Source organism: Leuciscus leuciscus (genome assembly GCF_965113295.1).
Source record: "Leuciscus leuciscus genome assembly, chromosome: 15".
In the NCBI taxonomy this organism is placed as follows: Eukaryota; Metazoa; Chordata; class Actinopteri; order Cypriniformes; family Leuciscidae; genus Leuciscus; species Leuciscus leuciscus.
The window spans coordinates 42,156,083-42,228,171 of record NC_138739.1 but is presented as its reverse complement, the minus strand read 5'-3'; positions in this window follow the sequence as shown (position 1 = coordinate 42,228,171).

Here is a 72,089-nt window from a genome sequence, read left to right as displayed (position 1 = left end):
ATATACTTTATAGAGGTGATATGTGTGTTGTTGCATTGCATTGCATTGCATGGCATTGCATTGCATTGCATGTCATTGCATTGCATGGCATTGCACTAACGATCTATCGTTGTGCACTGAAGAACAACATGCACTTTTTGCATTGCATTGCACACCAGAACTGCCTCATTCCCATTTTGATTAAAGACATAATGTGTGTTGTTGCATTGCATTGCACTAACGATCTAACCTTGTGCACTGAAGAATGATATGTTATGTTCTTTTCGCATTGCATTGCACAATAGAACTACCTCATTTCCATGTTGATTAAAGACATAACGTCTGTTGTTGCATTGCATTGTATTGCTTTTGCATTGCATTGCATTGCATTGCATTGCATTGCATTGCATTGCATTGCATTTCATTGCATTTCATTGCATTTCATTGCATTGATCGGATCTAACGTAGTTCTGGTGTGAAATTCATTGCAATGCAAAAAGTGCATATATTGTTCTTCAGTGCACAACGTTAGATCGTTAGTGCAATGCAATGCAATGCAGTGCAATGCAATGCAATGCAATACAATACAACTGCATTGCATTGCATTGTATTGCACTAACGATATAACGTTGTGCACTTAAGAATAACATATGCACTGTTCGCATTGCATTGCACACCAGAACTACCTCATTCCCATGTTGATTAAAGACATAACGTGTGTTGTTGCATTGCATTGCATTGCATTGATTTGCAATTTATTGCATTGCACACCAGAACTACCATATTCCCATTTACTTTATAGAGGTGAAATGTGTGTTGTTGCATTGCATTGCATTGCATTTCATTTCAGTGCAGTGCAGTGCAGTGCAATGCAGTGCAGTGCAATGCAATGCAATGCAATGCAATGCAATGCAAAGCAAAGCAATGCAATGCAATGCAATGCAATGCAATGCAATGCAATGCAATACAATACAACTCATTGCATTGCATTGCATTGCACTAACGATCTAACGTTGTGCACTGAAGTATAACATATACACTTTTCGGAATGCATTACTTTGTATTGCATTGCATTGCACAATAGAACTACCTCATTTCCATGTTGTTTAAAGACATAACGTCTGTTGTTGCATTCCATTGCATTTCATTGCATTTCATTGCATTTCATTGCATTTCATTGCATTTCATTGCATTTCATTGCATTTCATTGCATTTCATTGCATTTCATTGTATTTCATTGCATTGATCGGATCTAACGTAGTTCTGGTGTGAAATGCATTGCAATGCAAAAAGTGCATATATTGTTCTTCAGTGCACAACGTTAGATCATTAGTGCAATGCAATGCAATGCAATGCAATGCAATGCAATGCAATGCAATGCAATGCAATGCAATGCAATACAACTGCATTGCATTGCATTGCATTGTATTGCACTAACGATATAACGTTGTGCACTTAAGAATAACATATGCACTGTTCGCATTGCATTGCACACCAGAACTACCTCATTCCCATGTTGATTAAAGACATAACGTGTGTTGTTGCATTGCATTGCATTGATTTACAATTTATTGCATTGCACACTACCATATTCCCATGTACTTTATAGAGGTGATATGTGTGTTGTTGCATTGCATTGCATTTCATTGCATTGCTTTGCATTACATTTACATTACATTACTTTTCATTGCATTTCATTGCATTGCATATCTTATGTAGTTCTGGTGTGAAATGCATTGCAATGCAAAAAGTGCATATGTTGTTCTTCAGTGCACAACGTTAGATCGTTAATGCAATACAACAGTGCAATGCAGTGCAATGCAGTGCAATGCAGTGCAATGCAGTGCAATGCAATGCAATGCAATGCAATGCAATGCAATGTAATGTAATGCAAAGCAAAGCAATGCAATGCAATGCAATGCAATGCAATGCAATACAATACAACTGCATTGCATTGTATTGCATTGCACTAACGATCTAACGTTATGCACTGAAGTATAACATATACACTTTTCGGAATGCATTACTTTGCACACCAGAACTACCTCATTCCCATTTTGATTAAAGACATAATGTGTGTTGTTCATTGCATTGCATTGCATTGCATTGCACTAACGATCTATCGTTGTGCACTGAAGAACAACATATAGGTATGCACTTTTTGCATTGCATTGCACACCAGAACTACCTCATTCCCATTTTGATTAAAGACATAATATGTGTTGTTGCATTGCATTGCACTAACGATCTAACGTAGTGCACTGAAGAATAACATATGTTATGTTCTTTTCGCATTGCATTGCATTGCACAATAGAACTACCTCATTTCCATGTTGATTAAAGACATAACGTCTGCTGTTGCATTCCATTGCATTTCATTGCATTTCATTGCATTTCATTGCATTTCATTGCATTTCATTGCATTTCATTGCATTTCATTGCATTTCATTGCATTTCATTGCATTTCATTGCATTTCATTGCATTGATCGGATCTAACGTAGTTCTGGTGTGAAATGCATTGCAATGCAAAAAGTGCATATATTGTTCTTCAGTGCACAACGTTAGATCGTTAGTGCAATGCAATGCAATGCAATGCAATGCAATGCAATGCAATGCAATGCAATGCAATGACATACAACTGCATTGCATTGCATTGTATTGCACTAACGATATAACGTTGTGCACTTAAGAATAACATATTCACTGTTCGCATTGCATTGCACACCAGAACTACCTCATTCCCATGTTGATTAAAGACATAACGTCTGTTGTTGCATTCCATTGCATTTCATTGCATTTCATTGCATTTCATTGCATTTCATTGCATTTCATTGCATTTCATTGCATTTCATTGCATTGATCGGATCTAACGTAGTTCTGGTGTGAAATGCATTGCAATGCAAAAAGTGCATATATTGTTCTTCAGTGCACAACGTTAGATCGTTAGTGCAATGCAATGCAATGCAATGCAATGCAATGCAATGCAATGCAATGCAATGCAATGCAATGCAAAACAAAGCAATGCAATGCAATGCAATGCAATGCAATGCAATGCAATGCAATACAATACAACTCATTGCATTGCATTGCATTGCACTAACGATCTAACGTTGTGCACTGAAGTATAACATATACACTTTTCGGAATGCATTACTTTGTATTGCATTGCATTGCACAATAGAACTACCTCATTTCCATGTTGTTTAAAGACATAACGTCTGTTGTTGCATTCCATTGCATTTCATTGCATTTCATTGCATTTCATTGCATTTCATTGTATTTCATTGCATTGATCGGATCTAACGTAGTTCTGGTGTGAAATGCATTGCAATGCAAAAAGTGCATATATTGTTCTTCAGTGCACAACGTTAGATCGTTAGTGCAATGCAATGCAATGCAATGCAATGCAATGCAATGCAATGCAATGCAATGCAATGCAATGCAATGCAATACAACTGCATTGCATTGCATTGCATTGTATTGCACTAACGATATAACGTTGTGCACTTAAGAATAACATATGCACTGTTCGCATTGCATTGCACACCAGAACTACCTCATTCCCATGTTGATTAAAGACATAACGTGTGTTGTTGCATTGCATTGCATTGATTTACAATTTATTGCATTGCACACTACCATATTCCCATGTACTTTATAGAGGTGATATGTGTGTTGTTGCATTGCATTGCATTTCATTGTATTGTATTGTATTTGCAATGCAAAAAGTGCATATGTTGTTCTTCAGTGCACAACGTTAGATCGTTAATGCAATACAACAGTGCAATGCAGTGCAATGCAGTGCAATGCAGTGCAATGCAGTGCAATGCAATGCAATGCAATGCAATGCAATGCAATGCAATGCAATGCAATGTAATGTAATGCAAAGCAAAGCAATGCAATGCAATGCAATGCAATGCAATGCAATACAATACAACTGCATTGCATTGCATTGCATTGCACTAACGATCTAACGTTATGCACTGAAGTATAACATATACACTTTTCGGAATGCATTACTTTGCACACCAGAACTACCTCATTCCCATTTTGATTAAAGACATAATGTGTGTTGTTCATTGCATTGCATTGCATTGCATTGCACTAACGATCTATCGTTGTGCACTGAAGAACAACATATAGGTATGCACTTTTTGCATTGCATTGCACACCAGAACTACCTCATTCCCATTTTGATTAAAGACATAATATGTGTTGTTGCATTGCATTGCACTAACGATCTAACGTAGTGCACTGAAGAATAACATATGTTATGTTCTTTTCGCATTGCATTGCATTGCACAATAGAACTACCTCATTTCCATGTTGATTAAAGACATAACGTCTGCTGTTGCATTCCATTGCATTTCATTGCATTTCATTGCATTTCATTGCATTTCATTGCATTTCATTGCATTTCATTGCATTTCATTGCATTGATCGGATCTAACGTAGTTCTGGTGTGAAATGCATTACAATGCAAAAAGTGCATATATTGTTCTTCAGTGCACAACGTTAGATCGTTAGTGCAATGCAATGCAATGCAATGCAATGCAATGCAATGCAATGCAATGCAATGCAATGCAATGCAATGCAATGACATACAACTGCATTGCATTGCATTGTATTGCACTAACGATATAATGTTGTGCACTTAAGAATAACATATGCACTGTTCGCATTGCATTGCACACCAGAACTACCTCATTCCCATGTTGATTAAAGACATAACGTCTGTTGTTGCATTCCATTGCATTTCATTGCATTTCATTGCATTTCATTGCATTTCATTGCATTTCATTGCATTTCATTGCATTGATCGGATCTAACGTAGTTCTGGTGTGAAATACATTGCAATGCAAAAAGTGCATATATTGTTCTTCAGTGCACAACGTTAGATCGTTAGTGCAATGCAATGCAATGCAATGCAATGCAATGCAATGCAATGCAATGCAATGCAATGCAATGCAATGCAATACAACTGCATTGCATTGCATTGTATTGCACTAACGATATAACGTTGTGCACTTAAGAATAACATATGCACTGTTCGCATTGCATTGCACACCAGAACTACCTCATTCCCATGTTGATTAAAGACATAACGTGTGTTGTTGCATTGCATTGCATTGATTTGCAATTTATTGCATTGCACACCAGAACTACCATATTCCCATGTACTTTATAGAGGTGATATGTGTGTTGTTGCATTGCATTGCATTTCATTGCATTGCAATGCAGTGCAATGCACTGCAGTGCAATGCAGTGCAATGCAGTGCAATGCAGTGCAATGCAGTGCAATGCAATTCAATGCAATGCAATGCAATGCAATGCAATGCAATGCAATGCAATGCAATGCAATGCAATGCAATGCAATGCAATGTAATGTAATGCAAAGCAAAGCATTGCATTGCATTGCATTGCACTAACGATCTAACGTTGTGCACTGAAGTATAACATATACACTTTTCGGAATGCATTACTTTGTATTGCATTGCATTGCACAATAGAACTACCTCATTTCCATGTTGTTTAAAGACATAACGTCTGTTGTTGCATTCCATTGCATTTCATTGCATTTCATTGCATTTCATTGCATTTCATTGTATTTCATTGCATTGATCGGATCTAACGTAGTTCTGGTGTGAAATGCATTACAATGCAAAAAGTGCATATATTGTTCTTCAGTGCACAACGTTAGATCGTTAGTGCAATGCAATGCAATGCAATGCAATGCAATGCAATGCAATGCAATGCAATGCAATGCAATGCAATGCAATGCAATACAACTGCATTGCATTGCATTGCATTGTATTGCACTAACGATATAACGTTGTGCACTTAAGAATAACATATGCACTGTTCGCATTGCATTGCACACCAGAACTACCTCATTCCCATGTTGATTAAAGACATAACGTGTGTTGTTGCATTGCATTGCATTGATTTACAATTTATTGCATTGCACACTACCATATTCCCATGTACTTTATAGAGGTGATATGTGTGTTGTTGCATTGCATTGCATTTCATTGCATTGCTTTGCATTACATTTACATTACATTACTTTTCATTGCATTTCATTGCATTGCATATCTTATGTAGTTCTGGTGTGAAATGCATTGCAATGCAAAAAGTGCATATGTTGTTCTTCAGTGCACAACGTTAGATCGTTAATGCAATACAACAGTGCAATGCAGTGCAATGCAGTGCAATGCAGTGCAATGCAGTGCAATGCAGTGCAATGCAGTGCAATGCAGTGCAATGCAGTGCAATGCAATGCAATGCAATGCAATGCAATGCAATGTAATGTAATGCAAAGCAAAGCAATGCAATGCAATGCAATGCAATGCAATGCAATACAATACAACTGCATTGCATTGCATTGCATTGCATTGCACTAACGATCTAACGTTATGCACTGAAGTATAACATATACACTTTTCGGAATGCATTACTTTGCACACCAGAACTACCTCATTCCCATTTTGATTAAAGACATAATGTGTGTTGTTCATTGCATTGCATTGCATTGCATTGCACTAACGATCTATCGTTGTGCACTGAAGAACAACATATAGGTATGCACTTTTTGCATTGCATTGCACACCAGAACTACCTCATTCCCATTTTGATTAAAGACATAATATGTGTTGTTGCATTGCATTGCACTAACGATCTAACGTAGTGCACTGAAGAATAACATATGTTATGTTCTTTTCGCATTGCATTGCACAATAGAACTACCTCATTTCCATGTTGATTAAAGACATAACGTCTGCTGTTGCATTCCATTGCATTTCATTGCATTTCATTGCATTTCATTGCATTTCATTGCATTTCATTGCATTGATCGGATCTAACGTAGTTCTGGTGTGAAATGCATTGCAATGCAAAAAGTGCATATATTGTTCTTCAGTGCACAACGTTAGATCGTTAGTGCAATGCAATGCAATGCAATGCAATGCAATGCAATGCAATGCAATGCAATGCAATGCAATGCAATGACATACAACTGCATTGCATTGCATTGTATTGCACTAACGATATAACGTTGTGCACTTAAGAATAACATATGCACTGTTCGCATTGCATTGCACACCAGAACTACCTCATTCCCATGTTGATTAAAGACATAACGTCTGTTGTTGCATTCCATTGCATTTCATTGCATTTCATTGCATTTCATTGCATTTCATTGCATTTCATTGCATTTCATTGCATTTCATTGCATTTCATTGCATTGATCGGATCTAACGTAGTTCTGGTGTGAAATGCATTGCAATGCAAAAAGTGCATATATTGTTCTTCAGTGCACAACGTTAGATCGTTAGTGCAATGCAATGCAATGCAATGCAATGCAATGCAATGCAATGCAATGCAATGCAATGCAATGCAATGCAAAGCAAAGCAATGCAATGCAATGCAATGCAATGCAATGCAATGCAATACAATACAACTCATTGCATTGCATTGCATTGCACTAACGATCTAACGTTGTGCACTGAAGTATAACATATACACTTTTCGGAATGCATTACTTTGTATTGCATTGCATTGCACAATAGAACTACCTCATTTCCATGTTGTTTAAAGACATAACGTCTGTTGTTGCATTCCATTGCATTTCATTGCATTTCATTGCATTTCATTGTATTTCATTGCATTGATCGGATCTAACGTAGTTCTGGTGTGAAATGCATTACAATGCAAAAAGTGCATATATTGTTCTTCAGTGCACAACGTTAGATCGTTAGTGCAATGCAATGCAATGCAATGCAATGCAATGCAATGCAATGCAATGCAATGCAATGCAATGCAATGCAATGCAATGACATACAACTGCATTGCATTGCATTGTATTGCACTAACGATATAACGTTGTGCACTTAAGAATAACATATGCACTGTTCGCATTGCATTGCACACCAGAACTACCTCATTCCCATGTTGATTAAAGACATAACGTCTGTTGTTGCATTCCATTGCATTTCATTGCATTTCATTGCATTTCATTGCATTTCATTGCATTTCATTGCATTTCATTGCATTTCATTGCATTTCATTGCATTTCATTGCATTGATCGGATCTAACGTAGTTCTGGTGTGAAATGCATTGCAATGCAAAAAGTGCATATATTGTTCTTCAGTGCACAACGTTAGATCGTTAGTGCAATGCAATGCAATGCAATGCAATGCAATGCAATGCAATGCAATGCAATACAACTGCATTGCATTGCATTGTATTGCACTAACGATATAACGTTGTGCACTTAAGAATAACATATGCACTGTTCGCATTGCATTGCACACCAGAACTACCTCATTCCCATGTTGATTAAAGACATAACGTGTGTTGTTGCATTGCATTGCATTGATTTGCAATTTATTGCATTGCACACCAGAACTACCATATTCCCATGTACTTTATAGAGGTGATATGTGTGTTGTTGCATTGCATTGCATTTCATTGCATTGCAATGCAGTGCAATGCACTGCAGTGCAATGCAGTGCAATGCAGTGCAATGCAGTGCAATGCAGTGCAATGCAGTGCAATGCAATTCAATGCAATGCAATGCAATGCAATGCAATGCAATGCAATGCAATGCAATGCAATGTAATGTAATGCAAAGCAAAGCAATGCAATGCAATTGCATTGCACTAACGATCTAACGTTGTGCACTGAAGTATAACATATACACTTTTCGGAATGCATTACTTTGCACACCAGAACTACCTCATTCCCATGTTGATTAAAGACATAACGTGTGTTGTTCATTGCATTGCATTGCATTGCATTGCATTGCATTGCATTGCATTGCATTGCATTGCATTGCATTGCATTGCATTGTATTGCATGGCATTGCATTGCACTAACGATCGATCGTTGTGTACTGAAGAACAACATATAGGTATGCACTTTTTGCATTGCATTGCACACCAGAACTACCTCATTCCCATTTTTATTAAAGACATAATGTGTGTTGTTGCATTGCATTGCACTAACGATCTAACGTTGTGCACTGAAGAATAACATGTTATGTTCTTTTCGCATTGCATTGCATTGCACAATAGAACTACCTCATTTCCATGTTGATTAAAGACATAACGTCTTTTGTTGCATTGCATTGTATTGCTTTTGCATTGTATTGCTTTTGCATTGCATTGCGTTGCATTGCATTGCATTGCATTGCATTGCATTGCAGTGCATTGCATTGCATTGCATTGCATTGCATTGCATTGCATTGCATTGCATTGATCGGATCTAACATAGTTCAGGTGTGCAGTGCAATGCAATGCGAAAAGTGCATATGTTATTCTTCAGTGCACAACGTTAGATCGTTAGTGTAGATGCAATAATTGCATTGCATTGTATTGCACTAACGATATAACGTTGTGCACTTAAGAATAACATATGCACTTTTCGCATTGCATTGCACACCAGATCATTCCCATGTTAATTAAAGACATAACGTGTGTTGTTGTATTGCATCGCATTGCAATTGCATTGATTTGCATTGTATTGCATTGCAATGCATTGCTTTGCACTACACTGCACTGCACTGCATTGCATTGCATTGCATTGCATTGCATTATTGCATCTACACTAACGATCTAACGTTGTGCACTGAAGAATAACATATGCACTTTTCGCATTGCATTGCATTGCACACCTGAACTAACTCAATCCCATGTTCATTAAAGACACGACATGTGTGTTGTTGCATTGCATTGCATTGCACTAACGATCTAACGTTGTGCATTGAAGAATAACATATAGGCTATGCACTTCTTGCATGCATTACACACCAGAATTAACTCATGCTTTGAGGAAATACAATATGTTCATTTCACGCAAGATCAAACTTTGTGCATTGAAGAATAACATATAAGCTATGAGTGCATTGCAAACATACAATAACTATCTCATTCCGATGTGCATTGAAGAGATACCATTTTTGGAGTACCATTCCACTACATAAAATATCTAACTGATATAGTTAGATATAATAATAATACATTATTATTCAAGGCTAATTCTTAGATCGTTTTTGCAATGCAACACTCATGTTATGTTTTCATTGCACATGAGGTATGAAGTATACTTTATTCTATGCATTGTAACGCAAGAGGTAAATGCAATAATTTCCCTTGAAAGCAAAAATGAATAAGTTAGTTATTCAGTGCAATGCGAAAGCACATACAGTATATGTTATGTGTCAAATCAGGCATAAAGCCTCTTTGACCTACAGAACATATTTTCTGTCCAAAGAGTTCTTACTGACTTCTTACTGTCTGACTTCTTGTGATGTTGTATTAACAAGTCAATAGTCCATGTTTGACCTGCTGCACATATTTCTGACCCAAGAGTAATCGATCTTAAACTTTCTATACATTCTCGTAGAATCTTTCTGATGTTACATCAGCTATACATAAGTCCATTTTTGACCTACTGAACACATTTCTGGATAAAGAGTCCTTGAACATTAACTTAATACAAGACTGACTTCTTGTGATGTTATATATAAGCCAGACAGTAGTCCATATTTGACTGATTGAAAATATTTTTGGCAAAAAAGTCCTTAACTTAACCATAAACTTATAGACTTTCTGATGCTTCATAAGCCATTTAGAAGTCCATTTCTGACCTATTGAACTTATTTCTGGTCAAAGGGTCCTCAAAGGTTTTTAAACTATATAAACTTATAGACTCCTTCTGATGTTACATCACCCATAAAAAAAAAGTACATTTTTGACCTACTAAACATATTTCTGCCAAGAGACCATGAAACTTAACTTACTATACACATATACTGACTTCTCGTGATGTTAAATCAGTTTTTTTTTTTTTTTTTTACTATTATAAACTTATAGACACCTTCTGATGTTAAATCAGCCATATAGAAGTCCATATTTCAACTACTGGGAAAAAGAGTACTCGATCTTGAACTTTCTATACATACTCTAGACATCTTCTGATGTCATTTAGAAGTCCATATCTGACCTGTTAAACTTATTTCTGGTCAATGGGTCCTTAAAAGGTTTTAAATATATATAATCTTATATAATATATAATACTTAAGATATATAATCTTATAGACTAATTCTGATATTAAATCAGCCATACAGAGGTCCCTTTTTTTACCTACTAAACAAATTCGGGCCAAAGTGTACTCAAACTTGAACTTTCTATACATACTCTAGACATCTTCTGATGCTTCATAAGCCATTTAGAAGTCCATATCTGACCTGTTAATCTTATTTCTAGTCAATGGGTCCTTAAAAGGTTTTAAATATATATAATCTTATATAATATATAATACTTAAGCTATATAATCTTATAGACTAATTCTGATGTTAAATCAGCCATAGAGAGGTCCCTTTTTTTTTACCTACTAAACATAATTCGGGCCAAAGTGTACTCAAACTTGAACTTTCTAGACATACTTTTTGACTCCTTCTGATGTTACGTCAGCCATGAAGCTATATGTGACCCAAGGAACATATTTCTGAAAAAGAATCCTCAATCTTGAACTTTGCATTCTCACTCCTAGACTCCTTCTGATGGTTCATAAGCCACATATAGAATTCCATATTTGAGCTATTGAACTTATTTCTGGTCAAAGGGTCCTCAAAGGGTTTCTTATTATGTTAATTCAGCCATACAGAGGTTCCTATTTGAACTACTGAACACATAGTTGACCAAAGAGTCTTTGAACATTAACTTTCTCTGCTTATTGACTTCTTTTAATAATACATTAGCCATACAAAAGTCCATATTTGACCTACTGAACATATTTCTGGTCCCTTAGCTTGACCTTTCTGTAAATTCTAAACATACTTGTAGACTTGTTAATTTATGTATCTTCTATCCGATCTGCTATCCAATGTATTTGAACAGTAGTTCAAATTTTATATTTTGAACATATTTCTAGACATGAGACCTTGAACTTTAAATTTCTAGACTACTGAAAAAAAAGTGGTGCTTGCTGAAAGCAAGGCATCACTATTGTTATCCTCCATACTTATTATTATTAGTGGTGCTTTTTCAAAGCAACACTATTGTTATCCTCCATACTTATTATTATGCTTATGATTCCACACAAAGTTTGGCGCGTAACTTGACCCGCACCGTTTGTCACAGACCCCTGAGTGAGGTGTCAAATCGACTGGCTCATTGAGGAAAGTCCCATTGACTTAACATTGGGCAATCTAAAAATATTCAAATCCAAACTGACGTTTTCACACACACAGACTCCAAAGTGCCTGACACCCCTGCGTCTCTCCCTCTCTCTCTCCCTCAGAGGATTTATATTATCAAGCAACCAATAAGTAATGTCCTAAAATCTTCATAGCCACACCCTAGCAACCAGTTTCAGCACCCTTAGCAACCACTAAGAGCTCCCTAGCAACCACCCTAAACCAATAAATTTTTTTATTTTTTTATTTTTTTAAAGCAATATCACACTCGTAGCCTTGCGATATTGCTCCATGCTTGTGCTTATTCGGCCATATGCACGAGGCCGCAGGCCGAGTGCCGTACTGAAGGCACTCGTTATTAAAGATTTTAAAAACTCTATAAAAACTCCATAGTAACCATCTTTGACAACTACCAACCACCTAGTAACACCATAGCAACTAACAAAAATACCCTAGCAACTGCCTAGCAACCACCCAGAACACCTTAGCAACTGCCTAGCAACACCATAGCAACCACCCAGAAAACCCTAGCAACCACCTGGCAACAGCATCTTGCTAAAAACATGCTAATCATGCTAGCAACAGGCTAATCAAGCTAGCATCATGCTAGTAACATGCTAATCACGCTAGCATTATGCTACCAACATGCTAATCAAGCTAGCATCATGCTAGCAACATGCTAATCAAGCTAGCATAATGATAACAACATGCTAATCAAGCTAGCATCATGCTAGTAACATGCTAATCACGCTAGCATTATGCTACCAACATGCTAATCAAGCTAGCATCATGCTAGCAACATGCTAATCAAGCTAGCATAATGATAACAACATGCTAATCATGTTAGCATCTATTTAAACACATGCTAGCAAAATGCTAATCATGCTGGCATCTTGTTAAAAGCATGCTAGCAAACATGCTAATCATGCTAGCATCATGCTACCAACATGCTAATCAAGCTAGAATCATGCTAGCAATATGCAAATCATGCTAGCATTATGCTACCAACATGCTAATCAAGCTAACATCATGCTAGCAAACATGCTAATCAAGCTAGCATAATGATAACAACATGCTAATCATGTTAGCATCTATTTAAACACATGCTAGCAAAATGCTAATCATGCTGGCATCTTGTTAAAAGCATGCTAGCAAACATGCTAATCATGCTAGCATCATGCTACCAACATGCTAATCAAGCTAGAATCATGCTAGCAATATGCAAATCATGCTAGCATTATGCTACCAACATGCTAATCAAGCTAACATCATGCTAGCAAACAGCTAATCAAGCTAGCATAATGCTAGCAACGGGCTAATCATGTTAGCATTTAGCTAAAAACATTCTAGCAAATTGCTAATCATGCTAACATCTTGTCAAAAGCATGCTAGCAACATGCTAATCATGCTAGCATAATGCTAGCAACATGCTAATCATGTTAGCATATAGCTAAAAACATGCTAGCAAAATGCTAATCATGCTAGCATCTTGTTAAAAGCATGCTAGCATCATGCTAATCATGCTAGCATCATGCTAGCAACATGTTAATTAAGCTAGCATCATGCTAATTATGTTAACAACATGCTAATCAAGCTAGCATAATGCTATTTGCGGGGGTACGGTGATCGCCCCAGGGCGATCCCATAGACTTAACATTGCGACGAACTTTGATGACTCGTAGCTCTGAGCGAGGATTTCGCAGAAACGTGTGATTTGCCACATTTGAAGAGGCTTACAGGTTCTGTAAGAACATACCTCACAATGGGGTAAAAGTTGCACCCCTGGGGGGCAGGAGCTGCCCAAGTTTCACCAAACTATGGTGTAGGACTCCCTGGCCAAAAATGTGTTCCTTGGGTCAAATATGGCCCAAAGAATGTTCATGTTACTGTATGGCTGACGTAACATCAGAAAGAGTCAACGAGTATATATGGAAAGGTCAAGTTTCGAGTACTCCTTGGCCAGGAAAAAAAAATCAATATGTCCGATATGGACATTTGTCAGGATGATATAACATCCGAAGATATCAATCTGAATGTATAGTGTTAATCTTTTAGGACTCTTTGTCCAGAAATAAGTTAAGTAGGTCAAAATGGGAATAGCTGATTTCTCATCAGAAAGAGTCTATGACTTTCTATAGTTTAAAAACATTTTTGAGGACCCTTTGACCAGAAATAAGTTCAAAAGGTCAGATATGGATATCTATGGCAGAAGGAGTCTATGAGTATGTATAGAAAGGTCAAGATCAAGAACTCTTTGGCCATAATTATATGGGTCAAATATAAACTTCTGTAAGGCTTATTTGACCTCAGAAGGAGTCGATAAGTTTATAATAGTAAAAAACATTTTGAGCATTCTTTGGCCAAAAATATGTTCAATTGGTCAAATATGGACTATAGTCTGGTTGATATAACATTACGAGAAGTCTGTATAGTACGACAAATATGTATAGTAAGAATAAAGTTCAAGGTCTCCGTCCAGAAATATGTTCAATTGGTCAAATATGGACGAGTCTGGATGATATAACATCACGAGAAGTCTGTATAGTACGACAAATATGTATAGTAAGTTTAAAGTTCAAGGTCTCTGTCCAGAAATATGTTCAGGAGGTCAAATATGGACTTCTGTATGGCTGATTTAACATCAGAAGGAGTCTATCAGTTTCTAAGAGTAAAAAACATTTTGAGGATTCTTTGGCCAAAAATATGTTAAATCGGTCAAATATGAACTACAGTCTGGCTGATATAACATCACGAGAAGTCTGTATAGTAGGAGAAATTTGTATAGTAAGGTTGTATTGTTCTAGGTCACTTGGCAGAAATATGTTCAGAAGGTCAAATATGGTTCTGTATGACTGATTTAACATCAGAAGGAGTCTATAGTTTATGATAGACAAAATCCTTTTGAAGAACTCTTTGGTCAATTTTTTTTTCAAATTTTTTTCAGAAATATTTTCAGTAGGTCAAAAATAGACTACTGGCTGGTTAATATAACATCACAGAAGTCAATCTGTAGATAATGAAAGATAATGTTCAAGAACTTTTGTCAGGATGACATAACATCCGAAGATATCAATCTGAATGTATAGTGTTAATCATTTAGGACTCTTTGGCCAGAAATATGTTCAGTAGGTCAAAAGGGGACCTCTGAATAGCTGATTTATCATCAGAAAGAGTCTATAACTTTATATAGTTTAAAAAGGTTTGATGACCAGAAATAAGTTCAAAAGGTCAGACATGGATATCTATATGGCTTATGAAGCATCAGAAGGAGTCTATGAGTATGGATAGAAAGTCCAAGATCGAGAACTCTTTGGCCATAAATATATTCCTTGGGTCAAATATGGACTTCTGTAAGGCTTATTTGACCTCAGAAGGAGTCGATAAGTTTATAATAGTAAAAAACATTTTGAGCATTCTTTGGCCAAAAATATGTTCAATTGGTCAAATATGGACTATAGTCTGGTTGATATAACATTACGAGAAATATGTATAGTAAGATTAAAGTTCAAGGTCTCTGTCCAGAAATATGTTCAGGAGGTCAAATATGGACTTCTGTATGGCTGATTTAACATCAGAAGGAGTCTATCAGTTTCTAAGAGTAAAAAACATTTTGAGGATTCTTTGGCCAAAAATATGTTAAATCGGTCAAATATGAACTACAGTCTGGCTGATATAACATCACGAGAAGTCTGTATAGTAGGAGAAATTTGTATAGTAAGGTTGTATTGTTCAAGGTCACTTGGCAGAAATATGTTCAGAAGGTCAAATATGGTTCTGTATGACTGATTTAACATCAGAAGGAGTCTATAGTTTATGATAGACAAAATCCTTTTGAAGAACTCTTTGGTCAAATTTTTTTTCACATTTTTTCCAGAAATATTTTCAGTAGGTCAAAAATAGACTACTGGCTGGTTAATATAACATCACAGAAGTCAATCTGTAGATAATGAAAGATAATGTTCAAGAACTTTTGTCAGGATGACATAACATCCGAAGATATCAATCTGAATGTATAGTGTTAATCATTTAGGACTCTTTGGCCAGAAATATGTTCAGTAGGTCAAAAGGGGACCTCTGAATAGATGATTTATCATCAGAAAGAGTCTATAACTTTATATAGTTTAAAAACGTTTGATGACCAGAAATAAGTTCAAAAGGTCAGACATGGATATCTATATGGCTTATGAAGCATCAGAAGGAGTCTATGAGTATGGATAGAAAGTCCAAGATCGAGAACTCTTTGGCCATAAATATATTCCTTGGGTCAAATATGGACTTCTGTAAGGTTTATTTGACCTCAGAAGGAGTCGATAAGTTTATAATAGTAAAAAACATTTTGAGCATTCTTTGGCCAAAAATATGTTCAATTGGTCAAATATGGACTATAGTCTGGTTGATATAACATTACGAGAAATATGTATAGTAAGATTAAAGTTCAAGGTCTCTGTCCAGAAATATGTTCAGGAGGTCAAATATGGACTTCTGTATGGCTGATTTAACATCAGAAGGAGTCTATCAGTTTCTAAGAGTAAAAAACATTTTGAGGATTCTTTGGCCAAAAATATGTTAAATCGGTCAAATATGAACTACAGTCTGGCTGATATAACATCACGAGAAGTCTGTATAGTAGGAGAAATTTGTATAGTAAGGTTGTATTGTTCAAGGTCACTTGGCAGAAATATGTTCAGAAGGTCAAATATGGTTCTGTATGACTGATTTAACATCAGAAGGAGTCTATAGTTTATGATAGACAAAATCCTTTTTGAAGAACTCTTTGGTCAATTTTTTTTTCACATTTTTTTCAGAAATATTTTCAGTAGGTCAAAAATAGACTACTGGCTGGTTAATATAACATCACAGAAGTCAATCTGTAGATAATGAAAGATAATGTTCAAGAACTTTTGTCAGGATGACATAACATCCGAAGATATCAATCTGAATGTATAGTGTTAATCATTTAGGACTCTTTGGCCAGAAATATGTTCAGTAGGTCAAAAGGGGACCTCTGAATAGCTGATTTATCATCAGAAAGAGTCTATAACTTTATATAGTTTAAAAACGTTTGATGACCAGAAATAAGTTCAAAAGGTCAGACATGGATATCTATATGGCTTATGAAGCATCAGAAGGAGTCTATGAGTATGGATAGAAAGTCCAAGATCGAGAACTCTTTGGCCATAAATATATTCCTTGGGTCAAATATGGACTTCTGTAAGGCTTATTTGACCTCAGAAGGAGTCGATAAGTTTATAATAGTAAAAAACATTTTGAGCATTCTTTGGCCAAAAATATGTTCAATTGGTCAAATATGGACTATAGTCTGGTTGATATAACATTACGAGAAATATGTATAGTAAGATTAAAGTTCAAGGTCTCTGTCCAGAAATATGTTCAGGAGGTCAAATATGGACTTCTGTATGGCTGATTTAACATCAGAAGGAGTCTATCAGTTTCTAAGAGTAAAAAACATTTTGAGGATTCTTTGGCCCAAAATATGTTAAATCGGTCAAATATGAACTACAGTCTGGCTGATATAACATCACGAGAAGTCTGTATAGTAGGAGAAATTTGTATAGTAAGGTTGTATTGTTCAAGGTCACTTGGCAGAAATATGTTCAGAAGGTCAAATATGGTTCTGTATGACTGATTTAACATCAGAAGGAGTCTATAGTTTATGATAGACAAAATCCTTTTGAAGAACTCTTTGGTCAATTTTTTTTTCAAATTTTTTTCAGAAATATTTTCAGTAGGTCAAAAATAGACTACTGGCTGGTTAATATAACATCACAGAAGTCAATCTGTAGATAATGAAAGATAATGTTCAAGAACTTTTGTCAGGATGACATAACATCCGAAGATATCAATCTGAATGTATAGTGTTAATCATTTAGGACTCTTTGGCCAGAAATATGTTCAGTAGGTCAAAAGGGGACCTCTGAATAGCTGATTTATCATCAGAAAGAGTCTATAACTTTATATAGTTTAAAAAGGTTTGATGACCAGAAATAAGTTCAAAAGGTCAGACATGGATATCTATATGGCTTATGAAGCATCAGAAGGAGTCTATGAGTATGGATAGAAAGTCCAAGATCGAGAACTCTTTGGCCATAAATATATTCCTTGGGTCAAATATGGACTTCTGTAAGGCTTATTTGACCTCAGAAGGAGTCGATAAGTTTATAATAGTAAAAAACATTTTGAGCATTCTTTGGCCAAAAATATGTTCAATTGGTCAAATATGGACTATAGTCTGGTTGATATAACATTACGAGAAATATGTATAGTAAGATTAAAGTTCAAGGTCTCTGTCCAGAAATATGTTCAGGAGGTCAAATATGGACTTCTGTATGGCTGATTTAACATCAGAAGGAGTCTATCAGTTTCTAAGAGTAAAAAACATTTTGAGGATTCTTTGGCCAAAAATATGTTAAATCGGTCAAATATGAACTACAGTCTGGCTGATATAACATCACGAGAAGTCTGTATAGTAGGAGAAATTTGTATAGTTAAGGTTGTATTGTTCAAGGTCACTTGGCAGAAATATGTTCAGAAGGTCAAACATGGTTCTGTATGACTGATTTAACATCAGAAGGAGTCTATAGTTTATGATAGACAAAATCCTTTTGAAGAACTCTTTGGTCAATTTTTTTTTCACATTTTTTCCAGAAATATTTTCAGTAGGTCAAAAATAGACTACTGGCTGGTTAATATAACATCACAGAAGTCAATCTGTAGATAATGAAAGATAATGTTCAAGAACTTTTGTCAGGATGACATAACATCCGAAGATATCAATCTGAATGTATAGTGTTAATCATTTAGGACTCTTTGGCCAGAAATATGTTCAGTAGGTCAAAAGGGGACCTCTGAATAGCTGATTTATCATCAGAAAGAGTCTATAACTTTATATAGTTTAAAAACGTTTGATGACCAGAAATAAGTTCAAAAGGTCAGACATGGATATCTATATGGCTTATGAAGCATCAGAAGGAGTCTATGAGTATGGATAGAAAGTCCAAGATCGAGAACTCTTTGGCCATAAATATATTCCTTGGGTCAAATATGGACTTCTGTAAGGCTTATTTGACCTCAGAAGGAGTCGATAAGTTTATAATAGTAAAAAACATTTTGAGCATTCTTTGGCCAAAAATATGTTCAATTGGTCAAATATGGACTATAGTCTGGTTGATATAACATTACGAGAAATATGTATAGTAAGATTAAAGTTCAAGGTCTCTGTCCAGAAATATGTTCAGGAGGTCAAATATGGACTTCTGTACAGCTGATTTAACATCAGAAGGAGTCTATCAGTTTCTAAGAGTAAAAAACATTTTGAGGATTCTTTGGCCAAAAATATGTTAAATCGGTCAAATATGAACTACAGTCTGGCTGATATAACATCACGAGAAGTCTGTATAGTAGGAGAAATTTGTATAGTAAGGTTGTATTGTTCAAGGTCACTTGGCAGAAATATGTTCAGAAGGTCAAATATGGTTCTGTATGACTGATTTAACATCAGAAGGAGTCTATAGTTTATGATAGACAAAATCCTTTTGAAGAACTCTTTGGTCAATTTTTTTTTCAAATTTTTTTCAGAAATATTTTCAGTAGGTCAAAAATAGACTACTGGCTGGTTAATATAACATCACAGAAGTCAATCTGTAGATAATGAAAGATAATGTTCAAGAACTTTTGTCAGGATGACATAACATCCGAAGATATCAATCTGAATGTATAGTGTTAATCATTTAGGACTCTTTGGCCAGAAATATGTTCAGTAGGTCAAAAGGGGACCTCTGAATAGCTGATTTATCATCAGAAAGAGTCTATAACTTTATATAGTTTAAAAAGGTTTGATGACCAGAAATAAGTTCAAAAGGTCAGACATGGATATCTATATGGCTTATGAAGCATCAGAAGGAGTCTATGAGTATGGATAGAAAGTCCAAGATCGAGAACTCTTTGGCCATAAATATATTCCTTGGGTCAAATATGGACTTCTGTAAGGCTTATTTGACCTCAGAAGGAGTCGATAAGTTTATAATAGTAAAAAACATTTTGAGCATTCTTTGGCCAAAAATATGTTCAATTGGTCAAATATGGACTATAGTCTGGTTGATATAACATTACGAGAAATATGTATAGTAAGATTAAACTTCAAGGTCTCTGTCCAGAAATATGTTCAGGAGGTCAAATATGGACTTCTGTACAGCTGATTTAACATCAGAAGGAGTCTATCAGTTTCTAAGAGTAAAAAACATTTTGAGGATTCTTTGGCCAAAAATATGTTAAATCGGTCAAATATGAACTACAGTCTGGCTGATATAACATCACGAGAAGTCTGTATAGTAGGAGAAATTTGTATAGTAAGGTTGTATTGTTCAAGGTCACTTGGCAGAAATATGTTCAGAAGGTCAAATATGGTTCTGTATGACTGATTTAACATCAGAAGGAGTCTATAGTTTATGATAGACAAAATCCTTTTGAAGAACTCTTTGGTCAATTTTTTTTTCAAATTTTTTTCAGAAATATTTTCAGTAGGTCAAAAATAGACTACTGGCTGGTTAATATAACATCACAGAAGTCAATCTGTAGATAATGAAAGATAATGTTCAAGAACTTTTGTCAGGATGACATAACATCCGAAGATATCAATCTGAATGTATAGTGTTAATCATTTAGGACTCTTTGGCCAGAAATATGTTCAGTAGGTCAAAAGGGGACCTCTGAATAGCTGATTTATCATCAGAAAGAGTCTATAACTTTATATAGTTTAAAAAGGTTTGATGACCAGAAATAAGTTCAAAAGGTCAGACATGGATATCTATATGGCTTATGAAGCATCAGAAGGAGTCTATGAGTATGGATAGAAAGTCCAAGATCGAGAACTCTTTGGCCATAAATATATTCCTTGGGTCAAATATGGACTTCTGTAAGGCTTATTTGACCTCAGAAGGAGTCGATAAGTTTATAATAGTAAAAAACATTTTGAGCATTCTTTGGCCAAAAATATGTTCAATTGGTCAAATATGGACTATAGTCTGGTTGATATAACATTACGAGAAATATGTATAGTAAGATTAAAGTTCAAGGTCTCTGTCCAGAAATATGTTCAGGAGGTCAAATATGGACTTCTGTATGGCTGATTTAACATCAGAAGGAGTCTATCAGTTTCTAAGAGTAAAAAACATTTTGAGGATTCTTTGGCCAAAAATATGTTAAATCGGTCAAATATGAACTACAGTCTGGCTGATATAACATCACGAGAAGTCTGTATAGTAGGAGAAATTTGTATAGTAAGGTTGTATTGTTCAAGGTCACTTGGCAGAAATATGTTCAGAAGGTCAAATATGGTTCTGTATGACTGATTTAACATCAGAAGGAGTCTATAGTTTATGATAGACAAAATCCTTTTTGAAGAACTCTTTGGTCAATTTTTTTTTCACATTTTTTTCAGAAATATTTTCAGTAGGTCAAAAATAGACTACTGGCTGGTTAATATAACATCACAGAAGTCAATCTGTAGATAATGAAAGATAATGTTCAAGAACTTTTGTCAGGATGACATAACATCCGAAGATATCAATCTGAATGTATAGTGTTAATCATTTAGGACTCTTTGGCCAGAAATATGTTCAGTAGGTCAAAAGGGGACCTCTGAATAGCTGATTTATCATCAGAAAGAGTCTATAACTTTATATAGTTTAAAAAGGTTTGATGACCAGAAATAAGTTCAAAAGGTCAGACATGGATATCTATATGGCTTATGAAGCATCAGAAGGAGTCTATGAGTATGGATAGAAAGTCCAAGATCGAGAACTCTTTGGCCATAAATATATTCCTTGGGTCAAATATGGACTTCTGTAAGGCTTATTTGACCTCAGAAGGAGTCGATAAGTTTATAATAGTAAAAAACATTTTGAGCATTCTTTGGCCAAAAATATGTTCAATTGGTCAAATATGGACTATAGTCTGGTTGATATAACATTACGAGAAATATGTATAGTAAGATTAAAGTTCAAGGTCTCTGTCCAGAAATATGTTCAGGAGGTCAAATATGGACTTCTGTATGGCTGATTTAACATCAGAAGGAGTCTATCAGTTTCTAAGAGTAAAAAACATTTTGAGGATTCTTTGGCCAAAAATATGTTAAATCGGTCAAATATGAACTACAGTCTGGCTGATATAACATCACGAGAAGTCTGTATAGTAGGAGAAATTTGTATAGTTAAGGTTGTATTGTTCAAGGTCACTTGGCAGAAATATGTTCAGAAGGTCAAATATGGTTCTGTATGACTGATTTAACATCAGAAGGAGTCTATAGTTTATGATAGACAAAATCCTTTTGAAGAACTCTTTGGTCAATTTTTTTTTCACATTTTTTCCAGAAATATTTTCAGTAGGTCAAAAATAGACTACTGGCTGGTTAATATAACATCACAGAAGTCAATCTGTAGATAATGAAAGATAATGTTCAAGAACTTTTGTCAGGATGACATAACATCCGAAGATATCAATCTGAATGTATAGTGTTAATCATTTAGGACTCTTTGGCCAGAAATATGTTCAGTAGGTCAAAAGGGGACCTCTGAATAGCTGATTTATCATCAGAAAGAGTCTATAACTTTATATAGTTTAAAAACGTTTGATGACCAGAAATAAGTTCAAAAGGTCAGACATGGATATCTATATGGCTTATGAAGCATCAGAAGGAGTCTATGAGTATGGATAGAAAGTCCAAGATCGAGAACTCTTTGGCCATAAATATATTCCTTGGGTCAAATATGGACTTCTGTAAGGCTTATTTGACCTCAGAAGGAGTCGATAAGTTTATAATAGTAAAAAACATTTTGAGCATTCTTTGGCCAAAAATATGTTCAATTGGTCAAATATGGACTATAGTCTGGTTGATATAACATTACGAGAAATATGTATAGTAAGATTAAAGTTCAAGGTCTCTGTCCAGAAATATGTTCAGGAGGTCAAATATGGACTTCTGTATAGCTGATTTAACATCAGAAGGAGTCTATCAGTTTCTAAGAGTAAAAAACATTTTGAGGATTCTTTGGCCAAAAATATGTTAAATCGGTCAAATATGAACTACAGTCTGGCTGATATAACATCACGAGAAGTCTGTATAGTAGGAGAAATTTGTATAGTAAGGTTGTATTGTTCAAGGTCACTTGGCAGAAATATGTTCAGAAGGTCAAATATGGTTCTGTATGACTGATTTAACATCAGAAGGAGTCTATAGTTTATGATAGACAAAATCCTTTTGAAGAACTCTTTGGTCAATTTTTTTTTCAAATTTTTTTCAGAAATATTTTCAGTAGGTCAAAAATAGACTACTGGCTGGTTAATATAACATCACAGAAGTCAATCTGTAGATAATGAAAGATAATGTTCAAGAACTTTTGTCAGGATGACATAACATCCGAAGATATCAATCTGAATGTATAGTGTTAATCATTTAGGACTCTTTGGCCAGAAATATGTTCAGTAGGTCAAAAGGGGACCTCTGAATAGCTGATTTATCATCAGAAAGAGTCTATAACTTTATATAGTTTAAAAAGGTTTGATGACCAGAAATAAGTTCAAAAGGTCAGACATGGATATCTATATGGCTTATGAAGCATCAGAAGGAGTCTATGAGTATGGATAGAAAGTCCAAGATCGAGAACTCTTTGGCCATAAATATATTCCTTGGGTCAAATATGGACTTCTGTAAGGCTTATTTGACCTCAGAAGGAGTCGATAAGTTTATAATAGTAAAAAACATTTTGAGCATTCTTTGGCCAAAAATATGTTCAATTGGTCAAATATGGACTATAGTCTGGTTGATATAACATTACGAGAAATATGTATAGTAAGATTAAAGTTCAAGGTCTCTGTCCAGAAATATGTTCAGGAGGTCAAATATGGACTTCTGTATAGCTGATTTAACATCAGAAGGAGTCTATCAGTTTCTAAGAGTAAAAAACATTTTGAGGATTCTTTGGCCAAAAATATGTTAAATCGGTCAAATATGAACTACAGTCTGGCTGATATAACATCACGAGAAGTCTGTATAGTAGGAGAAATTTGTATAGTAAGGTTGTATTGTTCAAGGTCACTTGGCAGAAATATGTTCAGAAGGTCAAATATGGTTCTGTATGACTGATTTAACATCAGAAGGAGTCTATAGTTTATGATAGACAAAATCCTTTTGAAGAACTCTTTGGTCAATTTTTTTTTCAAATTTTTTTCAGAAATATTTTCAGTAGGTCAAAAATAGACTACTGGCTGGTTAATATAACATCACAGAAGTCAGTCTGTAGATAATGAAAGATAATGTTCAAGAACTTTTGTCAGGATGACATAACATCCGAAGATATCAATCTGAATGTATAGTGTTAATCATTTAGGACTCTTTGGCCAGAAATATGTTCAGTAGGTCAAAAGGGGACCTCTGAATAGCTGATTTATCATCAGAAAGAGTCTATAACTTTATATAGTTTAAAAAGGTTTGATGACCAGAAATAAGTTCAAAAGGTCAGACATGGATATCTATATGGCTTATGAAGCATCAGAAGGAGTCTATGAGTATGGATAGAAAGTCCAAGATCGAGAACTCTTTGGCCATAAATATATTCCTTGGGTCAAATATGGACTTCTGTAAGGCTTATTTGACCTCAGAAGGAGTCGATAAGTTTATAATAGTAAAAAACATTTTGAGCATTCTTTGGCCAAAAATATGTTCAATTGGTCAAATATGGACTATAGTCTGGTTGATATAACATTACGAGAAATATGTATAGTAAGATTAAAGTTCAAGGTCTCTGTCCAGAAATATGTTCAGGAGGTCAAATATGGACTTCTGTATGGCTGATTTAACATCAGAAGGAGTCTATCAGTTTCTAAGAGTAAAAAACATTTTGAGGATTCTTTGGCCAAAAATATGTTAAATCGGTCAAATATGAACTACAGTCTGGCTGATATAACATCACGAGAAGTCTGTATAGTAGGAGAAATTTGTATAGTAAGGTTGTATTGTTCAAGGTCACTTGGCAGAAATATGTTCAGAAGGTCAAATATGGTTCTGTATGACTGATTTAACATCAGAAGGAGTCTATAGTTTATGATAGACAAAATCCTTTTTGAAGAACTCTTTGGTCCATTTTTTTTCACATTTTTTTCAGAAATATTTTCAGTAGGTCAAAAATAGACTACTGGCTGGTTAATATAACATCACAGAAGTCAATCTGTAGATAATGAAAGATAATGTTCAAGAACTTTTGTCAGGATGACATAACATCCGAAGATATCAATCTGAATGTATAGTGTTAATCATTTAGGACTCTTTGGCCAGAAATATGTTCAGTAGGTCAAAAGGGGACCTCTGAATAGCTGATTTATCATCAGAAAGAGTCTATAACTTTATATAGTTTAAAAACGTTTGATGACCAGAAATAAGTTCAAAAGGTCAGACATGGATATCTATATGGCTTATGAAGCATCAGAAGGAGTCTATGAGTATGGATAGAAAGTCCAAGATCGAGAACTCTTTGGCCATAAATATATTCCTTGGGTCAAATATGGACTTCTGTAAGGCTTATTTGACCTCAGAAGGAGTCGATAAGTTTATAATAGTAAAAAACATTTTGAGCATTCTTTGGCCAAAAATATGTTCAATTGGTCAAATATGGACTATAGTCTGGTTGATATAACATTACGAGAAATATGTATAGTAAGATTAAAGTTCAAGGTCTCTGTCCAGAAATATGTTCAGGAGGTCAAATATGGACTTCTGTATAGCTGATTTAACATCAGAAGGAGTCTATCAGTTTCTAAGAGTAAAAAACATTTTGAGGATTCTTTGGCCAAAAATATGTTAAATCGGTCAAATATGAACTACAGTCTGGCTGATATAACATCACGAGAAGTCTGTATAGTAGGAGAAATTTGTATAGTAAGGTTGTATTGTTCAAGGTCACTTGGCAGAAATATGTTCAGAAGGTCAAATATGGTTCTGTATGACTGATTTAACATCAGAAGGAGTCTATAGTTTATGATAGACAAAATCCTTTTGAAGAACTCTTTGGTCAATTTTTTTTTCAAAATTTTTTCAGAAATATTTTCAGTAGGTCAAAAATAGACTACTGGCTGGTTAATATAACATCACAGAAGTCAATCTGTAGATAATGAAAGATAATGTTCAAGAACTTTTGTCAGGATGACATAACATCCGAAGATATCAATCTGAATGTATAGTGTTAATCATTTAGGACTCTTTGGCCAGAAATATGTTCAGTAGGTCAAAAGGGGACCTCTGAATAGCTGATTTATCATCAGAAAGAGTCTATAACTTTATATAGTTTAAAAACGTTTGATGACCAGAAATAAGTTCAAAAGGTCAGACATGGATATCTATATGGCTTATGAAGCATCAGAAGGAGTCTATGAGTATGGATAGAAAGTCCAAGATCGAGAACTCTTTGGCCATAAATATATTCCTTGGGTCAAATATGGACTTCTGTAAGGCTTATTTGACCTCAGAAGGAGTCGATAAGTTTATAATAGTAAAAAACATTTTGAGCATTCTTTGGCCAAAAATATGTTCAATTGGTCAAATATGGACTATAGTCTGGTTGATATAACATTACGAGAAATATGTATAGTAAGATTAAAGTTCAAGGTCTCTGTCCAGAAATATGTTCAGGAGGTCAAATATGGACTTCTGTATGGCTGATTTAACATCAGAAGGAGTCTATCAGTTTCTAAGAGTAAAAAACATTTTGAGGATTCTTTGGCCAAAAATATGTTAAATCGGTCAAATATGAACTACAGTCTGGCTGATATAACATCACGAGAAGTCTGTATAGTAGGAGAAATTTGTATAGTTAAGGTTGTATTGTTCAAGGTCACTTGGCAGAAATATGTTCAGAAGGTCAAATATGGTTCTGTATGACTGATTTAACATAAGAAGGAGTCTATAGTTTATGATAGACAAAATCCTTTTGAAGAACTCTTTGGTCAATTTTTTTTTCACATTTTTTCCAGAAATATTTTCAGTAGGTCAAAAATAGACTACTGGCTGGTTAATATAACATCACAGAAGTCAATCTGTAGATAATGAAAGATAATGTTCAAGAACTTTTGTCAGGATGACATAACATCCGAAGATATCAATCTGAATGTATAGTGTTAATCATTTAGGACTCTTTGGCCAGAAATATGTTCAGTAGGTCAAAAGGGGACCTCTGAATAGCTGATTTATCATCAGAAAGAGTCTATAACTTTATATAGTTTAAAAAGGTTTGATGACCAGAAATAAGTTCAAAAGGTCAGACATGGATATCTATATGGCTTATGAAGCATCAGAAGGAGTCTATGAGTATGGATAGAAAGTCCAAGATCGAGAACTCTTTGGCCATAAATATATTCCTTGGGTCAAATATGGACTTCTGTAAGGCTTATTTGACCTCAGAAGGAGTCGATAAGTTTATAATAGTAAAAAACATTTTGAGCATTCTTTGGCCAAAAATATGTTCAATTGGTCAAATATGGACTATAGTCTGGTTGATATAACATTACGAGAAATATGTATAGTAAGATTAAAGTTCAAGGTCTCTGTCCAGAAATATGTTCAGGAGGTCAAATATGGACTTCTGTATAGCTGATTTAACATCAGAAGGAGTCTATCAGTTTCTAAGAGTAAAAAACATTTTGAGGATTCTTTGGCCAAAAATATGTTAAATCGGTCAAATATGAACTACAGTCTGGCTGATATAACATCACGAGAAGTCTGTATAGTAGGAGAAATTTGTATAGTAAGGTTGTATTGTTCAAGGTCACTTGGCAGAAATATGTTCAGAAGGTCAAATATGGTTCTGTATGACTGATTTAACATCAGAAGGAGTCTATAGTTTATGATAGACAAAATCCTTTTGAAGAACTCTTTGGTCAATTTTTTTTTCAAATTTTTTTCAGAAATATTTTCAGTAGGTCAAAAATAGACTACTGGCTGGTTAATATAACATCACAGAAGTCAGTCTGTAGATAATGAAAGATAATGTTCAAGAACTTTTGTCAGGATGACATAACATCCGAAGATATCAATCTGAATGTATAGTGTTAATCATTTAGGACTCTTTGGCCAGAAATATGTTCAGTAGGTCAAAAGGGGACCTCTGAATAGCTGATTTATCATCAGAAAGAGTCTATAACTTTATATAGTTTAAAAAGGTTTGATGACCAGAAATAAGTTCAAAAGGTCAGACATGGATATCTATATGGCTTATGAAGCATCAGAAGGAGTCTATGAGTATGGATAGAAAGTCCAAGATCGAGAACTCTTTGGCCATAAATATATTCCTTGGGTCAAATATGGACTTCTGTAAGGCTTATTTGACCTCAGAAGGAGTCGATAAGTTTATAATAGTAAAAAACATTTTGAGCATTCTTTGGCCAAAAATATGTTCAATTGGTCAAATATGGACTATAGTCTGGTTGATATAACATTACGAGAAATATGTATAGTAAGATTAAAGTTCAAGGTCTCTGTCCAGAAATATGTTCAGGAGGTCAAATATGGACTTCTGTATGGCTGATTTAACATCAGAAGGAGTCTATCAGTTTCTAAGAGTAAAAAACATTTTGAGGATTCTTTGGCCAAAAATATGTTAAATCGGTCAAATATGAACTACAGTCTGGCTGATATAACATCACGAGAAGTCTGTATAGTAGGAGAAATTTGTATAGTAAGGTTGTATTGTTCAAGGTCACTTGGCAGAAATATGTTCAGAAGGTCAAATATGGTTCTGTATGACTGATTTAACATCAGAAGGAGTCTATAGTTTATGATAGACAAAATCCTTTTTGAAGAACTCTTTGGTCCATTTTTTTTCACATTTTTTTCAGAAATATTTTCAGTAGGTCAAAAATAGACTACTGGCTGGTTAATATAACATCACAGAAGTCAATCTGTAGATAATGAAAGATAATGTTCAAGAACTTTTGTCAGGATGACATAACATCCGAAGATATCAATCTGAATGTATAGTGTTAATCATTTAGGACTCTTTGGCCAGAAATATGTTCAGTAGGTCAAAAGGGGACCTCTGAATAGCTGATTTATCATCAGAAAGAGTCTATAACTTTATATAGTTTAAAAACGTTTGATGACCAGAAATAAGTTCAAAAGGTCAGACATGGATATCTATATGGCTTATGAAGCATCAGAAGGAGTCTATGAGTATGGATAGAAAGTCCAAGATCGAGAACTCTTTGGCCATAAATATATTCCTTGGGTCAAATATGGACTTCTGTAAGGCTTATTTGACCTCAGAAGGAGTCGATAAGTTTATAATAGTAAAAAACATTTTGAGCATTCTTTGGCCAAAAATATGTTCAATTGGTCAAATATGGACTATAGTCTGGTTGATATAACATTACGAGAAATATGTATAGTAAGATTAAAGTTCAAGGTCTCTGTCCAGAAATATGTTCAGGAGGTCAAATATGGACTTCTGTATAGCTGATTTAACATCAGAAGGAGTCTATCAGTTTCTAAGAGTAAAAAACATTTTGAGGATTCTTTGGCCAAAAATATGTTAAATCGGTCAAATATGAACTACAGTCTGGCTGATATAACATCACGAGAAGTCTGTATAGTAGGAGAAATTTGTATAGTAAGGTTGTATTGTTCAAGGTCACTTGGCAGAAATATGTTCAGAAGGTCAAATATGGTTCTGTATGACTGATTTAACATCAGAAGGAGTCTATAGTTTATGATAGACAAAATCCTTTTGAAGAACTCTTTGGTCAATTTTTTTTTCAAAATTTTTTCAGAAATATTTTCAGTAGGTCAAAAATAGACTACTGGCTGGTTAATATAACATCACAGAAGTCAATCTGTAGATAATGAAAGATAATGTTCAAGAACTTTTGTCAGGATGACATAACATCCGAAGATATCAATCTGAATGTATAGTGTTAATCATTTAGGACTCTTTGGCCAGAAATATGTTCAGTAGGTCAAAAGGGGACCTCTGAATAGCTGATTTATCATCAGAAAGAGTCTATAACTTTATATAGTTTAAAAACGTTTGATGACCAGAAATAAGTTCAAAAGGTCAGACATGGATATCTATATGGCTTATGAAGCATCAGAAGGAGTCTATGAGTATGGATAGAAAGTCCAAGATCGAGAACTCTTTGGCCATAAATATATTCCTTGGGTCAAATATGGACTTCTGTAAGGCTTATTTGACCTCAGAAGGAGTCGATAAGTTTATAATAGTAAAAAACATTTTGAGCATTCTTTGGCCAAAAATATGTTCAATTGGTCAAATATGGACTATAGTCTGGTTGATATAACATTACGAGAAATATGTATAGTAAGATTAAAGTTCAAGGTCTCTGTCCAGAAATATGTTCAGGAGGTCAAATATGGACTTCTGTATGGCTGATTTAACATCAGAAGGAGTCTATCAGTTTCTAAGAGTAAAAAACATTTTGAGGATTCTTTGGCCAAAAATATGTTAAATCGGTCAAATATGAACTACAGTCTGGCTGATATAACATCACGAGAAGTCTGTATAGTAGGAGAAATTTGTATAGTTAAGGTTGTATTGTTCAAGGTCACTTGGCAGAAATATGTTCAGAAGGTCAAATATGGTTCTGTATGACTGATTTAACATAAGAAGGAGTCTATAGTTTATGATAGACAAAATCCTTTTGAAGAACTCTTTGGTCAATTTTTTTTTCACATTTTTTCCAGAAATATTTTCAGTAGGTCAAAAATAGACTACTGGCTGGTTAATATAACATCACAGAAGTCAATCTGTAGATAATGAAAGATAATGTTCAAGAACTTTTGTCAGGATGACATAACATCCGAAGATATCAATCTGAATGTATAGTGTTAATCATTTAGGACTCTTTGGCCAGAAATATGTTCAGTAGGTCAAAAGGGGACCTCTGAATAGCTGATTTATCATCAGAAAGAGTCTATAACTTTATATAGTTTAAAAACGTTTGATGACCAGAAATAAGTTCAAAAGGTCAGACATGGATATCTATATGGCTTATCAAGCATCAGAAGCAGTCTATGAGTATGGATAGAAAGTCCAAGATCGAGAACTCTTTGGCCATAAATATATTCCTTGGGTCAAATATGGACTTCTGTAAGGCTTATTTGACCTCAGAAGGAGTCGATAAGTTTATAATAGTAAAAAACATTTTGAGCATTCTTTGGCCAAAAATATGTTCAATTGGTCAAATATGGACTATAGTCTGGTTGATATAACATTACGAGAAATATGTATAGTAAGATTAAAGTTCAAGGTCTCTGTCCAGAAATATGTTCAGGAGGTCAAATATGGACTTCTGTATAGCTGATTTAACATCAGAAGGAGTCTATCAGTTTCTAAGAGTAAAAAACATTTTGAGGATTCTTTGGCCAAAAATATGTTAAATCGGTCAAATATGAACTACAGTCTGGCTGATATAACATCACGAGAAGTCTGTATAGTAGGAGAAATTTGTATAGTAAGGTTGTATTGTTCAAGGTCACTTGGCAGAAATATGTTCAGAAGGTCAAATATGGTTCTGTATGACTGATTTAACATCAGAAGGAGTCTATAGTTTATGATAGACAAAATCCTTTTGAAGAACTCTTTGGTCAATTTTTTTTTCAAAATTTTTTCAGAAATATTTTCAGTAGGTCAAAAATAGACTACTGGCTGGTTAATATAACATCACAGAAGTCAATCTGTAGATAATGAAAGATAATGTTCAAGAACTTTTGTCAGGATGACATAACATCCGAAGATATCAATCTGAATGTATAGTGTTAATCATTTAGGACTCTTTGGCCAGAAATATGTTCAGTAGGTCAAAAGGGGACCTCTGAATAGCTGATTTATCATCAGAAAGAGTCTATAACTTTATATAGTTTAAAAACGTTTGATGACCAGAAATAAGTTCAAAAGGTCAGACATGGATATCTATATGGCTTATGAAGCATCAGAAGGAGTCTATGAGTATGGATAGAAAGTCCAAGATCGAGAACTCTTTGGCCATAAATATATTCCTTGGGTCAAATATGGACTTCTGTAAGGCTTATTTGACCTCAGAAGGAGTCGATAAGTTTATAATAGTAAAAAACATTTTGAGCATTCTTTGGCCAAAAATATGTTCAATTGGTCAAATATGGACTATAGTCTGGTTGATATAACATTACGAGAAATATGTATAGTAAGATTAAAGTTCAAGGTCTCTGTCCAGAAATATGTTCAGGAGGTCAAATATGGACTTCGGTATGGCTGATTTAACATCAGAAGGAGTCTATCAGTTTCTAAGAGTAAAAAACATTTTGAGGATTCTTTGGCCAAAAATATGTTAAATCGGTCAAATATGAACTACAGTCTGGCTGATATAACATCACGAGAAGTCTGTATAGTAGGAGAAATTTGTATAGTAAGGTTGTATTGTTCAAGGTCACTTGGCAGAAATATGTTCAGAAGGTCAAATATGGTTCTGTATGACTGATTTAACATCAGAAGGAGTCTATAGTTTATGATAGACAAAATCCTTTTTGAAGAACTCTTTGGTCCATTTTTTTTCACATTTTTTTCAGAAATATTTTCAGTAGGTCAAAAATAGACTACTGGCTGGTTAATATAACATCACAGAAGTCAATCTGTAGATAATGAAAGATAATGTTCAAGAACTTTTGTCAGGATGACATAACATCCGAAGATATCAATCTGAATGTATAGTGTTAATCATTTAGGACTCTTTGGCCAGAAATATGTTCAGTAGGTCAAAAGGGGACCTCTGAATAGCTGATTTATCATCAGAAAGAGTCTATAACTTTATATAGTTTAAAAAGGTTTGATGACCAGAAATAAGTTCAAAAGGTCAGACATGGATATCTATATGGCTTATGAAGCATCAGAAGGAGTCTATGAGTATGGATAGAAAGTCCAAGATCGAGAACTCTTTGGCCATAAATATATTCCTTGGGTCAAATATGGACTTCTGTAAGGCTTATTTGACCTCAGAAGGAGTCGATAAGTTTATAATAGTAAAAAACATTTTGAGCATTCTTTGGCCAAAAATATGTTCAATTGGTCAAATATGGACTATAGTCTGGTTGATATAACATTACGAGAAATATGTATAGTAAGATTAAAGTTCAAGGTCTCTGTCCAGAAATATGTTCAGGAGGTCAAATATGGACTTCTGTATGGCTGATTTAACATCAGAAGGAGTCTATCAGTTTCTAAGAGTAAAAAACATTTTGAGGATTCTTTGGCCAAAAATATGTTAAATCGGTCAAATATGAACTACAGTCTGGCTGATATAACATCACGAGAAGTCTGTATAGTAGGAGAAATTTGTATAGTAAGGTTGTATTGTTCAAGGTCACTTGGCAGAAATATGTTCAGAAGGTCAAATATGGTTCTGTATGACTGATTTAACATCAGAAGGAGTCTATAGTTTATGATAGACAAAATCCTTTTTGAAGAACTCTTTGGTCCATTTTTTTTTCACATTTTTTTCAGAAATATTTTCAGTAGGTCAAAAATAGACTACTGGCTGGTTAATATAACATCACAGAAGTCAATCTGTAGATAATGAAAGATAATGTTCAAGAACTTTTGTCAGGATGACATAACATCCGAAGATATCAATCTGAATGTATAGTGTTAATCATTTAGGACTCTTTGGCCAGAAATATGTTCAGTAGGTCAAAAGGGGACCTCTGAATAGCTGATTTATCATCAGAAAGAGTCTATAACTTTATATAGTTTAAAAAGGTTTGTTGACCAGAAATAAGTTCAAAAGGTCAGACATGGATATCTATATGGCTTATGAAGCATCAGAAGGAGTCTATGAGTATGGATAGAAAGTCCAAGATCGAGAACTCTTTGGCCATAAATATATTCCTTGGGTCAAATATGGACTTCTGTAAGGCTTATTTGACCTCAGAAGGAGTCGATAAGTTTATAATAGTAAAAAACATTTTGAGCATTCTTTGGCCAAAAATATGTTCAATTGGTCAAATATGGACTATAGTCTGGTTGATATAACATTACGAGAAATATGTATAGTAAGATTAAAGTTCAAGGTCTCTGTCCAGAAATATGTTCAGGAGGTCAAATATGGACTTCTGTATGGCTGATTTAACATCAGAAGGAGTCTATCAGTTTCTAAGAGTAAAAAACATTTTGAGGATTCTTTGGCCAAAAATATGTTAAATCGGTCAAATATGAACTACAGTCTGGCTGATATAACATCACGAGAAGTCTGTATAGTAGGAGAAATTTGTATAGTAAGGTTGTATTGTTCAAGGTCACTTGGCAGAAATATGTTCAGAAGGTCAAATATGGTTCTGTATGACTGATTTAACATCAGAAGGAGTCTATAGTTTATGATAGACAAAATCCTTTTTGAAGAACTCTTTGGGCCATTTTTTTTCACATTTTTTTCAGAAATATTTTCAGTAGGTCAAAAATAGACTACTGGCTGGTTAATATAACATCACAGAAGTCAATCTGTAGATAATGAAAGATAATGTTCAAGAACTTTTGTCAGGATGACATAACATCCGAAGATATCAATCTGAATGTATAGTGTTAATCATTTAGGACTCTTTGGCCAGAAATATGTTCAGTAGGTCAAAAGGGGACCTCTGAATAGATGATTTATCATCAGAAAGAGTCTATAACTTTATATAGTTTAAAAACGTTTGATGACCAGAAATAAGTTCAAAAGGTCAGACATGGATATCTATATGGCTTATGAAGCATCAGAAGGAGTCTATGAGTATGGATAGAAAGTCCAAGATCGAGAACTCTTTGGCCATAAATATATTCCTTGGGTCAAATATGGACTTCTGTAAGGCTTATTTGACCTCAGAAGGAGTCGATAAGTTTATAATAGTAAAAAACATTTTGAGCATTCTTTGGCCAAAAATATGTTCAATTGGTCAAATATGGACTATAGTCTGGTTGATATAACATTACGAGAAATATGTATAGTAAGATTAAAGTTCAAGGTCTCTGTCCAGAAATATGTTCAGGAGGTCAAATATGGACTTCTGTATGGCTGATTTAACATCAGAAGGAGTCTATCAGTTTCTAAGAGTAAAAAACATTTTGAGGATTCTTTGGCCAAAAATATGTTAAATCGGTCAAATATGAACTACAGTCTGGCTGATATAACATCACGAGAAGTCTGTATAGTAGGAGAAATTTGTATAGTAAGGTTGTATTGTTCAAGGTCACTTGGCAGAAATATGTTCAGAAGGTCAAATATGGTTCTGTATGACTGATTTAACATCAGAAGGAGTCTATAGTTTATGATAGACAAAATCCTTTTTGAAGAACTCTTTGGTCCATTTTTTTTTCAAATTTTTTTCAGAAATATTTTCAGTAGGTCAAAAATAGACTACTGGCTGGTTAATATAACATCACAGAAGTCAATCTGTAGATAATGAAAGATAATGTTCAAGAACTTTTGTCAGGATGACATAACATCCGAAGATATCAATCTGAATGTATAGTGTTAATCATTTAGGACTCTTTGGCCAGAAATATGTTCAGTAGGTCAAAAGGGGACCTCTGAATAGCTGATTTATCATCAGAAAGAGTCTATAACTTTATATAGTTTAAAAAGGTTTGATGACCAGAAATAAGTTCAAAAGGTCAGACATGGATATCTATATGGCTTATGAAGCATCAGAAGGAGTCTATGAGTATGGATAGAAAGTCCAAGATCGAGAACTCTTTGGCCATAAATATATTCCTTGGGTCAAATATGGACTTCTGTAAGGCTTATTTGACCTCAGAAGGAGTCGATAAGTTTATAATAGTAAAAAACATTTTGAGCATTCTTTGGCCAAAAATATGTTCAATTGGTCAAATATGGACTATAGTCTGGTTGATATAACATTACGAGAAATATGTATAGTAAGATTAAAGTTCAAGGTCTCTGTCCAGAAATATGTTCAGGAGGTCAAATATGGACTTCTGTATGGCTGATTTAACATCAGAAGGAGTCTATCAGTTTCTAAGAGTAAAAAACATTTTGAGGATTCTTTGGCCAAAAATATGTTAAATCGGTCAAATATGAACTACAGTCTGGCTGATATAACATCACGAGAAGTCTGTATAGTAGGAGAAATTTGTATAGTAAGGTTGTATTGTTCAAGGTCACTTGGCAGAAATATGTTCAGAAGGTCAAATATGGTTCTGTATGACTGATTTAACATCAGAAGGAGTCTATAGTTTATGATAGACAAAATCCTTTTGAAGAACTCTTTGGTCAATTTTTTTTTCACATTTTTTCCAGAAATATTTTCAGTAGGTCAAAAATAGACTACTGGCTGGTTAATATAACATCACAGAAGTCAATCTGTAGATAATGAAAGATAATGTTCAAGAACTTTTGTCAGGATGACATAACATCCGAAGATATCAATCTGAATGTATAGTGTTAATCATTTAGGACTCTTTGGCCAGAAATATGTTCAGTAGGTCAAAAGGGGACCTCTGAATAGATGATTTATCATCAGAAAGAGTCTATAACTTTATATAGTTTAAAAACGTTTGATGACCAGAAATAAGTTCAAAAGGTCAGACATGGATATCTATATGGCTTATGAAGCATCAGAAGGAGTCTATGAGTATGGATAGAAAGTCCAAGATCGAGAACTCTTTGGCCATAAATATATTCCTTGGGTCAAATATGGACTTCTGTAAGGCTTATTTGACCTCAGAAGGAGTCGATAAGTTTATAATAGTAAAAAACATTTTGAGCATTCTTTGGCCAAAAATATGTTCAATTGGTCAAATATGGACTATAGTCTGGTTGATATAACATTACGAGAAATATGTATAGTAAGATTAAAGTTCAAGGTCTCTGTTCAGAAATATGTTCAGGAGGTCAAATATGGACTTCTGTATGGCTGATTTAACATCAGAAGGAGTCTATCAGTTTCTAAGAGTAAAAAACATTTTGAGGATTCTTTGGCCAAAAATATGTTAAATCGGTCAAATATGAACTACAGTCTGGCTGATATAACATCACGAGAAGTCTGTATAGTAGGAGAAATTTGTATAGTAAGGTTGTATTGTTCAAGGTCACTTGGCAGAAATATGTTCAGAAGGTCAAATATGGTTCTGTATGACTGATTTAACATCAGAAGGAGTCTATAGTTTATGATAGACAAAATCCTTTTTGAAGAACTCTTTGGTCAATTTTTTTTTCACATTTTTTTCAGAAATATTTTCAGTAGGTCAAAAATAGACTACTGGCTGGTTAATATAACATCACAGAAGTCAATCTGTAGATAATGAAAGATAATGTTCAAGAACTTTTGTCAGGATGACATAACATCCGAAGATATCAATCTGAATGTATAGTGTTAATCATTTAGGACTCTTTGGCCAGAAATATGTTCAGTAGGTCAAAAGGGGACCTCTGAATAGCTGATTTATCATCAGAAAGAGTCTATAACTTGATATAGTTTAAAAACGTTTGATGACCAGAAATAAGTTCAAAAGGTCAGACATGGATATCTATATGGCTTATGAAGCATCAGAAGGAGTCTATGAGTATGGATAGAAAGTCCAAGATCGAGAACTCTTTGGCCATAAATATATTCCTTGGGTCAAATATGGACTTCTGTAAGGCTTATTTGACCTCAGAAGGAGTCGATAAGTTTATAATAGTAAAAAACATTTTGAGCATTCTTTGGCCAAAAATATGTTCAATTGGTCAAATATGGACTATAGTCTGGTTGATATAACATTACGAGAAATATGTATAGTAAGATTAAAGTTCAAGGTCTCTGTCCAGAAATATGTTCAGGAGGTCAAATATGGACTTCTGTATGGCTGATTTAACATCAGAAGGAGTCTATCAGTTTCTAAGAGTAAAAAACATTTTGAGGATTCTTTGGCCAAAAATATGTTAAATCGGTCAAATATGAACTACAGTCTGGCTGATATAACATCACGAGAAGTCTGTATAGTAGGAGAAATTTGTATAGTAAGGTTGTATTGTTCAAGGTCACTTGGCAGAAATATGTTCAGAAGGTCAAATATGGTTCTGTATGACTGATTTAACATCAGAAGGAGTCTATAGTTTATGATAGACAAAATCCTTTTGAAGAACTCTTTGGTCAATTTTTTTTTCAAATTTTTTTCAGAAATATTTTCAGCAGGTCAAAAATAGACTACTGGCTGGTTAATATAACATCACAGAAGTCAATCTGTAGATAATGAAAGATAATGTTCAAGAACTTTTGTCAGGATGACAAAACATCCGAAGATATCAATCTGAATGTATAGTGTTAATCATTTAGGACTCTTTGGCCAGAAATATGTTCAGTAGGTCAAAAGGGGACCTCTGAATAGCTGATTTATCATCAGAAAGAGTCTATAACTTTATATACAGTAGTTTAAAAAGGTTTGATGACCAGAAATAAGTTCAAAAGGTCAGACATGGATATCTATATGGCTTATGAAGCATCAGAAGGAGTCTATGAGTATGGATAGAAAGTCCAAGATCGAGAACTCTTTGGCCATAAATATATTCCTTGGGTCAAATATGGACTTCTGTAAGGCTTATTTGACCTCAGAAGGAGTCGATAAGTTTATAATAGTAAAAAACATTTTGAGCATTCTTTGGCCAAAAATATGTTCAATTGGTCAAATATGGACTATAGTCTGGTTGATATAACATTACGAGAAATATGTATAGTAAGATTAAAGTTCAAGGTCTCTGTCCAGAAATATGTTCAGGAGGTCAAATATGGACTTCTGTATGGCTGATTTAACATCAGAAGGAGTCTATCAGTTTCTAAGAGTAAAAAACATTTTGAGGATTCTTTGGCCAAAAATATGTTAATTCGGTCAAATATGAACTACAGTCTGGCTGATATAACATCACGAGAAGTCTGTATAGTAGGAGAAATTTGTATAGTAAGGTTGTATTGTTCAAGGTCACTTGGCAGAAATATGTTCAGAAGGTCAAATATGGTTCTGTATGACTGATTTAACATCAGAAGGAGTCTATAGTTTATGATAGACAAAATCCTTTTGAAGAACTCTTTGGTCAATTTTTTTTTCACATTTTTTCCAGAAATATTTTCAGTAGGTCAAAAATAGACTACTGGCTGGTTAATATAACATCACAGAAGTCAATCTGTAGATAATGAAAGATAATGTTCAAGAACTTTTGTCAGGATGACATAACATCCGAAGATATCAATCTGAATGTATAGTGTTAATCATTTAGGACTCTTTGGCCAGAAATATGTTCAGTAGGTCAAAAGGGGACCTCTGAATAGATGATTTATCATCAGAAAGAGTCTATAACTTTATATAGTTTAAAAACGTTTGATGACCAGAAATAAGTTCAAAAGGTCAGACATGGATATCTATATGGCTTATGAAGCATCAGAAGGAGTCTATGAGTATGGATAGAAAGTCCAAGATCGAGAACTCTTTGGCCATAAATATATTCCTTGGGTCAAATATGGACTTCTGTAAGGCTTATTTGACCTCAGAAGGAGTCGATAAGTTTATAATAGTAAAAAACATTTTGAGCATTCTTTGGCCAAAAATATGTTCAATTGGTCAAATATGGACTATAGTCTGGTTGATATAACATTACGAGAAATATGTATAGTAAGATTAAAGTTCAAGGTCTCTGTCCAGAAATATGTTCAGGAGGTCAAATATGGACTTCTGTATGGCTGATTTAACATCAGAAGGAGTCTATCAGTTTCTAAGAGTAAAAAACATTTTGAGGATTCTTTGGCCAAAAATATGTTAAATCGGTCAAATATGAACTACAGTCTGGCTGATATAACATCACGAGAAGTCTGTATAGTAGGAGAAATTTGTATAGTAAGGTTGTATTGTTCAAGGTCACTTGGCAGAAATATGTTCAGAAGGTCAAATATGGTTCTGTATGACTGATTTAACATCAGAAGGAGTCTATAGTTTATGATAGACAAAATCCTTTTTGAAGAACTCTTTGGTCAATTTTTTTTTCACATTTTTTTCAGAAATATTTTCAGTAGGTCAAAAATAGACTACTGGCTGGTTAATATAACATCACAGAAGTCAATCTGTAGATAATGAAAGATAATGTTCAAGAACTTTTGTCAGGATGACATAACATCCGAAGATATCAATCTGAATGTATAGTGTTAATCATTTAGGACTCTTTGGCCAGAAATATGTTCAGTAGGTCAAAAGGGGACCTCTGAATAGCTGATTTATCATCAGAAAGAGTCTATAACTTGATATAGTTTAAAAACGTTTGATGACCAGAAATAAGTTCAAAAGGTCAGACATGGATATCTATATGGCTTATGAAGCATCAGAAGGAGTCTATGAGTATGGATAGAAAGTCCAAGATCGAGAACTCTTTGGCCATAAATATATTCCTTGGGTCAAATATGGACTTCTGTAAGGCTTATTTGACCTCAGAAGGAGTCGATAAGTTTATAATAGTAAAAAACATTTTGAGCATTCTTTGGCCAAAAATATGTTCAATTGGTCAAATATGGACTATAGTCTGGTTGATATAACATTACGAGAAATATGTATAGTAAGATTAAAGTTCAAGGTCTCTGTCCAGAAATATGTTCAGGAGGTCAAATATGGACTTCTGTATGGCTGATTTAACATCAGAAGGAGTCTATCAGTTTCTAAGAGTAAAAAACATTTTGAGGATTCTTTGGCCAAAAATATGTTAAATCGGTCAAATATGAACTACAGTCTGGCTGATATAACATCACGAGAAGTCTGTATAGTAGGAGAAATTTGTATAGTAAGGTTGTATTGTTCAAGGTCACTTGGCAGAAATATGTTCAGAAGGTCAAATATGGTTCTGTATGACTGATTTAACATCAGAAGGAGTCTATAGTTTATGATAGACAAAATCCTTTTTGAAGAACTCTTTGGTCAATTTTTTTTTCACATTTTTTTCAGAAATATTTTCAGTAGGTCAAAAATAGACTACTGGCTGGTTAATATAACATCACAGAAGTCAATCTGTAGATAATGAAAGATAATGTTCAAGAACTTTTGTCAGGATGACATAACATCCGAAGATATCAATCTGAATGTATAGTGTTAATCATTTAGGACTCTTTGGCCAGAAATATGTTCAGTAGGTCAAAAGGGGACCTCTGAATAGCTGATTTATCATCAGAAAGAGTCTATAACTTGATATAGTTTAAAAACGTTTGATGACCAGAAATAAGTTCAAAAGGTCAGACATGGATATCTATATGGCTTATGAAGCATCAGAAGGAGTCTATGAGTATGGATAGAAAGTCCAAGATCGAGAACTCTTTGGCCATAAATATATTCCTTGGGTCAAATATGGACTTCTGTAAGGCTTATTTGACCTCAGAAGGAGTCGATAAGTTTATAATAGTAAAAAACATTTTGAGCATTCTTTGGCCAAAAATATGTTCAATTGGTCAAATATGGACTATAGTCTGGTTGATATAACATTACGAGAAATATGTATAGTAAGATTAAAGTTCAAGGTCTCTGTCCAGAAATATGTTCAGGAGGTCAAATATGGACTTCTGTATGGCTGATTTAACATCAGAAGGAGTCTATCAGTTTCTAAGAGTAAAAAACATTTTGAGGATTCTTTGGCCAAAAATATGTTAAATCGGTCAAATATGAACTACAGTCTGGCTGATATAACATCACGAGAAGTCTGTATAGTAGGAGAAATTTGTATAGTAAGGTTGTATTGTTCAAGGTCACTTGGCAGAAATATGTTCAGAAGGTCAAATATGGTTCTGTATGACTGATTTAACATCAGAAGGAGTCTATAGTTTATGATAGACAAAATCCTTTTTGAAGAACTCTTTGGTCAATTTTTTTTTCAAATTTTTTTCAGAAATATTTTCAGTAGGTCAAAAATAGACTACTGGCTGGTTAATATAACATCACAGAAGTCAATCTGTAGATAATGAAAGATAATGTTCAAGAACTTTTGTCAGGATGACATAACATCCGAAGATATCAATCTGAATGTATAGTGTTAATCATTTAGGACTCTTTGGCCAGAAATATGTTCAGTAGGTCAAAAGGGGACCTCTGAATAGCTGATTTATCATCAGAAAGAGTCTATAACTTTATATAGTTTAAAACGTTTGATGACCAGAAATAAGTTCAAAAGGTCAGACATGGATATCTATATGGCTTATCAAGCATCAGAAGCAGTCTATGAGTATGGATAGAAAGTCCAAGATCGAGAACTCTTTGGCCATAAATATATTCCTTGGGTCAAATATGGACTTCTGTAAGGCTTATTTGACCTCAGAAGGAGTCGATAAGTTTATAATAGTAAAAAACATTTTGAGCATTCTTTGGCCAAAAATATGTTCAATTGGTCAAATATGGACTATAGTCTGGTTGATATAACATTACGAGAAATATGTATAGTAAGATTAAAGTTCAAGGTCTCTGTCCAGAAATATGTTCAGGAGGTCAAATATGGACTTCTGTATAGCTGATTTAACATCAGAAGGAGTCTATCAGTTTCTAAGAGTAAAAAACATTTTGAGGATTCTTTGGCCAAAAATATGTTAAATCGGTCAAATATGAACTACAGTCTGGCTGATATAACATCACGAGAAGTCTGTATAGTAGGAGAAATTTGTATAGTAAGGTTGTATTGTTCAAGGTCACTTGGCAGAAATATGTTCAGAAGGTCAAATATGGTTCTGTATGACTGATTTAACATCAGAAGGAGTCTATAGTTTATGATAGACAAAATCCTTTTGAAGAACTCTTTGGTCAATTTTTTTTTCAATTTTTTTTCAGAAATATTTTCAGTATGTCAAAAATAGACTACTGGCTGGTTAATATAACATCACAGAAGTCAATCTGTAGATAATGAAAGATAATGTTCAAGAACTTTTGTCAGGATGACATAACATCCGAAGATATCAATCTGAATGTATAGTGTTAATCATTTAGGACTCTTTGGCCAGAAATATGTTCAGTAGATCAAAAGGGGACCTCTGAATAGCTGATTTATCATCAGAAAGAGTCTATAACTTTATATAGTTTAAAAAGGTTTGATGACCAGAAATAAGTTCAAAAGGTCAGACATGGATATCTATATGGCTTATGAAGCATCAGAAGGAGTCTATGAGTATGGATAGAAAGTCCAAGATCGAGAACTCTTTGGCCATAAATATATTCCTTGGGTCAAATATGGACTTCTGTAAGGCTTATTTGACCTCAGAAGGAGTCGATAAGTTTATAATAGTAAAAAACATTTTGAGCATTCTTTGGCCAAAAATATGTTCAATTGGTCAAATATGGACTATAGTCTGGTTGATATAACATTACGAGAAATATGTATAGTAAGATTAAAGTTCAAGGTCTCTGTCCAGAAATATGTTCAGGAGGTCAAATATGGACTTCTGTATGGCTGATTTAACATCAGAAGGAGTCTATCAGTTTCTAAGAGTAAAAAACATTTTGAGGATTCTTTGGCCAAAAATATGTTAAATCGGTCAAATATGAACTACAGTCTGGCTGATATAACATCACGAGAAGTCTGTATAGTAGGAGAAATTTGTATAGTTAAGGTTGTATTGTTCAAGGTCACTTGGCAGAAATATGTTCAGAAGGTCAAATATGGTTCTGTATGACTGATTTAACATAAGAAGGAGTCTATAGTTTATGATAGACAAAATCCTTTTGAAGAACTCTTTGGGTCAATTTTTTTTTCAATTTTTATTCAGAAATAGTTTCAGTAGGTCAAAAATAGACTACTGGCTGGTTAATATAACATCACAGAAGTCAATCTGTAGATAATGAAAGATAATGTTCAAGAACTTTTGTCAGGATGACATAACATCCGAAGATATCAATCTGAATGTATAGTGTATTTAGGACTCTTTGGCCAGAAATATGTTCAGTAGGTCAAAAGGGGACCTCTGAATAGCTGATTTATCATCAGAAAGAGTCTATGACTTTATATAGTTTAAAAACGTTTGATGACCAGAAATAAGTTCAAAAGGTCAGACATGGATATCTATATGGCTGATGAAGCATCAGAAGGAGTCTATGAGTATGGATAGAAAGTCCAAGATCGAGAACTCTTTGGCCATAAATATATTCCTTGGGTCAAATATGGACTTCTGTAAGGCTTATTTGACCTCAGAAGGAGTCGATAAGTTTATAATAGTAAAAAACATTTTGAGCATTCTTTGGCCAAAAATATGTTCAATTGGTCAAATATGGACTATAGTCTGGTTGATATAACATTACGAGAAATATGTATAGTAAGATTAAAGTTCAAGGTCTCTGTCCAGAAATATGTTCAGAAGGTCAAATATGGACTTCTGTATGGCTGATTTAACATCAGAAGGAGTCTATCAGTTTCTAAGAGTAAAAAACATTTTGAGGATTCTTTGGCCAAAAATATGTTAAATCGGTCAAATATGAACTACAGTCTGGCTGATATAACATCACGAGAAGTCTGTATAGTAGGAGAAATTTGTATAGTAAGGTTGTATTGTTCAAGGTCACTTGGCAGAAATATGTTCAGAAGGTCAAATATGGTTCTGTATGACTGATTTAACATCAGAAGGAGTCTATAGTTTATGATAGACAAAATCCTTTTGAAGAACTCTTTGGTCAATTTTTTTTTCAATTTTTTTTCAGAAATATTTTCAGTAGGTCAAAAATAGACTACTGGCTGGTTAATATAACATCACAGAAGTCAATCTGTAGATAATGAAAGATAATGTTCAAGAACTTTTGTCAGGATGACATAACATCCGAAGATATCAATCTGAATGTATAGTGTTAATCATTTAGGACTCTTTGGCCAGAAATATGTTCAGTAGGTCAAAAGGGGACCTCTGAATAGCTGATTTATCATCAGAAAGAGTCTATAACTTTATATAGTTTAAAAAGGTTTGATGACCAGAAATAAGTTCAAAAGGTCAGACATGGATATCTATATGGCTTATGAAGCATCAGAAGGAGTCTATGAGTATGGATAGAAAGTCCAAGATCGAGAACTCTTTGGCCATAAATATATTCCTTGGGTCAAATATGGACTTCTGTAAGGCTTATTTGACCTCAGAAGGAGTCGATAAGTTTATAATAGTAAAAAACATTTTGAGCATTCTTTGGCCAAAAATATGTTCAATTGGTCAAATATGGACTATAGTCTGGTTGATATAACATTACGAGAAATATGTATAGTAAGATTAAAGTTCAAGGTCTCTGTCCAGAAATATGTTCAGGAGGTCAAATATGGACTTCTGTATGGCTGATTTAACATCAGAAGGAGTCTATCAGTTTCTAAGAGTAAAAAACATTTTGAGGATTCTTTGGCCAAAAATATGTTAAATCGGTCAAATATGAACTACAGTCTGGCTGATATAACATCACGAGAAGTCTGTATAGTAGGAGAAATTTGTATAGTAAGGTTGTATTGTTCAAGGTCACTTGGCAGAAATATGTTCAGAAGGTCAAATATGGTTCTGTATGACTGATTTAACATCAGAAGGAGTCTATAGTTTATGATAGACAAAATCCTTTTTGAAGAACTCTTTGGTCAATTTTTTTTTCACATTTTTTTCAGAAATATTTTCAGTAGGTCAAAAATAGACTACTGGCTGGTTAATATAACATCACAGAAGTCAATCTGTAGATAATGAAAGATAATGTTCAAGAACTTTTGTCAGGATGACATAACATCCGAAGATATCAATCTGAATGTATAGTGTTAATCATTTAGGACTCTTTGGCCAGAAATATGTTCAGTAGGTCAAAAGGGGACCTCTGAATAGATGATTTATCATCAGAAAGAGTCTATAACTTTATATAGTTTAAAAACGTTTGATGACCAGAAATAAGTTCAAAAGGTCAGACATGGATATCTATATGGCTTATGAAGCATCAGAAGGAGTCTATGAGTATGGATAGAAAGTCCAAGATCGAGAACTCTTTGGCCATAAATATATTCCTTGGGTCAAATATGGACTTCTGTAAGGCTTATTTGACCTCAGAAGGAGTCGATAAGTTTATAATAGTAAAAAACATTTTGAGCATTCTTTGGCCAAAAATATGTTCAATTGGTCAAATATGGACTATAGTCTGGTTGATATAACATTACGAGAAATATGTATAGTAAGATTAAAGTTCAAGGTCTCTGTCCAGAAATATGTTCAGGAGGTCAAATATGGACTTCTGTATGGCTGATTTAACATCAGAAGGAGTCTATCAGTTTCTAAGAGTAAAAAACATTTTGAGGATTCTTTGGCCAAAAATATGTTAAATCGGTCAAATATGAACTACAGTCTGGCTGATATAACATCACGAGAAGTCTGTATAGTAGGAGAAATTTGTATAGTAAGGTTGTATTGTTCAAGGTCACTTGGCAGAAATATGTTCAGAAGGTCAAATATGGTTCTGTATGACTGATTTAACATCAGAAGGAGTCTATAGTTTATGATAGACAAAATCCTTTTTGAAGAACTCTTTGGTCAATTTTTTTTTCACATTTTTTTCAGAAATATTTTCAGTAGGTCAAAAATAGACTACTGGCTGGTTAATATAACATCACAGAAGTCAATCTGTAGATAATGAAAGATAATGTTCAAGAACTTTTGTCAGGATGACATAACATCCGAAGATATCAATCTGAATGTATAGTGTTAATCATTTAGGACTCTTTGGCCAGAAATATGTTCAGTAGGTCAAAAGGGGACCTCTGAATAGCTGATTTATCATCAGAAAGAGTCTATAACTTGATATAGTTTAAAAACGTTTGATGACCAGAAATAAGTTCAAAAGGTCAGACATGGATATCTATATGGCTTATGAAGCATCAGAAGGAGTCTATGAGTATGGATAGAAAGTCCAAGATCGAGAACTCTTTGGCCATAAATATATTCCTTGGGTCAAATATGGACTTCTGTAAGGCTTATTTGACCTCAGAAGGAGTCGATAAGTTTATAATAGTAAAAAACATTTTGAGCATTCTTTGGCCAAAAATATGTTCAATTGGTCAAATATGGACTATAGTCTGGTTGATATAACATTACGAGAAATATGTATAGTAAGATTAAAGTTCAAGGTCTCTGTCCAGAAATATGTTCAGGAGGTCAAATATGGACTTCTGTATGGCTGATTTAACATCAGAAGGAGTCTATCAGTTTCTAAGAGTAAAAAACATTTTGAGGATTCTTTGGCCAAAAATATGTTAAATCGGTCAAATATGAACTACAGTCTGGCTGATATAACATCACGAGAAGTCTGTATAGTAGGAGAAATTTGTATAGTAAGGTTGTATTGTTCAAGGTCACTTGGCAGAAATATGTTCAGAAGGTCAAATATGGTTCTGTATGACTGATTTAACATCAGAAGGAGTCTATAGTTTATGATAGACAAAATCCTTTTTGAAGAACTCTTTGGTCAATTTTTTTTTCACATTTTTTTCAGAAATATTTTCAGTAGGTCAAAAATAGACTACTGGCTGGTTAATATAACATCACAGAAGTCAATCTGTAGATAATGAAAGATAATGTTCAAGAACTTTTGTCAGGATGACATAACATCCGAAGATATCAATCTGAATGTATAGTGTTAATCATTTAGGACTCTTTGGCCAGAAATATGTTCAGTAGGTCAAAAGGGGACCTCTGAATAGCTGATTTATCATCAGAAAGAGTCTATAACTTGATATAGTTTAAAAACGTTTGATGACCAGAAATAAGTTCAAAAGGTCAGACATGGATATCTATATGGCTTATGAAGCATCAGAAGGAGTCTATGAGTATGGATAGAAAGTCCAAGATCGAGAACTCTTTGGCCATAAATATATTCCTTGGGTCAAATATGGACTTCTGTAAGGCTTATTTGACCTCAGAAGGAGTCGATAAGTTTATAATAGTAAAAAACATTTTGAGCATTCTTTGGCCAAAAATATGTTCAATTGGTCAAATATGGACTATAGTCTGGTTGATATAACATTACGAGAAATATGTATAGTAAGATTAAAGTTCAAGGTCTCTGTCCAGAAATATGTTCAGGAGGTCAAATATGGACTTCTGTATGGCTGATTTAACATCAGAAGGAGTCTATCAGTTTCTAAGAGTAAAAAACATTTTGAGGATTCTTTGGCCAAAAATATGTTAAATCGGTCAAATATGAACTACAGTCTGGCTGATATAACATCACGAGAAGTCTGTATAGTAGGAGAAATTTATATAGTAAGGTTGTATTGTTCAAGGTCACTTGGCAGAAATATGTTCAGAAGGTCAAATATGGTTCTGTATGACTGATTTAACATCAGAAGGAGTCTATAGTTTATGATAGACAAAATCCTTTTTGAAGAACTCTTTGGTCAATTTTTTTTTCAAATTTTTTTCAGAAATATTTTCAGTAGGTCAAAAATAGACTACTGGCTGGTTAATATAACATCACAGAAGTCAATCTGTAGATAATGAAAGATAATGTTCAAGAACTTTTGTCAGGATGACATAACATCCGAAGATATCAATCTGAATGTATAGTGTTAATCATTTAGGACTCTTTGGCCAGAAATATGTTCAGTAGGTCAAAAGGGGACCTCTGAATAGCTGATTTATCATCAGAAAGAGTCTATAACTTTATATAGTTTAAAACGTTTGATGACCAGAAATAAGTTCAAAAGGTCAGACATGGATATCTATATGGCTTATCAAGCATCAGAAGCAGTCTATGAGTATGGATAGAAAGTCCAAGATCGAGAACTCTTTGGCCATAAATATATTCCTTGGGTCAAATATGGACTTCTGTAAGGCTTATTTGACCTCAGAAGGAGTCGATAAGTTTATAATAGTAAAAAACATTTTGAGCATTCTTTGGCCAAAAATATGTTCAATTGGTCAAATATGGACTATAGTCTGGTTGATATAACATTACGAGAAATATGTATAGTAAGATTAAAGTTCAAGGTCTCTGTCCAGAAATATGTTCAGGAGGTCAAATATGGACTTCTGTATAGCTGATTTAACATCAGAAGGAGTCTATCAGTTTCTAAGAGTAAAAAACATTTTGAGGATTCTTTGGCCAAAAATATGTTAAATCGGTCAAATATGAACTACAGTCTGGCTGATATAACATCACGAGAAGTCTGTATAGTAGGAGAAATTTGTATAGTAAGGTTGTATTGTTCAAGGTCACTTGGCAGAAATATGTTCAGAAGGTCAAATATGGTTCTGTATGACTGATTTAACATCAGAAGGAGTCTATAGTTTATGATAGACAAAATCCTTTTGAAGAACTCTTTGGTCAATTTTTTTTTCAATTTTTTTTCAGAAATATTTTCAGTATGTCAAAAATAGACTACTGGCTGGTTAATATAACATCACAGAAGTCAATCTGTAGATAATGAAAGATAATGTTCAAGAACTTTTGTCAGGATGACATAACATCCGAAGATATCAATCTGAATGTATAGTGTTAATCATTTAGGACTCTTTGGCCAGAAATATGTTCAGTAGATCAAAAGGGGACCTCTGAATAGCTGATTTATCATCAGAAAGAGTCTATAACTTTATATAGTTTAAAAAGGTTTGATGACCAGAAATAAGTTCAAAAGGTCAGACATGGATATCTATATGGCTTATGAAGCATCAGAAGGAGTCTATGAGTATGGATAGAAAGTCCAAGATCGAGAACTCTTTGGCCATAAATATATTCCTTGGGTCAAATATGGACTTCTGTAAGGCTTATTTGACCTCAGAAGGAGTCGATAAGTTTATAATAGTAAAAAACATTTTGAGCATTCTTTGGCCAAAAATATGTTCAATTGGTCAAATATGGACTATAGTCTGGTTGATATAACATTACGAGAAATATGTATAGTAAGATTAAAGTTCAAGGTCTCTGTCCAGAAATATGTTCAGGAGGTCAAATATGGACTTCTGTATGGCTGATTTAACATCAGAAGGAGTCTATCAGTTTCTAAGAGTAAAAAACATTTTGAGGATTCTTTGGCCAAAAATATGTTAAATCGGTCAAATATGAACTACAGTCTGGCTGATATAACATCACGAGAAGTCTGTATAGTAGGAGAAATTTGTATAGTTAAGGTTGTATTGTTCAAGGTCACTTGGCAGAAATATGTTCAGAAGGTCAAATATGGTTCTGTATGACTGATTTAACATAAGAAGGAGTCTATAGTTTATGATAGACAAAATCCTTTTGAAGAACTCTTTGGGTCAATTTTTTTTTCAATTTTTATTCAGAAATAGTTTCAGTAGGTCAAAAATAGACTACTGGCTGGTTAATATAACATCACAGAAGTCAATCTGTAGATAATGAAAGATAATGTTCAAGAACTTTTGTCAGGATGACATAACATCCGAAGATATCAATCTGAATGTATAGTGTATTTAGGACTCTTTGGCCAGAAATATGTTCAGTAGGTCAAAAGGGGACCTCTGAATAGCTGATTTATCATCAGAAAGAGTCTATGACTTTATATAGTTTAAAAACGTTTGATGACCAGAAATAAGTTCAAAAGGTCAGACATGGATATCTATATGGCTGATGAAGCATCAGAAGGAGTCTATGAGTATGGATAGAAAGTCCAAGATCGAGAACTCTTTGGCCATAAATATATTCCTTGGGTCAAATATGGACTTCTGTAAGGCTTATTTGACCTCAGAAGGAGTCGATAAGTTTATAATAGTAAAAAACATTTTGAGCATTCTTTGGCCAAAAATATGTTCAATTGGTCAAATATGGACTATAGTCTGGTTGATATAACATTACGAGAAATATGTATAGTAAGATTAAAGTTCAAGGTCTCTGTCCAGAAATATGTTCAGAAGGTCAAATATGGACTTCTGTATGGCTGATTTAACATCAGAAGGAGTCTATCAGTTTCTAAGAGTAAAAAACATTTTGAGGATTCTTTGGCCAAAAATATGTTAAATCGGTCAAATATGAACTACAGTCTGGCTGATATAACATCACGAGAAGTCTGTATAGTAGGAGAAATTTGTATAGTAAGGTTGTATTGTTCAAGGTCACTTGGCAGAAATATGTTCAGAAGGTCAAATATGGTTCTGTATGACTGATTTAACATCAGAAGGAGTCTATAGTTTATGATAGACAAAATCCTTTTGAAGAACTCTTTGGTCAATTTTTTTTTCAATTTTTTTTCAGAAATATTTTCAGTAGGTCAAAAATAGACTACTGGCTGGTTAATATAACATCACAGAAGTCAATCTGTAGATAATGAAAGATAATGTTCAAGAACTTTTGTCAGGATGACATAACATCCGAAGATATCAATCTGAATGTATAGTGTTAATCATTTAGGACTCTTTGGCCAGAAATATGTTCAGTAGGTCAAAAGGGGACCTCTGAATAGCTGATTTATCATCAGAAAGAGTCTATAACTTTATATAGTTTAAAAAGGTTTGATGACCAGAAATAAGTTCAAAAGGTCAGACATGGATATCTATATGGCTTATGAAGCATCAGAAGGAGTCTATGAGTATGGATAGAAAGTCCAAGATCGAGAACTCTTTGGCCATAAATATATTCCTTGGGTCAAATATGGACTTCTGTAAGGCTTATTTGACCTCAGAAGGAGTCGATAAGTTTATAATAGTAAAAAACATTTTGAGCATTCTTTGGCCAAAAATATGTTCAATTGGTCAAATATGGACTATAGTCTGGTTGATATAACATTACGAGAAATATGTATAGTAAGATTAAAGTTCAAGGTCTCTGTCCAGAAATATGTTCAGGAGGTCAAATATGGACTTCTGTATGGCTGATTTAACATCAGAAGGAGTCTATCAGTTTCTAAGAGTAAAAAACATTTTGAGGATTCTTTGGCCAAAAATATGTTAAATCGGTCAAATATGAACTACAGTCTGGCTGATATAACATCACGAGAAGTCTGTATAGTAGGAGAAATTTGTATAGTAAGGTTGTATTGTTCAAGGTCACTTGGCAGAAATATGTTCAGAAGGTCAAATATGGTTCTGTATGACTGATTTAACATCAGAAGGAGTCTATAGTTTATGATAGACAAAATCCTTTTTGAAGAACTCTTTGGTCAATTTTTTTTTCACATTTTTTTCAGAAATATTTTCAGTAGGTCAAAAATAGACTACTGGCTGGTTAATATAACATCACAGAAGTCAATCTGTAGATAATGAAAGATAATGTTCAAGAACTTTTGTCAGGATGACATAACATCCGAAGATATCAATCTGAATGTATAGTGTTAATCATTTAGGACTCTTTGGCCAGAAATATGTTCAGTAGGTCAAAAGGGGACCTCTGAATAGCTGATTTATCATCAGAAAGAGTCTATAACTTGATATAGTTTAAAAACGTTTGATGACCAGAAATAAGTTCAAAAGGTCAGACATGGATATCTATATGGCTTATGAAGCATCAGAAGGAGTCTATGAGTATGGATAGAAAGTCCAAGATCGAGAACTCTTTGGCCATAAATATATTCCTTGGGTCAAATATGGACTTCTGTAAGGCTTATTTGACCTCAGAAGGAGTCGATAAGTTTATAATAGTAAAAAACATTTTGAGCATTCTTTGGCCAAAAATATGTTCAATTGGTCAAATATGGACTATAGTCTGGTTGATATAACATTACGAGAAATATGTATAGTAAGATTAAAGTTCAAGGTCTCTGTCCAGAAATATGTTCAGGAGGTCAAATATGGACTTCTGTATGGCTGATTTAACATCAGAAGGAGTCTATCAGTTTCTAAGAGTAAAAAACATTTTGAGGATTCTTTGGCCAAAAATATGTTAAATCGGTCAAATATGAACTACAGTCTGGCTGATATAACATCACGAGAAGTCTGTATAGTAGGAGAAATTTGTATAGTAAGGTTGTATTGTTCAAGGTCACTTGGCAGAAATATGTTCAGAAGGTCAAATATGGTTCTGTATGACTGATTTAACATCAGAAGGAGTCTATAGTTTATGATAGACAAAATCCTTTTGAAGAACTCTTTGGTCAATTTTTTTTTCAATTTTTTTTCAGAAATATTTTCAGTATGTCAAAAATAGACTACTGGCTGGTTAATATAACATCACAGAAGTCAATCTGTAGATAATGAAAGATAATGTTCAAGAACTTTTGTCAGGATGACATAACATCCGAAGATATCAATCTGAATGTATAGTGTTAATCATTTAGGACTCTTTGGCCAGAAATATGTTCAGTAGATCAAAAGGGGACCTCTGAATAGCTGATTTATCATCAGAAAGAGTCTATAACTTTATATAGTTTAAAAAGGTTTGATGACCAGAAATAAGTTCAAAAGGTCAGACATGGATATCTATATGGCTTATGAAGCATCAGAAGGAGTCTATGAGTATGGATAGAAAGTCCAAGATCGAGAACTCTTTGGCCATAAATATATTCCTTGGGTCAAATATGGACTTCTGTAAGGCTTATTTGACCTCAGAAGGAGTCGATAAGTTTATAATAGTAAAAAACATTTTGAGCATTCTTTGGCCAAAAATATGTTCAATTGGTCAAATATGGACTATAGTCTGGTTGATATAACATTACGAGAAATATGTATAGTAAGATTAAAGTTCAAGGTCTCTGTCCAGAAATATGTTCAGGAGGTCAAATATGGACTTCTGTATGGCTGATTTAACATCAGAAGGAGTCTATCAGTTTCTAAGAGTAAAAAACATTTTGAGGATTCTTTGGCCAAAAATATGTTAAATCGGTCAAATATGAACTACAGTCTGGCTGATATAACATCACGAGAAGTCTGTATAGTAGGAGAAATTTGTATAGTTAAGGTTGTATTGTTCAAGGTCACTTGGCAGAAATATGTTCAGAAGGTCAAATATGGTTCTGTATGACTGATTTAACATAAGAAGGAGTCTATAGTTTATGATAGACAAAATCCTTTTGAAGAACTCTTTGGGTCAATTTTTTTTTCAATTTTTATTCAGAAATAGTTTCAGTAGGTCAAAAATAGACTACTGGCTGGTTAATATAACATCACAGAAGTCAATCTGTAGATAATGAAAGATAATGTTCAAGAACTTTTGTCAGGATGACATAACATCCGAAGATATCAATCTGAATGTATAGTGTATTTAGGACTCTTTGGCCAGAAATATGTTCAGTAGGTCAAAAGGGGACCTCTGAATAGCTGATTTATCATCAGAAAGAGTCTATGACTTTATATAGTTTAAAAACGTTTGATGACCAGAAATAAGTTCAAAAGGTCAGACATGGATATCTATATGGCTGATGAAGCATCAGAAGGAGTCTATGAGTATGGATAGAAAGTCCAAGATCGAGAACTCTTTGGCCATAAATATATTCCTTGGGTCAAATATGGACTTCTGTAAGGCTTATTTGACCTCAGAAGGAGTCGATAAGTTTATAATAGTAAAAAACATTTTGAGCATTCTTTGGCCAAAAATATGTTCAATTGGTCAAATATGGACTATAGTCTGGTTGATATAACATTACGAGAAATATGTATAGTAAGATTAAAGTTCAAGGTCTCTGTCCAGAAATATGTTCAGAAGGTCAAATATGGACTTCTGTATGGCTGATTTAACATCAGAAGGAGTCTATCAGTTTCTAAGAGTAAAAAACATTTTGAGGATTCTTTGGCCAAAAATATGTTAAATCGGTCAAATATGAACTACAGTCTGGCTGATATAACATCACGAGAAGTCTGTATAGTAGGAGAAATTTGTATAGTAAGGTTGTATTGTTCAAGGTCACTTGGCAGAAATATGTTCAGAAGGTCAAATATGGTTCTGTATGACTGATTTAACATCAGAAGGAGTCTATAGTTTATGATAGACAAAATCCTTTTGAAGAACTCTTTGGTCAATTTTTTTTTCAATTTTTTTTCAGAAATATTTTCAGTAGGTCAAAAATAGACTACTGGCTGGTTAATATAACATCACAGAAGTCAATCTGTAGATAATGAAAGATAATGTTCAAGAACTTTTGTCAGGATGACATAACATCCGAAGATATCAATCTGAATGTATAGTGTTAATCATTTAGGACTCTTTGGCCAGAAATATGTTCAGTAGGTCAAAAGGGGACCTCTGAATAGCTGATTTATCATCAGAAAGAGTCTATAACTTTATATAGTTTAAAAAGGTTTGATGACCAGAAATAAGTTCAAAAGGTCAGACATGGATATCTATATGGCTTATGAAGCATCAGAAGGAGTCTATGAGTATGGATAGAAAGTCCAAGATCGAGAACTCTTTGGCCATAAATATATTCCTTGGGTCAAATATGGACTTCTGTAAGGCTTATTTGACCTCAGAAGGAGTCGATAAGTTTATAATAGTAAAAAACATTTTGAGCATTCTTTGGCCAAAAATATGTTCAATTGGTCAAATATGGACTATAGTCTGGTTGATATAACATTACGAGAAATATGTATAGTAAGATTAAAGTTCAAGGTCTCTGTCCAGAAATATGTTCAGGAGGTCAAATATGGACTTCTGTATGGCTGATTTAACATCAGAAGGAGTCTATCAGTTTCTAAGAGTAAAAAACATTTTGAGGATTCTTTGGCCAAAAATATGTTAAATCGGTCAAATATGAACTACAGTCTGGCTGATATAACATCACGAGAAGTCTGTATAGTAGGAGAAATTTGTATAGTAAGGTTGTATTGTTCAAGGTCACTTGGCAGAAATATGTTCAGAAGGTCAAATATGGTTCTGTATGACTGATTTAACATCAGAAGGAGTCTATAGTTTATGATAGACAAAATCCTTTTTGAAGAACTCTTTGGTCAATTTTTTTTTCACATTTTTTTCAGAAATATTTTCAGTAGGTCAAAAATAGACTACTGGCTGGTTAATATAACATCACAGAAGTCAATCTGTAGATAATGAAAGATAATGTTCAAGAACTTTTGTCAGGATGACATAACATCCGAAGATATCAATCTGAATGTATAGTGTTAATCATTTAGGACTCTTTGGCCAGAAATATGTTCAGTAGGTCAAAAGGGGACCTCTGAATAGCTGATTTATCATCAGAAAGAGTCTATAACTTGATATAGTTTAAAAACGTTTGATGACCAGAAATAAGTTCAAAAGGTCAGACATGGATATCTATATGGCTTATGAAGCATCAGAAGGAGTCTATGAGTATGGATAGAAAGTCCAAGATCGAGAACTCTTTGGCCATAAATATATTCCTTGGGTCAAATATGGACTTCTGTAAGGCTTATTTGACCTCAGAAGGAGTCGATAAGTTTATAATAGTAAAAAACATTTTGAGCATTCTTTGGCCAAAAATATGTTCAATTGGTCAAATATGGACTATAGTCTGGTTGATATAACATTACGAGAAATATGTATAGTAAGATTAAAGTTCAAGGTCTCTGTCCAGAAATATGTTCAGGAGGTCAAATATGGACTTCTGTATGGCTGATTTAACATCAGAAGGAGTCTATCAGTTTCTAAGAGTAAAAAACATTTTGAGGATTCTTTGGCCAAAAATATGTTAAATCGGTCAAATATGAACTACAGTCTGGCTGATATAACATCACGAGAAGTCTGTATAGTAGGAGAAATTTGTATAGTAAGGTTGTATTGTTCAAGGTCACTTGGCAGAAATATGTTCAGAAGGTCAAATATGGTTCTGTATGACTGATTTAACATCAGAAGGAGTCTATAGTTTATGATAGACAAAATCCTTTTGAAGAACTCTTTGGTCAATTTTTTTTTCAAATTTTTTTCAGAAATATTTTCAGCAGGTCAAAAATAGACTACTGGCTGGTTAATATAACATCACAGAAGTCAATCTGTAGATAATGAAAGATAATGTTCAAGAACTTTTGTCAGGATGACAAAACATCCGAAGATATCAATCTGAATGTATAGTGTTAATCATTTAGGACTCTTTGGCCAGAAATATGTTCAGTAGGTCAAAAGGGGACCTCTGAATAGCTGATTTATCATCAGAAAGAGTCTATAACTTTATATACAGTAGTTTAAAAAGGTTTGATGACCAGAAATAAGTTCAAAAGGTCAGACATGGATATCTATATGGCTTATGAAGCATCAGAAGGAGTCTATGAGTATGGATAGAAAGTCCAAGATCGAGAACTCTTTGGCCATAAATATATTCCTTGGGTCAAATATGGACTTCTGTAAGGCTTATTTGACCTCAGAAGGAGTCGATAAGTTTATAATAGTAAAAAACATTTTGAGCATTCTTTGGCCAAAAATATGTTCAATTGGTCAAATATGGACTATAGTCTGGTTGATATAACATTACGAGAAATATGTATAGTAAGATTAAAGTTCAAGGTCTCTGTCCAGAAATATGTTCAGGAGGTCAAATATGGACTTCTGTATGGCTGATTTAACATCAGAAGGAGTCTATCAGTTTCTAAGAGTAAAAAACATTTTGAGGATTCTTTGGCCAAAAATATGTTAATTCGGTCAAATATGAACTACAGTCTGGCTGATATAACATCACGAGAAGTCTGTATAGTAGGAGAAATTTGTATAGTAAGGTTGTATTGTTCAAGGTCACTTGGCAGAAATATGTTCAGAAGGTCAAATATGGTTCTGTATGACTGATTTAACATCAGAAGGAGTCTATAGTTTATGATAGACAAAATCCTTTTGAAGAACTCTTTGGTCAATTTTTTTTTCACATTTTTTCCAGAAATATTTTCAGTAGGTCAAAAATAGACTACTGGCTGGTTAATATAACATCACAGAAGTCAATCTGTAGATAATGAAAGATAATGTTCAAGAACTTTTGTCAGGATGACATAACATCCGAAGATATCAATCTGAATGTATAGTGTTAATCATTTAGGACTCTTTGGCCAGAAATATGTTCAGTAGGTCAAAAGGGGACCTCTGAATAGATGATTTATCATCAGAAAGAGTCTATAACTTTATATAGTTTAAAAACGTTTGATGACCAGAAATAAGTTCAAAAGGTCAGACATGGATATCTATATGGCTTATGAAGCATCAGAAGGAGTCTATGAGTATGGATAGAAAGTCCAAGATCGAGAACTCTTTGGCCATAAATATATTCCTTGGGTCAAATATGGACTTCTGTAAGGCTTATTTGACCTCAGAAGGAGTCGATAAGTTTATAATAGTAAAAAACATTTTGAGCATTCTTTGGCCAAAAATATGTTCAATTGGTCAAATATGGACTATAGTCTGGTTGATATAACATTACGAGAAATATGTATAGTAAGATTAAAGTTCAAGGTCTCTGTCCAGAAATATGTTCAGGAGGTCAAATATGGACTTCTGTATGGCTGATTTAACATCAGAAGGAGTCTATCAGTTTCTAAGAGTAAAAAACATTTTGAGGATTCTTTGGCCAAAAATATGTTAAATCGGTCAAATATGAACTACAGTCTGGCTGATATAACATCACGAGAAGTCTGTATAGTAGGAGAAATTTGTATAGTAAGGTTGTATTGTTCAAGGTCACTTGGCAGAAATATGTTCAGAAGGTCAAATATGGTTCTGTATGACTGATTTAACATCAGAAGGAGTCTATAGTTTATGATAGACAAAATCCTTTTTGAAGAACTCTTTGGTCAATTTTTTTTTCACATTTTTTTCAGAAATATTTTCAGTAGGTCAAAAATAGACTACTGGCTGGTTAATATAACATCACAGAAGTCAATCTGTAGATAATGAAAGATAATGTTCAAGAACTTTTGTCAGGATGACATAACATCCGAAGATATCAATCTGAATGTATAGTGTTAATCATTTAGGACTCTTTGGCCAGAAATATGTTCAGTAGGTCAAAAGGGGACCTCTGAATAGCTGATTTATCATCAGAAAGAGTCTATAACTTGATATAGTTTAAAAACGTTTGATGACCAGAAATAAGTTCAAAAGGTCAGACATGGATATCTATATGGCTTATGAAGCATCAGAAGGAGTCTATGAGTATGGATAGAAAGTCCAAGATCGAGAACTCTTTGGCCATAAATATATTCCTTGGGTCAAATATGGACTTCTGTAAGGCTTATTTGACCTCAGAAGGAGTCGATAAGTTTATAATAGTAAAAAACATTTTGAGCATTCTTTGGCCAAAAATATGTTCAATTGGTCAAATATGGACTATAGTCTGGTTGATATAACATTACGAGAAATATGTATAGTAAGATTAAAGTTCAAGGTCTCTGTCCAGAAATATGTTCAGGAGGTCAAATATGGACTTCTGTATGGCTGATTTAACATCAGAAGGAGTCTATCAGTTTCTAAGAGTAAAAAACATTTTGAGGATTCTTTGGCCAAAAATATGTTAAATCGGTCAAATATGAACTACAGTCTGGCTGATATAACATCACGAGAAGTCTGTATAGTAGGAGAAATTTGTATAGTAAGGTTGTATTGTTCAAGGTCACTTGGCAGAAATATGTTCAGAAGGTCAAATATGGTTCTGTATGACTGATTTAACATCAGAAGGAGTCTATAGTTTATGATAGACAAAATCCTTTTTGAAGAACTCTTTGGTCAATTTTTTTTTCACATTTTTTTCAGAAATATTTTCAGTAGGTCAAAAATAGACTACTGGCTGGTTAATATAACATCACAGAAGTCAATCTGTAGATAATGAAAGATAATGTTCAAGAACTTTTGTCAGGATGACATAACATCCGAAGATATCAATCTGAATGTATAGTGTTAATCATTTAGGACTCTTTGGCCAGAAATATGTTCAGTAGGTCAAAAGGGGACCTCTGAATAGCTGATTTATCATCAGAAAGAGTCTATAACTTGATATAGTTTAAAAACGTTTGATGACCAGAAATAAGTTCAAAAGGTCAGACATGGATATCTATATGGCTTATGAAGCATCAGAAGGAGTCTATGAGTATGGATAGAAAGTCCAAGATCGAGAACTCTTTGGCCATAAATATATTCCTTGGGTCAAATATGGACTTCTGTAAGGCTTATTTGACCTCAGAAGGAGTCGATAAGTTTATAATAGTAAAAAACATTTTGAGCATTCTTTGGCCAAAAATATGTTCAATTGGTCAAATATGGACTATAGTCTGGTTGATATAACATTACGAGAAATATGTATAGTAAGATTAAAGTTCAAGGTCTCTGTCCAGAAATATGTTCAGGAGGTCAAATATGGACTTCTGTATGGCTGATTTAACATCAGAAGGAGTCTATCAGTTTCTAAGAGTAAAAAACATTTTGAGGATTCTTTGGCCAAAAATATGTTAAATCGGTCAAATATGAACTACAGTCTGGCTGATATAACATCACGAGAAGTCTGTATAGTAGGAGAAATTTGTATAGTAAGGTTGTATTGTTCAAGGTCACTTGGCAGAAATATGTTCAGAAGGTCAAATATGGTTCTGTATGACTGATTTAACATCAGAAGGAGTCTATAGTTTATGATAGACAAAATCCTTTTGAAGAACTCTTTGGTCAATTTTTTTTTCAAATTTTTTTCAGAAATATTTTCAGTAGGTCAAAAATAGACTACTGGCTGGTTAATATAACATCACAGAAGTCAATCTGTAGATAATGAAAGATAATGTTCAAGAACTTTTGTCAGGATGACATAACATCCGAAGATATCAATCTGAATGTATAGTGTTAATCATTTAGGACTCTTTGGCCAGAAATATGTTCAGTAGGTCAAAAGGGGACCTCTGAATAGCTGATTTATCATCAGAAAGAGTCTATAACTTGATATAGTTTAAAAACGTTTGATGACCAGAAATAAGTTCAAAAGGTCAGACATGGATATCTATATGGCTTATGAAGCATCAGAAGGAGTCTATGAGTATGGATAGAAAGTCCAAGATCGAGAACTCTTTGGCCATAAATATATTCCTTGGGTCAAATATGGACTTCTGTAAGGCTTATTTGACCTCAGAAGGAGTCGATAAGTTTATAATAGTAAAAAACATTTTGAGCATTCTTTGGCCAAAAATATGTTCAATTGGTCAAATATGGACTATAGTCTGGTTGATATAACATTACGAGAAATATGTATAGTAAGATTAAAGTTCAAGGTCTCTGTCCAGAAATATGTTCAGGAGGTCAAATATGGACTTCTGTATGGCTGATTTAACATCAGAAGGAGTCTATCAGTTTCTAAGAGTAAAAAACATTTTGAGGATTCTTTGGCCAAAAATATGTTAAATCGGTCAAATATGAACTACAGTCTGGCTGATATAACATCACGAGAAGTCTGTATAGTAGGAGAAATTTGTATAGTTAAGGTTGTATTGTTCAAGGTCACTTGGCAGAAATATGTTCAGAAGGTCAAATATGGTTCTGTATGACTGATTTAACATCAGAAGGAGTCTATAGTTTATGATAGACAAAATCCTTTTGAAGAACTCTTTGGTCAATTTTTTTTTCACATTTTTTCCAGAAATATTTTCAGTAGGTCAAAAATAGACTACTGGCTGGTTAATATAACATCACAGAAGTCAATCTGTAGATAATGAAAGATAATGTTCAAGAACTTTTGTCAGGATGACATAACATCCGAAGATATCAATCTGAATGTATAGTGTTAATCATTTAGGACTCTTTGGCCAGAAATATGTTCAGTAGGTCAAAAGGGGACCTCTGAATAGCTGATTTATCATCAGAAAGAGTCTATAACTTTATATAGTTTAAAAAGGTTTGATGACCAGAAATAAGTTCAAAAGGTCAGACATGGATATCTATATGGCTTATGAAGCATCAGAAGGAGTCTATGAGTATGGATAGAAAGTCCAAGATCGAGAACTCTTTGGCCATAAATATATTCCTTGGGTCAAATATGGACTTCTGTAAGGCTTATTTGACCTCAGAAGGAGTCGATAAGTTTATAATAGTAAAAAACATTTTGAGCATTCTTTGGCCAAAAATATGTTCAATTGGTCAAATATGGACTATAGTCTGGTTGATATAACATTACGAGAAATATGTATAGTAAGATTAAAGTTCAAGGTCTCTGTCCAGAAATATGTTCAGGAGGTCAAATATGGACTTCTGTATGGCTGATTTAACATCAGAAGGAGTCTATCAGTTTCTAAGAGTAAAAAACATTTTGAGGATTCTTTGGCCAAAAATATGTTAAATCGGTCAAATATGAACTACAGTCTGGCTGATATAACATCACGAGAAGTCTGTATAGTAGGAGAAATTTGTATAGTAAGGTTGTATTGTTCAAGGTCACTTGGCAGAAATATGTTCAGAAGGTCAAATATGGTTCTGTATGACTGATTTAACATCAGAAGGAGTCTATAGTTTATGATAGACAAAATCCTTTTGAAGAACTCTTTGGTCAATTTTTTTTTCAAATTTTTTTCAGAAATATTTTCAGTAGGTCAAAAATAGACTACTGGCTGGTTAATATAACATCACAGAAGTCAATCTGTAGATAATGAAAGATAATGTTCAAGAACTTTTGTCAGGATGACATAACATCCGAAGATATCAATCTGAATGTATAGTGTTAATCATTTAGGACTCTTTGGCCAGAAATATGTTCAGTAGGTCAAAAGGGGACCTCTGAATAGCTGATTTATCATCAGAAAGAGTCTATAACTTTATATAGTTTAAAAAGGTTTGATGACCAGAAATAAGTTCAAAAGGTCAGACATGGATATCTATATGGCTTATGAAGCATCAGAAGGAGTCTATGAGTATGGATAGAAAGTCCAAGATCGAGAACTCTTTGGCCATAAATATATTCCTTGGGTCAAATATGGACTTCTGTAAGGCTTATTTGACCTCAGAAGGAGTCGATAAGTTTATAATAGTAAAAAACATTTTGAGCATTCTTTGGCCAAAAATATGTTCAATTGGTCAAATATGGACTATAGTCTGGTTGATATAACATTACGAGAAATATGTATAGTAAGATTAAAGTTCAAGGTCTCTGTCCAGAAATATGTTCAGGAGGTCAAATATGGACTTCTGTATGGCTGATTTAACATCAGAAGGAGTCTATCAGTTTCTAAGAGTAAAAAACATTTTGAGGATTCTTTGGCCAAAAATATGTTAAATCGGTCAAATATGAACTACAGTCTGGCTGATATAACATCACGAGAAGTCTGTATAGTAGGAGAAATTTGTATAGTAAGGTTGTATTGTTCAAGGTCACTTGGCAGAAATATGTTCAGAAGGTCAAATATGGTTCTGTATGACTGATTTAACATCAGAAGGAGTCTATAGTTTATGATAGACAAAATCCTTTTGAAGAACTCTTTGGTCAATTTTTTTTTCAAATTTTTTTCAGAAATATTTTCAGTAGGTCAAAAATAGACTACTGGCTGGTTAATATAACATCACAGAAGTCAATCTGTAGATAATGAAAGATAATGTTCAAGAACTTTTGTCAGGATGACATAACATCCGAAGATATCAATCTGAATGTATAGTGTTAATCATTTAGGACTCTTTGGCCAGAAATATGTTCAGTAGGTCAAAAGGGGACCTCTGAATAGCTGATTTATCATCAGAAAGAGTCTATAACTTTATATAGTTTAAAAACGTTTGATGACCAGAAATAAGTTCAAAAGGTCAGACATGGATATCTATATGGCTTATGAAGCATCAGAAGGAGTCTATGAGTATGGATAGAAAGTCCAAGATCGAGAACTCTTTGGCCATAAATATATTCCTTGGGTCAAATATGGACTTCTGTAAGGCTTATTTGACCTCAGAAGGAGTCGATAAGTTTATAATAGTAAAAAACATTTTGAGCATTCTTTGGCCAAAAATATGTTCAATTGGTCAAATATGGACTATAGTCTGGTTGATATAACATTACGAGAAATATGTATAGTAAGATTAAAGTTCAAGGTCTCTGTCCAGAAATATGTTCAGGAGGTCAAATATGGACTTCTGTATGGCTGATTTAACATCAGAAGGAGTCTATCAGTTTCTAAGAGTAAAAAACATTTTGAGGATTCTTTGGCCAAAAATATGTTAAATCGGTCAAATATGAACTACAGTCTGGCTGATAGAACATCACGAGAAGTCTGTATAGCAGGAGAAATTTGTATAGTAAGGTTGTATTGTTCAAGGTCACTTGGCAGAAATATGTTCAGAAGGTCAAATATGGTTCTGTATGACTGATTTAACATCAGAAGGAGTCTATAGTTTATGATAGACAAAATCCTTTTGAAGAACTCTTTGGTCAATTTTTTTTTCAAATTTTTTTCAGAAATATTTTCAGTAGGTCAAAAATAGACTACTGGCTGGTTAATATAACATCACAGAAGTCAATCTGTAGATAATGAAAGATAATGTTAAAGAACTTTTGTCAGGATGACATAACATCCGAAGATATCAATCTGAATGTATAGTGTTAATCATTTAGGACTCTTTGGCCAGAAATATGTTCAGTAGGTCAAAAGGGGACCTCTGAATAGCTGATTTATCATCAGAAAGAGTCTATAACTTTATATAGTTTAAAAACGTTTGATGACCAGAAATAAGTTCAAAAGGTCAGACATGGATATCTATATGGCTTATGAAGCATCAGAAGGAGTCTATGAGTATGGATAGAAAGTCCAAGATCGAGAACTCTTTGGCCATAAATATATTCCTTGGGTCAAATATGGACTTCTGTAAGGCTTATTTGACCTCAGAAGGAGTCGATAAGTTTATAATAGTAAAAAACATTTTGAGCATTCTTTGGCCAAAAATATGTTCAATTGGTCAAATATGGACTATAGTCTGGTTGATATAACATTACGAGAAATATGTATAGTAAGATTAAAGTTCAAGGTCTCTGTCCAGAAATATGTTCAGGAGGTCAAATATGGACTTCTGTATGGCTGATTTAACATCAGAAGGAGTCTATCAGTTTCTAAGAGTAAAAAACATTTTGAGGATTCTTTGGCCAAAAATATGTTAAATCGGTCAAATATGAACTACAGTCTGGCTGATATAACATCACGAGAAGTCTGTATAGTAGGAGAAATTTGTATAGTTAAGGTTGTATTGTTCAAGGTCACTTGGCAGAAATATGTTCAGAAGGTCAAATATGGTTCTGTATGACTGATTTAACATCAGAAGGAGTCTATAGTTTATGATAGACAAAATCCTTTTGAAGAACTCTTTGGTCAATTTTTTTTTCACATTTTTTCCAGAAATATTTTCAGTAGGTCAAAAATAGACTACTGGCTGGTTAATATAACATCACAGAAGTCAATCTGTAGATAATGAAAGATAATGTTCAAGAACTTTTGTCAGGATGACATAACATCCGAAGATATCAATCTGAATGTATAGTGTTAATCATTTAGGACTCTTTGGCCAGAAATATGTTCAGTAGGTCAAAAGGGGACCTCTGAATAGCTGATTTATCATCAGAAAGAGTCTATAACTTCATATAGTTTAAAAACGTTTGATGACCAGAAATAAGTTCAAAAGGTCAGACATGGATATCTATATGGCTTATCAAGCATCAGAAGCAGTCTATGAGTATGGATAGAAAGTCCAAGATCGAGAACTCTTTGGCCATAAATATATTCCTTGGGTCAAATATGGACTTCTGTAAGGCTTATTTGACCTCAGAAGGAGTCGATAAGTTTATAATAGTAAAAAACATTTTGAGCATTCTTTGGCCAAAAATATGTTCAATTGGTCAAATATGGACTATAGTCTGGTTGATATAACATTACGAGAAATATGTATAGTAAGATTAAAGTTCAAGGTCTCTGTCCAGAAATATGTTCAGGAGGTCAAATATGGACTTCTGTATGGCTGATTTAACATCAGAAGGAGTCTATCAGTTTCTAAGAGTAAAAAACATTTTGAGGATTCTTTGGCCAAAAATATGTTAAATCGGTCAAATATGAACTACAGTCTGGCTGATATAACATCACGAGAAGTCTGTATAGTAGGAGAAATTTGTATAGTAAGGTTGTATTGTTCAAGGTCACTTGGCAGAAATATGTTCAGAAGGTCAAATATGGTTCTGTATGACTGATTTAACATCAGAAGGAGTCTATAGTTTATGATAGACAAAATCCTTTTGAAGAACTCTTTGGTCAATTTTTTTTTCAAATTTTTTTCAGAAATATTTTCAGTAGGTCAAAAATAGACTACTGGCTGGTTAATATAACATCACAGAAGTCAATCTGTAGATAATGAAAGATAATGTTCAAGAACTTTTGTCAGGATGACATAACATCCGAAGATATCAATCTGAATGTATAGTGTTAATCATTTAGGACTCTTTGGCCAGAAATATGTTCAGTAGGTCAAAAGGGGACCTCTGAATAGCTGATTTATCATCAGAAAGAGTCTATAACTTTATATAGTTTAAAAAGGTTTGATGACCAGAAATAAGTTCAAAAGGTCAGACATGGATATCTATATGGCTTATGAAGCATCAGAAGGAGTCTATGAGTATGGATAGAAAGTCCAAGATCGAGAACTCTTTGGCCATAAATATATTCCTTGGGTCAAATATGGACTTCTGTAAGGCTTATTTGACCTCAGAAGGAGTCGATAAGTTTATAATAGTAAAAAACATTTTGAGCATTCTTTGGCCAAAAATATGTTCAATTGGTCAAATATGGACTATAGTCTGGTTGATATAACATTACGAGAAATATGTATAGTAAGATTAAAGTTCAAGGTCTCTGTCCAGAAATATGTTCAGGAGGTCAAATATGGACTTCTGTATGGCTGATTTAACATCAGAAGGAGTCTATCAGTTTCTAAGAGTAAAAAACATTTTGAGGATTCTTTGGCCAAAAATATGTTAAATCGGTCAAATATGAACTACAGTCTGGCTGATATAACATCACGAGAAGTCTGTATAGTAGGAGAAATTTGTATAGTAAGGTTGTATTGTTCAAGGTCACTTGGCAGAAATATGTTCAGAAGGTCAAATATGGTTCTGTATGACTGATTTAACATCAGAAGGAGTCTATAGTTTATGATAGACAAAATCCTTTTGAAGAACTCTTTGGTCAATTTTTTTTTCAAATTTTTTTCAGAAATATTTTCAGTAGGTCAAAAATAGACTACTGGCTGGTTAATATAACATCACAGAAGTCAATCTGTAGATAATGAAAGATAATGTTCAAGAACTTTTGTCAGGATGACATAACATCCGAAGATATCAATCTGAATGTATAGTGTTAATCATTTAGGACTCTTTGGCCAGAAATATGTTCAGTAGGTCAAAAGGGGACCTCTGAATAGCTGATTTATCATCAGAAAGAGTCTATAACTTTATATAGTTTAAAAACGTTTGATGACCAGAAATAAGTTCAAAAGGTCAGACATGGATATCTATATGGCTTATGAAGCATCAGAAGGAGTCTATGAGTATGGATAGAAAGTCCAAGATCGAGAACTCTTTGGCCATAAATATATTCCTTGGGTCAAATATGGACTTCTGTAAGGCTTATTTGACCTCAGAAGGAGTCGATAAGTTTATAATAGTAAAAAACATTTTGAGCATTCTTTGGCCAAAAATATGTTCAATTGGTCAAATATGGACTATAGTCTGGTTGATATAACATTACGAGAAATATGTATAGTAAGATTAAAGTTCAAGGTCTCTGTCCAGAAATATGTTCAGGAGGTCAAATATGGACTTCTGTATGGCTGATTTAACATCAGAAGGAGTCTATCAGTTTCTAAGAGTAAAAAACATTTTGAGGATTCTTTGGCCAAAAATATGTTAAATCGGTCAAATATGAACTACAGTCTGGCTGATAGAACATCACGAGAAGTCTGTATAGCAGGAGAAATTTGTATAGTAAGGTTGTATTGTTCAAGGTCACTTGGCAGAAATATGTTCAGAAGGTCAAATATGGTTCTGTATGACTGATTTAACATCAGAAGGAGTCTATAGTTTATGATAGACAAAATCCTTTTGAAGAACTCTTTGGTCAATTTTTTTTTCAAATTTTTTTCAGAAATATTTTCAGTAGGTCAAAAATAGACTACTGGCTGGTTAATATAACATCACAGAAGTCAATCTGTAGATAATGAAAGATAATGTTAAAGAACTTTTGTCAGGATGACATAACATCCGAAGATATCAATCTGAATGTATAGTGTTAATCATTTAGGACTCTTTGGCCAGAAATATGTTCAGTAGGTCAAAAGGGGACCTCTGAATAGCTGATTTATCATCAGAAAGAGTCTATAACTTTATATAGTTTAAAAACGTTTGATGACCAGAAATAAGTTCAAAAGGTCAGACATGGATATCTATATGGCTTATGAAGCATCAGAAGGAGTCTATGAGTATGGATAGAAAGTCCAAGATCGAGAACTCTTTGGCCATAAATATATTCCTTGGGTCAAATATGGACTTCTGTAAGGCTTATTTGACCTCAGAAGGAGTCGATAAGTTTATAATAGTAAAAAACATTTTGAGCATTCTTTGGCCAAAAATATGTTCAATTGGTCAAATATGGACTATAGTCTGGTTGATATAACATTACGAGAAATATGTATAGTAAGATTAAAGTTCAAGGTCTCTGTCCAGAAATATGTTCAGGAGGTCAAATATGGACTTCTGTATGGCTGATTTAACATCAGAAGGAGTCTATCAGTTTCTAAGAGTAAAAAACATTTTGAGGATTCTTTGGCCAAAAATATGTTAAATCGGTCAAATATGAACTACAGTCTGGCTGATATAACATCACGAGAAGTCTGTATAGTAGGAGAAATTTGTATAGTTAAGGTTGTATTGTTCAAGGTCACTTGGCAGAAATATGTTCAGAAGGTCAAATATGGTTCTGTATGACTGATTTAACATCAGAAGGAGTCTATAGTTTATGATAGACAAAATCCTTTTGAAGAACTCTTTGGTCAATTTTTTTTTCACATTTTTTCCAGAAATATTTTCAGTAGGTCAAAAATAGACTACTGGCTGGTTAATATAACATCACAGAAGTCAATCTGTAGATAATGAAAGATAATGTTCAAGAACTTTTGTCAGGATGACATAACATCCGAAGATATCAATCTGAATGTATAGTGTTAATCATTTAGGACTCTTTGGCCAGAAATATGTTCAGTAGGTCAAAAGGGGACCTCTGAATAGCTGATTTATCATCAGAAAGAGTCTATAACTTCATATAGTTTAAAAACGTTTGATGACCAGAAATAAGTTCAAAAGGTCAGACATGGATATCTATATGGCTTATCAAGCATCAGAAGCAGTCTATGAGTATGGATAGAAAGTCCAAGATCGAGAACTCTTTGGCCATAAATATATTCCTTGGGTCAAATATGGACTTCTGTAAGGCTTATTTGACCTCAGAAGGAGTCGATAAGTTTATAATAGTAAAAAACATTTTGAGCATTCTTTGGCCAAAAATATGTTCAATTGGTCAAATATGGACTATAGTCTGGTTGATATAACATTACGAGAAATATGTATAGTAAGATTAAAGTTCAAGGTCTCTGTCCAGAAATATGTTCAGGAGGTCAAATATGGACTTCTGTATAGCTGATTTAACATCAGAAGGAGTCTATCAGTTTCTAAGAGTAAAAAACATTTTGAGGATTCTTTGGCCAAAAATATGTTAAATCGGTCAAATATGAACTACAGTCTGGCTGATATAACATCACGAGAAGTCTGTATAGTAGGAGAAATTTGTATAGTAAGGTTGTATTGTTCAAGGTCACTTGGCAGAAATATGTTCAGAAGGTCAAATATGGTTCTGTATGACTGATTTAACATCAGAAGGAGTCTATAGTTTATGATAGACAAAATCCTTTTGAAGAACTCTTTGGTCAATTTTTTTTTCAAATTTTTTTCAGAAATATTTTCAGTAGGTCAAAAATAGACTACTGGCTGGTTAATATAACATCACAGAAGTCAATCTGTAGATAATGAAAGATAATGTTCAAGAACTTTTGTCAGGATGACATAACATCCGAAGATATCAATCTGAATGTATAGTGTTAATCATTTAGGACTCTTTGGCCAGAAATATGTTCAGTAGGTCAAAAGGGGACCTCTGAATAGCTGATTTATCATCAGAAAGAGTCTATAACTTTATATAGTTTAAAAAGGTTTGATGACCAGAAATAAGTTCAAAAGGTCAGACATGGATATCTATATGGCTTATGAAGCATCAGAAGGAGTCTATGAGTATGGATAGAAAGTCCAAGATCGAGAACTCTTTGGCCATAAATATATTCCTTGGGTCAAATATGGACTTCTGTAAGGCTTATTTGACCTCAGAAGGAGTCGATAAGTTTATAATAGTAAAAAACATTTTGAGCATTCTTTGGCCAAAAATATGTTCAATTGGTCAAATATGGACTATAGTCTGGTTGATATAACATTACGAGAAATATGTATAGTAAGATTAAAGTTCAAGGTCTCTGTCCAGAAATACAGAAATATGTTCAGGAGGTCAAATATGGACTTCTGTATGGCTGATTTAACATCAGAAGGAGTCTATCAGTTTCTAAGAGTAAAAAACATTTTGAGGATTCTTTGGCCAAAAATATGTTAAATCGGTCAAATATGAACTACAGTCTGGCTGATATAACATCACGAGAAGTCTGTATAGTAGGAGAAATTTGTATAGTAAGGTTGTATTGTTCAAGGTCACTTGGCAGAAATATGTTCAGAAGGTCAAATATGGTTCTGTATGACAGATATAACATCAGAAGGAGTCTATAGTTTATGATAGACAAAATCCTTTTGAAGAACTCTTTGGTCAATTTTTTTTCCACATTTTTTCCAGAAATATTTTCAGTAGGTCAAAAATAGACTACTGGCTGGTTAATATAACATCACAGAAGTCAATCTGTAGATAATGAAAGATAATGTTCAAGAACTTTTGTCAGGATGACATAACATCCGAAGATATCAATCTGAATGTATAGTGTTAATCATTTAGGACTCTTTGGCCAGAAATATGTTCAGTAGGGTCAAAAGGGGACCTCTGAATAGCTGATTTATTATCAGAAAGAGTCTATAACTTTATATAGTTTAAAAACTTTTGATGACCAGAAATCAGTTCAAAAGGTCAGACATGGATATCTATATGGCTTATGTAACATAAGAAGGAGTCTATGAGTATGTATAGAAAGGTCAAGATCGAGAACTCTATGGCCATAAATATATTTCTTGGGTCAAATATGGACTTCTGTATGGCTGACGTAACATCAGAAAAAGTCGACGAGTATATATGGAAAGGTCAAGTTTCGAGTACTCCTTGGCCAGAAAAAAATTCATGTCAAATATGGACTTTTGTCAGGATGACATAACATCCGAAGATATCAATCTGAATGTATAGTGTTAATCATTTAGGACTCTTTGGCCAGAAATATGTTCAGTCGGTCAAAAGGGGACCTCTGAATAGCTGATTTATCATCAGAAAGAGTCTATATCTTTATATAGTTTAAAAACTTTTGATGACCAGAAATAAGTTCAAAAGGTCAGATATGGATATCTATATGGCTTATGATGCATAAGAAGGAGTCTATGAGTGGATAGAAAGTCCAAGATCGAGAACTCTTTGGCCATAAATATATTCCTTGGGTCAAATATGGACTTCTTTAAGGCTGATTTGACATCAGAAGGAGTCGATAAGTTTATAATAGTAAAAAACATTTTGAGCATTCTTTGGCCAAAAATATGTTCAATTGGTCAAATATGGACTATAGTCTGGTTGATATAACATTACGAGAAATATGTATAGTAAGATTAAAGTTCAAGGTCTCTGTCCAGAAATATGTTCAGGAGGTCAAATATGGACTTCTGTATGGCTGATTTAACATCAGAAGGAGTCTATCAGTTTCTAAGAGTAAAAAACATTTTGAGGATTCTTTGGCCAAAAATATGTTAAATCGGTCAAATATGAACTACAGTCTGG